Source organism: Xenopus tropicalis, chromosome 10 (genome assembly GCF_000004195.4).
Source record: "Xenopus tropicalis strain Nigerian chromosome 10, UCB_Xtro_10.0, whole genome shotgun sequence".
Taxonomy (NCBI): Eukaryota; Metazoa; Chordata; class Amphibia; order Anura; family Pipidae; genus Xenopus; species Xenopus tropicalis.
In genome coordinates, this window is record NC_030686.2 from 8,965,501 (window position 1) to 9,020,432 (window position 54,932).

Consider the following 54,932-nt stretch of genomic DNA (forward strand, 5'->3'; position numbering starts at 1 on the left):
TTCATTTTTTATTGATTTTTTTTTTAGCAGACTTAAGGTATGGAGATCCAAATTACGGAAAGACCCCTTATTCGGAATACCCTTGGCCCGAGCATTCTGGATAATGGGTCCTATAGCTGTATGTATAATCAAATAGGAAAGTGGGGTGCAAAGGTTAAAGTGATTATTATAGAAACAGGATTGGACCAGCACTCCCTTTATTTGTAAACAATGTATATTTTATTTCTTCACAAATATGTGCCCAATGTTGGGTGCTCATGAGCACAGCGTTGCTCCCAGTTTCGGGTGACATGGGTAACTTCATATAAAGAAAAAACAAATATCCCTCGGTAGTCGAACAAGTGTGATAACCTCTTACTTCATAGAGATGACTCAAACAGGAGTGACTTATTGTAGAACCCATTGCCACATTGTGCACAACCCAAACACTGGTACATTCCTTTTCTGTGAGGCGCTAATTTAATGTTTTTTTTCTTGCCAATATCAGCCATCATACGTATAACACCAGTGTTACTTGACCTTCTATAGGCAAAAGCATAGGTCGTAGGAATGCACCGAATCCCGTAATTTCGGGTTCGGCCAAACCTCAAATCTTCCGTAAAAGATATGGCTGAATACTGAACACTAAGGCCATGAAAGGGTTAATAGAAGCGTGCACTTAGCAACTTTTACACTTCCGTGTTCATGTGATTATAAGTCATGTGATTTGAAGGATTTGGGTTTGGCATGGATTCAGCTGAATCCGAATCCTGCTAAAAAGGCAGAATCTTGGCCAAATTCCCGGATTCGGTGCATCCCTAATAGGCGGCTCATGAAATTCACCTATAGCTGGATAGGCATGAGATACAACAGGCCAATGTTTGATAAAAACATGCAATATTTCCTGCAAATTTGACTGATATTTAAAAAGGAAATATGTTTTGATTAAATCCGTTAATAACTGGTGAATTACCAGGAGCCTTTGAATCTGTTTGGGAAGCCCCCAGGCTTTAGATTTCTCAGATACTTCTTGTAATCATTCCACTACTGGTTCAGTTCAGGCACAATCAGCTTGATAGATCAATAGTTAGTCTTTTGCTGGACAATTTGACGTGGCCAAAAAAAAAAAGACAAGGTCCGGGGCCCACTGGGTTTTATCCCTGCCAACCCAGCCTTAGAGTAGAAGGAAAGGCTAATAAAGAGTTAATCCCAAGCTGCAGGCATACCTTCAGTTCTCTCAATAGTGCCCTTAAGTCTCCCCATATTTCTCCTGTTCAGATGATCAGAAGCCTCATAGGAAAGAAAGTTCCCATAATGCCTCGCTCCTGCACCAAGACTGCAGTACATTCTCAGTGTGTAAGACTGTGAAGAACTTTCCTGCTGATTGGCTCAGATCACACATTACTAAGGGGGAGGAGGGAGTTCTCAGCATTCTTGAGGGAGGGGAGAGAGGAGAGAGCTGCGTGTCTCTGGCACAGGAAAACAAACACAACAAATCCTGTTTCTTTTGACAGAGGACTCAGTGCAGCGTTTGTGAGTGCTTATGGCTGTATTTACATAGACCTTTCTGATAAAGCTTACGGAGTTTTTACCTTTCCTTCTCCTTTAAGCTGAATGAATGAAGTTCCCCATATGATGCACATAGATCAGTGAATAAAACCTCAGTGCCAAAATGCTGACAAACTCACCAGTCCAAGCACATCAAATGTATACATTTTATAGTATTAGGAGTGGTTACAGGTGGACAGGGGCATTTCCCCGCTGTGCACTTAGGGGAAGGGCACAAATGACCCGCTTCTCTTCACCTGTGTTCTGTAGCCGCTCCTATAGGGTTCCGGGTTTAGCTGCACTGACAGGCACAGCTTTGGCCTAAGAGCTCAACCAACCTCAGGTATGTGCCTAGTGACTCCCCAGTGCATCTTCTTCTTCTGCCTACGGCCACCTTACAAAACGACACACTGCTGCAAATGTGCTGAAGTATTTTATTCCATCACTGGGATAAAATCAGCGACTGTGCAATTGTATTCACAAACGCTTTACATCTTTACAAACGCAGCTAGAATGCAAAACCAACCCAAATAAACTCGTCAAATCGACAGTAAAACAGAAGTATATACACATGGGTCCATACCTGTGTGAAAAGAGAAATTAAAACGCTCGGAAGACTGAGCAGGGGAAAGGGGGGAAAAAAAAAAATCTGTGTTTGGATATATATCGGAACACATTCTTATTATGTAAGCATGGAATGTCGTTAACTGTATAGATATAGGTTTCAATTCATTGGCTTAATGTGGTCATACACCATAAGGTCAGCTCGTTTGGCAAGGTTGCCAAACAAGCTGATCTTTCCACCAATATGCCCACCTTGAGAGGGCGATATCGGAGCAATTTGATTTATTAATGGGAATAGGACCTGTTGAAACAAGTACCACCTTAATGAGCTTAATCAAACCAGCCCGATTGTCATCTGACCAATATTAGGGCAGATATCGGTCGGGGCCCGTCGGGGTCCCCATACACAGGCAGAAAAGGTGCCAAATCGGTCAGAAGGACCCAAATCAGCAGCGGATATCTGCCGCCTTTACTCAAATCTGTTAGTGACTACGGTTATTGTTATTTCCTTTTACAGTGAAAATGCATTGCGCTAAGACATACAGACCAATTGAATAAGATCAATAGAAATTTGATAAACTGGTTACTATTTCCCCTCTCTGTATATTAAAGGAACAGCAACGCCAAAAATGAAAGTGTATTAAAGTAGGCAAAGTTGTGTATTTGCTAAAGTAACAGTACCATAGTATATAAATAAGCAGCTGTGTAGCCCCGGGGGCAGCCATTCAACCCGGAAAAAAGGCACAGGTTACATAGCAGATAACAGATAAGCTCTGTAGAATATAATGGGGCTTTATCGGTTATCTGCTATGTGCCTGTGCCTTTTCTCCTTTGAATGGCTGCGCCCGGGGCTACACAGCAGCTTTGTTTATATAAATTATAGTAGTCTTTCTGAGGCAAACACACCAGCTGTATCAGCACAGGGCAACAGTACACAATATCGTAATTATTTTTTATACACTTTCATTTTTTGGTGTTACTGTTCCTTTAATAGGGATTTCCTGAACTTTTATTTCAGCAGGGTGTTCAAAACAAAGAGGATAACTTGTTCCTAATTAAACAGAATATAAGAAAATGCACACAAAAAACATCCCTACAGTGACAAAAATAGCTTGAAGTGGCCACACAGCGATCTCTCTGTGGCTTCTGTGGGAGAAGGTCTCTGACCAACTCACCTCCAAGAACGACAATAATAAAACATTTACTGTTGGGTGTTAACAGAAGCTTATACAAGGGTTTGTTAATGAAGGAAGCACCATATCCTAGCCAAACCATCAGACGAAAAGGTGACAAACTGATGCAGAACAGGTTACGTCACCAAAGCAGATCTGAAATGATACAATTTATGGCACATGTAGAACTCCAAAGTCCATCTGCGAAGGAGAAGAGAAGAAATGTCAGATACATACAAACAAAAAAACTCTAAATATTACATGTATTACATCATGCAGTACAAAAATAAAATTAAAGGGGAAAATTTGTTAAAGAGCCCCACACAACACAGAAACCCCTAATATCCCTATCCCTGTAATCTGTTCCTTCAAACAGTAGGAATAAATACCATTTTTATATGCTGAAATCCAGCTGCAAAACTGTTCTTCTCTTTCTGCATCATTTGTAATCCTGGCAGGGGAGGAGGGACTAAAACACTGATGTTACAAACTGTAACAACTTCTCCGCAGCTTACAGGCAGCATGCAGGAACTACATAACCCACAATGCATTGCACTGGGATGTTCCTTTCCTTATTGACATCACATGATCAGCAGGGGTTTGTGGGATTCCCTTTTCTCTGTAATAATAAAACAGTACCTGTACTTGATCCCAACTAAGATATAATTACCCCTTATTGGGGCAGAACAGTCCTATTGGGTTTATTTAATGGTTAAATGATTCCCCTTTCTCTGTAATAATAAAACAGTACCTGTACTTGATCCCAACTAAGATATAATTACCCCTTATTGGGGCAGAACAGCCCTATTGGGTTTATTTCATGGTTAAATGATTCCCTTTTCTCTGTAATAATAAAACAGTATCTGTACTTGATCCCAACTAAGATATAATTACCCCTTATTGGGGCAGAACAGCCCTATTGGGTTTATTTCATGGTTAAATGATTCCCTTTTCTCTGTAATAATAAAACAGTACCTGTACTTGATCCCAACTAAGATATAATTACCCCTTATTGGGGCAGAACAGCCCTATTGGGTTTATTTAATGTTTAATTGAATTTTAGCAGACTTGAGGTATGGAGATCCAAATTATTGAATGGTCCCTTATGCGGAAAACGCCAGGTCCCAAGCATTCTGGATGACAGGTCCCATAACTGTACAAAGTTTAGTTCTTTTTAGAAGAAAACTGGCCTTCTGGATAATGGATTTCCAGATAACGGATCCCATACTTTTACTGTATATACACATATATATGGTATTAGAGTCAGTCTCTACAGAATGTAGTTAATTTCTACTACTGATACTTTTACTTACCAGAGCATTTAGAAATTCAGGGCAACTGGGAACGATTGAGGCTGTGAACAAAAAGAAGGGTTAATACTGAGAAATATTGAGAAACCGTAAACAGCCCATATATAATGCTGTCAGAATTGCAACAATACATGGCTATGTTTTGTGGCACGGATAAACAAGCTGGCATAAGTGTGCCAATGCAGCACTACTAGCATCCCATGGTTGTTGGGGTCAGTGACCCCCATTTGAAAGCTGGAAAGGAAAGCAAATAATTTTAACACAATAAAAATTGAAAACCAATTGAAAAGTTGCTAAGAATATGCCATAGTAACAGTTAACCTGAAGGTGAACCACTTCTAACATTTCCACGATAATATACCATTGCGTCTAGCACCAAGACAAGAGGACTGGCAGAAAGGACCTGATTTCAAGTATCTCAAAGCCAGGCCCATTTGGAGGCAACTAGCTAAGCAAATGAAATAGGTAGAAGCTGCACTGGCACGAGGAACTGTATATTAGCCAGACTTACTCCGAACTTCTGAAGGCCGTGGTACCCATAAAACTGCTCGGCTTAGTGTAAAGCTTGGGTAAAGAATTAAACCTCAAGAGACTGATGCAAAAACTATTGTGCGTGGGGTTGGAACTTAAAGGGTAAGTAAACCAAGCGAATGTAAAATTGATGAGAATGCTATTCTAAACACTTTTGCATGGGTTCCCCCAACCACTGGTCTGTGCCGAACTGAGCCGCCTCTGGTTCCGGCTGCAGTCTAAGGCTGATGCCACACGTGGCGTTTTTACGCTGCGTATTTTCTAATTCTCTCAGCGGCTGAAAAACGCCCGATATCATCATCCATAGAAATATCTTGAAAAGACTCGAAGCAAACCACACAAAGCGTAAATACGCTAGAAAACGCCTTAGCACTGATTTTCCAATCGTTGGGTGAAATACGCCAGTATTTGCACAGCAAGCTATTCCTATGTATACACAAAGGCAGCTGCCAGACCTAGCGGAAATACTATTTAAATACTATATTACTATTTTGCACTATTAGCACCATGGAAACGGGATTTGCTACGTCACCAGTACTAGGCTGAAAAACGCCATAGTCAGGGGCTGTGTGGCTTGTGCGGCGTTTTTAGGTTGAGAAAAAACAAAGCGTATAAACGCCACGTGTGGCATCAGCCTAACAGCTTCAAAGACGATGAAAGTGTCCCCAATTACCTTCATTCCCAGCTCCCCGATGTGTTACACAGCGTCACATGCGAAGCCCAGGAAGCTTTCTACCGATTGCAACAAGGACCAAAAAACTTAAAGCTCATACTAAGTGGCGGGGAGTCTCACCACTTACACAAGAAGAGCTCAGGGCTGGGTGCATCTAGTCACAGGGAAACAAGCTCAGGGCTCCCACTGATTTTGTATTATGGTTTTATATATCACATTATTATTATATTTTATATATCACAGAGTAATAATAATAGAAATTAAGTGCATAATATAACATGTATTAACTACATTTACATTATACATGTAACAATTAAATTATATACTTTGTACTAGTTAATTGGGTTTTATTATGTGCTTGAAGTGCATTGAAATTGCATTTTTAACCTGAATTTGCTAGAAAATTCCTGTTACCTGGATCATGAATATTAATGACTTGGAGCTTTGGTCACTCTCTGCTGTCCTAAAATACTTTTTGTATTTTTGATTTTGCTGCGCGTCACGTCCTTTGACACAGGCGTCACTTTCTATGACGCTCGCGCCGGCTTTTGACGCATGTGTAGGGTTTTTTTAACGTGCGCGTCATAGAAAGCAACGCCTGTGGCAAAGGACATGACGCACAGCGAATCATTTCACCCATCACTACTTCTTAGATGTACTGATTAAAGCAGGAGTTTCACGTCAAAGACCCAAAAAGGGATTATTTTTACCATGAAATGGGAGGGATTAGAGATAAATCAGGGCAACACTGAAGATAAATGGGTGTGGCCTCTTCTATTCTGTGAGGTTAGAATAAAAGGTGGCCATACACTGTAAGATCCGCTTATTTGGTCAGGTCACCAAGCAAGTGGATCATCTCCCAATATGCCCACCTACGGGTGGGCGATATCAGGATAATTAAATTGTTTGGCCTGAAGGCCAACAGCAGGTATAGGCACCATTGGATAAGGGATGCGTGCGGTCCCCGATACGATGGAAAAATCAAACCTGCCCGATTGAGATCTGGCTAATTTCAGGTAAAATGCCGGTGGTGCCCATACACGGGCGGAAAAGCTGTCAGATTGGTCTAAATGACTAATATCAGCAGCTAAAATTGGCCCATGTGTGGCCACCTTAGGTCTGTGTGGGGGAACCACTATGTTGTTTTCACATATATGGGCCCAAAAAATCCAATGGGAAGATACAAACCAAACAACTTTAGAAGGGACTGCCCAATTCAAGGCTTAAGTCCCCCATACATACTGTGTATGGGCACTTCCGACGGGCCTGCCCGACCGATATCTGGCCAGAAATCGGGCAGATCTCGATCAGGCAGGTTAGAAAATCTAGTCGGATCTGGGACCACATCGGCTCGTTGATGCGGTCCCCGGACCGACTTTACCTATGCCTGTCATTATAATTCGATTGTTTGGCCCCAGGGCCAAACGATCGAATTACCCTGGATTCTCCCGATATCGCCCACCCGTAGGTGGGGATATTGGGAGAAGATCAGCTCGCTTGGCGATATCGCCAGTGGATCTGCCAGTGTATGGGCACCTTTATAGTTAGTAAGTATATTATTATTATTATATTCCATAATTTCCTTCTAAGAGATGTCAGAGGGAAAATAACATTTAAAACCCTGGGTTTTATTGGCAAGTTCCTACAGGAGAAAAGCAGCTGTAGCCGAGATCTGATAAGCTATAAGGATTACCAATCCCCTGCTCCAAGCCCCCCAAGGGGAAATGAACCCCTACAATTTTGGAACCATTGTCCTAATGAGACAATGGAAACACTGAAACCCCTATGCTATGTGCCTGTATTAGCAGAACATGATGCATATACATGGGAGATACAGGGGTTAAATGATGAAAAAGCATATTACTCTGTGTTGTCGTTAAGAACTATAAACGTTCCAAGGAAAGTTACTGGAATAAATGTCAGAGTCCCACCCTGGCATTTTGGTCAGTGTCCCGCCCTGGTGTTTTGGTATTCCTATGGAAAAGCAACATATTTGCTGTAACATTCGCCCATTTGGCATTGCTGCAGTAGCATGACGGCACGTAACAGCTCCGCAATGCAAACTGATTCCGGCAGCATTAAGGGAAATGTGGCAGAGCCGGGGAGGGCTGCGATCACTGTTCATTATCAGCGCATGTATTAATATTCTCACCCCTGTTCCCAACTCTCATCGTTAACACCTATTCCTACAGAATGTAAAGTGTATCAGCACCTACAATTCCTGTGCTCATTCGGCTTTGTGCTCCTGGATGTAGGCCTTGATACAGCAACATAAGCCTTAACACAGATCAATATTTAAAGGGGAACTCTACCCAAACAACTTAAGCTTTTTGAAAAGTAAACATTTCAAGCAACTTTGTAACAGACATCAATTAAAATATACGCAGCCTTTTCATGATTTTAATGTAATAATTTGGTTTGGAACAGTTGCCTAAACCCTGCCCCCTGTTCCCTAAGCCCCACCCCCTGTTCCCTAAGCCCCGCCCCATTCCCCTGCGGATCTGGCTGACTACTTTGTGACTCAAATAAACTGTAATAACAGTAGTCGCCTGCATCCTCCCAATCCCCTGCTGCACACGTGATGTCAATAAGGAAAGGAATATCACAGTGCAATGCATTGTGGGTTATGTAGTTCCTGCATGCTGTCTATAAGCTGTGGGGAAGTTGTTACAATGTGTAACATCAGTGTTTAGTCCCTCCTCCCCTGCAAGGATTTCAAATGATGCAGAAAGAGAAGAACTGTTTTGCAGCTGGATTTCAGCATATAAAAATGGTATTTATTCCTACTGTTTGAAGGAACAGATTAGAGTGATAGGTATATTAGGGGTTTCTGTGTTGTGTGGGGCTTTTTGTTTTTTTGGAAGCCAGTGTTACCCCTTTAGCCCCCAATGTCAGGGTCGTAACCAGTAAGCATATAGTGAGACTGTCTAAAAAAAAAAAAACACCAAAAAGCTTCTGACTATATTAGAAATAATGCAGACAGGGCTACTAACCATACCGAGTTAAATCCTCATTATAAAAGTCCGTCTCTGATCACAGAATGTATGAATAGTAACTGGCGGTAAGAAAAGGACAGGCCGGCTGAGACAAGCTCTCCTTCCCTGGCATCCCTGCAATTCAGTGTTACACAATAAGTACTACTGTGCAAACAGCACATACTATGGTTTTTTTCTGAAAGGAAAAAGAATTTGAGGTAATGAATACATGTAATTGTAAAGGCCCACTTACCTTCCGGAACCAAAAAACAGAACCTAGGGGTAGAGTGTATGTTTCAGTCCTCCCAACTGACAACAGACTAAAGGTCCCCATACACGGGCCGATCCGCTCGCTTGGCAATGTCACCAAGCGAGCAGATCTTCTCCCGATATCCCCCACCTACGGGTGGGCGATATCTGGACAATCCACGCTAATTCAATCGTTTGGCCATGGGGCCAAATTATCGAATTATAACAATGAGGGGGGGTTTTGAAAGAACCTAATGAGGGATAACTGATAAACCAGGGCTCCCCAACCTTTCTCATTGGTGAGCCACAGCCAAATGTAAAAAGACTTGAGAAGCAACACAAGCACCATAAAAGTTCATGGAGGAGCCAAATAAGGGCTGTGATTGGCTATTAGGGGCCTCTATGCACCCTATCAGCTTACAGGAAGCTTTATTTGGTAGTAAATCTTGTTTTTATTCAACCAAAACTTGCCCCCAAGTCAGGAATTCAAAAATAACTCCCTGGTTTGGGGGCACTGGGAGCAACATCCAAGGAGTTGGGGAGCAACATGTTGCCCTGAGTCAGTGGTTGGGGATCACTGTGATAAAGGCAAAAACAACGGCTCTTGTGGGCAAGTTAATTCCCCAAGCAGTGTTAAGGTGGCCATACAAGGGAAGATTTCAGGCCGATTTGGCAGCTTATCTGCCTGTGTATGGGCACCCCAACAGGTCTACCTGCCAGGCATCGGGCCTAAACTTGCCCAGATGTCGATCAGACAGATTTAATTTTTTGTCGGATAGGGGACCAATTCGGCTCGTTGATGTGGCCCTTGGTCTAACAGTGCCTCTGCCCTAGGACCAAACAATGGAAGTAGCCCAATATTGCCCACCTTAGGTGGCCATATCAGAAGAGAATGCACTTGTCTGGCAACCTTACCAAATAAGTGGATCACAATGTATATGGCTACCTTTTCACACAGCCCCTTTCCCTTATATCCGGCTAGCACCATAGGAGTGACAAAATCCATAGGCTATTCTCAACTCTACAAAGAGAAGCGTAGGGCCCATGTTACTGGCAAATTAACGTATATTTGGCCCTCATTGGTCCATGGTGGAATCACTTCTCTTACTATTAATATTATACTATTTCTATTAACGTATGACCACATTTATAGCCGCATACATAGGCAAGATCAGAAATCATCTAACTAAAATGTAAAATACATGGGTTATAAATCCTGGACCTAATGTATAAAACAAAGGCTACAGTTTATTTAATTCCATTAGATTTTCCATCTGCCCCCCACTTTGGGGAGACAGCAGAGTCATATTAGCTGCTTCAGAGCAGGGGGGCTCCCTACATTAGTTACAATTCAGTTGGGCCAGGATATTTAATTGAGCCCAAACAGGTTCAGGCCCACAAACATGAACCAACGAAGTTAAACAAATACTACAGAATATGCTATTACTACAAGATGGGCAGATTTTTCTAATCTGTGCGCCCTCTGGTGCACACAGCGAGAATTACAGCAGTGCAAAACACATCTCTGCAGTTAGCAGTCTCTTAAATATCAATAAACCCTGTGCCTGCCCAGTTGTCAGGCACTCTTCTGTTTCTATGGCAGCAGGGATAGCAATTACCAAAGCTGGAACAATGGGATCAGCAGAAAGCAGACTAGTGAGGCTCTGACTAATTAGCAGTTTCGTATATTCCATTACCATATATATTTTATACAGGTTATGGAACTCCAAGGTGAATTCAATATACTCTTATTTTACAACAGGGGGTACATTACAGGTATAGGACCTGTTATCCAGAATGCTTGGGACCAAGGGTATTCCAGATAAGGACTTTCCGTAATTTGGATCTCCATACCGTAAGTCTACTAAGAAAACAATAAAACATTGATTAAACCCAATAGGGCTGTTCTGCCCCCAATAAGGGGTAATTATATCTTAGTTGGGATCAAGTACAGGTACTGTTTTATTATTACAGAGAAAAGGGAATCATTTAACCATGAAATAAACCCAATAGGGTTGTTCTGCCCCCAATAAGGGGTAATTATATCTTAGTTGGGATCAAGTACAGGTACTGTTTTATTATTACAGAGAAAAGGGAATCATTTAACCATTAAATAAACCCAATAGGACTGTTCTGCCCCCAATAAGGGGTAATTATATCTTAGTTGGGATCAAGTACAGGTACTGTTTTATTATTACAGAGAAAAGGGAATCATTTAACCATTAAATAAACCCAATAGGACTGTTCTGCCCCCAATAAGGGGTAATTATATCTTAGTTAGGATCAAGTACAGGTACTGTTTTATTATTACAGAGAAAAGGGAATCATTTAACCATTAAATAAACCCAATAGGACTGTTCTGCCCCCAATAAGGGGTAATTATATCTTAGTTGGGATCAAGTACAGGTACTGTTTTATTATTACAGAGAAAAATAATTTTTTTTTTAAAATTAGAATTATTTTCTTATAATAGAGACCATGGGAGGGTTTCTGGATATTGGATCCCATACGTGTACTGCACAGAATTCTACATTATTTAAGAATATGAAGTGCTGCATAACTTGCTGGGGGATATATAAATGATGGCGAAATAAAGATAGTTATGGTGCCACTAACAAACTCACATCTCCAATCAAACGACGTGTCAGTAACTATATGGTCACTCCATTTGTCCATCTGTAGGGAAGGAGTCGAGACCCTGATCTGCAAGATACAGGTGGTCCTATCCTTACGCTTGCATCAGACATTGCGTCTTTTTTGAAGTTATATGGAGTCCACTTACCTTGTAACAAACATAACTGGGGGCAAATCAGTGTTCCATTTCATAGAGGGCAGTATGTCAGTATGAGAACACATTTGGAAGCTTACAACTGAGCTTTAATATGAGAAGGCTCAATACTCCAACTGTATTGGCTTCTGAAGGGGATTTTTGCATTCAGTATTCACCACCATTTGTCAAGATCCAGCGGAGTACAAGTTGCCTTCTAAAACATATCGAGCAGGTCAAAAACCACCAACTAAAGGCCTTTTCGATGATATTGCTATACATTGGTTTTCAAGCAATGGCTTATGTCTGCCATTCTTAAACCTATCTAATTGTCCAATTTAGAGGCTATATTTTTGCATTAGTGTAATTTGGTCACAGCGGTACAAATTCTGGGCATTCTTTGAAGACCCAAAGCATTTGTTTTAAAGTTCACGCCAAACAGGCAGCGGATATCGATCTGCATTAGCCAACAGTTAAGCTTTGACCTTTCTATGCAGTGCATCCCAATTTATCCCAATGGGGTTATAGTTGGGTGATTGGGCTGGCCAAGTCATCCCCATCAGCTTCTCTTCTTCAGACAGTTTAGTCAGAGCCTGGAAGTATGCTTAGGTTTATGGTCCTGTTGCATTACAAAGGGCTTCCCAATAAGTCTCATACCAAAGGCTATAGCATGGTACTGAAGAATACAGTTGCAGCTCCTTAAATTCAGAATTTCAGTGGTTCTCAACGTTCCTAATGCCGTGACCCTTTAATACAGTTACTCATGTTGTGGTGACCCCCAACCATAAAATTATTCCTAAGACCATCGGAAATATGTGTTTTCTGATGGTCTTCGGTGACCCGTGAAAGGGTTGTTCAACCACCAAAGGGGTCCCGACCCACAGGTTGAGAACCGCTGCTCTGTATCCAACTAAACTCTCTCAAACCATAACATTAACACCACCATGCTTCATTCACCCAGGAGATCCTGAGAACATCAAACTTGGATTCCTTAGTCCACAATGTTTTTTCTTTCTGGAGGAGCCCAGTTGTTATATTTCCTAGCCCATGCAAGACTCTTTACCCAGTGAGGATTTCCAAACTGTTACACGAGCCTTCAGCCCAGCTTCCCAAAAACTTTCTTGCCATGTTGAAGTGGCCACTTGATGTTTGCACTCAGTCAGCTGTGTCTTCATATCTGGTACAGTCGGTCTTCCATAACACAGGCTCTTCCGGTCCTTTTGCACTGATCTGGTCCTGTGGTTGATCTAGGTCCGTTGGACCTTTAATGGACTTCTGTTTACAAACTACCCTATTTCTTGATGCTGTATGATAACGTGAGCACCATGAAAATGTAGTCTATTTCTAATCAGATCTAGATTGTTTTGAATAAAAGCCAATCGTGTTTCCATTTGACATATGTATTCCTACAATTACATTTTGGAATTTTGGTTAAAATTCTACCAAGAGTTCTAAAAAAATAAATAAAAACACACTGGGAGTTCAAAAACTTTTGATTAGACATAATTATGTGTAATGTGCGCCAGTTGTCAGCCTGTATGTGGGCAGCTTTAGTTTCTTTTGACCAAGAACTTAACGACTTGAGGACACAGGGCATAACTGACCTTGCCCCAACCTTGTAAGCAATAAAAAAAAAAGAATATATCAGCGAGCATATCCCACCCCCCGCGCAAACCCGCGATTGCACATGCACGGGTCTTTACAACCGCATAAGAGGCAGTGGGGGAGAGGTATGCCCCCCAATTTGTGCCGCCCTAGGCCCGAGCCTTTGTGGCCTTTGCACAAATCCAGGCCTGGGGACAGCCAATCCCAGCCCTGCATGTACACGTTTGTGTTCTGGCTATAACCAAAACAAGAAAAGGGATTACCGACACATTTTAGGAAAATGAAGTACAGCCATGAAGTACATTATATCCATAAACCACTTGTTAATGGGTCTTTTATGAACAACAAGCACAGATGGTCCCTAAATGAGCTGAACGACCAACTCAGTGGTCTTTTAGAATGCATCAAAAGAGACATCACTCCTTCCCTTTAAGCTATATGCAATGCCAATTAAAAAAATATAAAATACAACACCAGATTCTACTGATTTTGCCTAAACCGCTATACAATGTTGAAACGTGAGATGCCATACAAGTGCTGACACTTTGCTCTACCTCTTGGCAATATAAAAGACGTGATAAAAATCGTGTTTATTCAGCTATATTACGTAATGGAAATAGACAGGACAAACCTACGATATGGAGTTCTGACCAATGTGGACAACTTAAGAACAATGAGCTTACAGGACAGTGCTTTGGCTTTTGTTTGGCATATCTGGCATTTATAGCTCCGGTGGATTCCCACTAACTGTGCAGATAACGTTGTTGAGAAAAACCTTAAGACTGTAATAAGAAATAAAAAAAAAAAAAAGCATGTTTTGCGATTGGAGGCGGTAATCTCCCAAAATGTTTACTAATTTCTTTTTATCAGTTCACAAAAATACAGTTTTTAAAAGAAAACAAAACAAACACACAGAACAAAAATAAAAGCCATCACAGTCTGTTAAGGTCAAGAACAAGACTCAAGGATAAAATATACTGTAACCTTCGCGCAGCCTCGTCAGTCGCAAACATACGGCTAATGAAGTTCTTTGCACCCACAACACGGGTGACACTGGTGGGTAATGGGACCCTTCTAGACAAGGAGGAGAAACCCTGAACTGCTGTTTTCACTGCTAAATTCATTGCTTTGAGCCCTAGTCCTGTTTCGCTACAAATCATCGGTCACATTTGTAAATCTTGTTACAGACTTACTGGCATTTGAAGAAAATAAAAACCTTTCACTCAATCAGCAGCTTCCATTTGAGGCCTCCTTACTAATGACTTAAAAAAAAAATACTCGGACACATCTAATATAGAGGCCCTGTTATAAGTCATGTGTTTAACTGGTCTGCACCACTGTGTTAGGAATCAGGGTAGCCTTCAAGCAGTATGGGGAGTACGGGAGGGCGCAATGGAATGAGCATAGAATCTTCTCAGGTTTAAGTTCAGGGCGGCAGTCTCCGGTTTAGGAATTGCTTTTCTCTTTCATCTTCACGTGTCTGTTTTCCTGGAGAGGCAGAAAATTAGCAGCTTAGGAGGAGGGAAAAATAAAAAAAAATCTTGGTAATGTCATGAACGAGGAAGATGAGATGATTGGGTGGCGTGCAAGGAACACATGAACAAACGTGTCTCTCTAATCAGCACAGAACGGTCACTAACTGATCTGCGAGAGAACATGAGATCCTGAAGATCTGAGCTGCTGGGTGTGAGACGGAAGGTTCTCAAAGTACATCCGACACCGATACCGCATATCTGCCTTCTCAATGCCTCCTTATACTACAGAGGAATACAGTAGCAGCCATTTATAAACCAGCTTTAGCAAATTTCACACAACTTCAATTCAAAGGTAAAAGGTGTCCTGCAAAGCACACACTTAGAAGTGGAGTTTAATGTTGAGGATTACTTGCACACTGTAGCCTATGCTTTTGGCCTTTCCAAATACTTGTTATTAAACCAAGGCAAAGTACAGCCCACAATGGCAAATCCTATAGCTAACTTTACAATGTAGGTGTATGTGTTGAATGACGTCTTCAAGGACCTACTAGTAAAATGTCATACAAAGAAGGACTGTAAGCTTGTGAAAAAGCTAGCTCCAAATCAAATAAAGTTTCTTAATGGCCACATCCATACAGCCAGCTGGAGAGCTCAGCTAAAGGACAGGCACCATCGATAGGCTTTCTAAAATTCACAAAGAAAAGTAAACCTGGACGACCTATAGTACATGGGATTGGGACGGACGGAATTCCAGGCTGGGTTGAGCAGATCTTGAGTTATTATATACATTTACGCACAACTTCAAATCTAACAACAAAGCACAATAAAGCTACACAAGCAATCATTTATTCAACAGTTTGTGAGGCGTTTTATCTCTGGTGCAAAGACTATTAAATTATTCATCCCCTTGATCTCTCTAACCAGCCTTTAGTCTTTGCTCAACTAACAACTTAAATGGTTCATTCTACTATATATCACACAACTCTACCTCTGTTTAAAACCCCTCACTTTCTTATAGGTAAATTCCATACAGAAATAAATTGGAGCAGTAGAATGCTGGCTGGGTTTGGTCATCGGCATCAATTCTTCCGCCCTGTGCCTGAATGATCTTTTCGCTCACAAAGAGAAAATATTGGTTGGTTTCTTTGTTGTTTTTTTGTGCAACAATAATGAAAGTGAAGGAGCTATAAAGCTCTAAATCAGTTTATTATAGAGACTCTCGATAGCATTTAACCAAGGCAAAGCAGCACTGAGAGCTTTTGTAATAAATAATGTGCATTAAACAGCGCACACCTGAAAGAAGAAAACACCGATATTCACAAACTGTTGCAATAATCCTTTCAATAACCTTCCCCTAATAAAGCAGAGGTGGGTCGGGTAGATGAAGGCTTATCAGGCTGAGCCTTAAGGTCCCCATACACGGGCCGATAGAAGCTGCCGATATGGGTCCCTTGGACCGACTCAGCAGCTTATCTGCCCGTGTAGGGGCAGAAACGAGCGGACTGGCCGACCGATATCTGGCCAATTTCATATCGAACGGCCAGGTTAAAAGATTCAGTCGGATCGGGGGCCGCATCGGCTCGTTGATCCGGTCCCCGAACCGACTGCCCCATTGCCGCCTACATAATCCAGTCGTTTGGCCCCAGGGCCAAACAATTGGATTTTTTTTTCTTAACTTCAAGCTCCAAGCGAGCGGATCTTACCGTGTATGGGGACCTTTAGATCCTAATAACTAGTAAAAGCATAACAATTGCCATACCCCGGCTGGTTGTTGGGAACAAACTCATAAGAAAATTTGCCCCACACTGGAGACATCTACATTGAGAAAATCAGTTTGGCTGGGGAGGCCCAGATCCTGAATATATTCTGGAAAAGGAGAGTACATCATGCATTAAAAGAAAACTCTACATACAAGTTATGTACTTCTGTCCTAGGACTGCTAACGACTTCATTCAAAACATTCTCAAAGACCTGGGTTTTGATCCACACTTGCACACCTGGGATCCTATGGAGGCCCAGAAATTTTAAAGGAGAAGGAAAGGTAAAAACTAAGTAAGCTTTATCAGAAAGCTCTATGTAAATACAGCCATAAGCACTCACAGAAACACTGCACTGAGTCCTCTATCAAAAGAAACAGGATTTCTTGTCTTTTTTTGTAAGCCTAATGTTCCAGTGTTGGATTTCCTCTCTCAGAAACATCCTTAATACCAGTGGCCAGAGTCTGCGCAATACTCTCCTCTCTTCCCCTCCCCTACCAGAATGCTAAGAACTCCCCCTCCCTTATGAATGTGTGATCTGAGCTATAAGGGCTAGAGCAGGGGTGGCCAATACGTCAATTGTGGTCCACCAGTCCATCCCCCGTGGATTTCTGGTGGACTGCGATGAAGCCGGGGGATGCGCGAGTGCAGCGTGAATGTGTACGTACGCATTCACGATGCACTTCTGCATCCCGGCTTCATCAGTCAATCACGGACAAAAAAAGTCTGCCCACCCCTGGGCTAGAGACTGCAGGAAGGAAGCTACTTAAAATGGCAGCTGCAATCTTAAGCAAATGGAGAAACCTTCTAGAACCATTTACTCAGGTATGGTAATGCTTTCTGCAGAATAAATATATTGTTCTAGGTGGCAAATCTATTGGCAGCAAAATGCCAAAATGACTTTCCTTCTCCTTTAATACATACGTTATTCCAAAGACTGAGACATAGAACTAGGCTTAAGCATATGGGGCAGGTCTTGTTGCCGTTTTGTTTTTAATCTGATAAGGTTGCTGTACCTTCGGGCTTGTAAAGCAGTCATGTGTACATGGGTTTTAAGAACAACTTGTATTTTTTGTCCATTGCTTACATTCAGCATACACCAATTACATTTATAAAAGAATCCAAAACAGCCCCTTATTTATAATTATCAAAGACTACATCAGAATAAGAATGGGAAATCTGCATCTAAATTGAACATTACAATTTCATCATGTTACAAAAATAAAAGATAATAAAAGTATGCTCTTAACTAGCACAACCAGCTGTTAATGCAGCAAAATAGGAAACAGTGCCAAAGAAACTTTTATCTCAAAGAAAAGCTCCATCGGCTTATGCTAAATTCTATACAAATTGGGCTCATCCCTACAATATAAAAAAAAATAAAAAAATCCTACAAACATTACATTGTGATTATTGTAAATAAGCCTAATTCCAGCTTTACATAGGGATACAGTTGCTCTACAGGCCTTATCATTATGTAGTTGATACTGACCCAAACCCCCAAAATATGTGAACCTTAAGCAAAATGTTATGTCCCCTACTCCACAGAAAAGCAACTACTTTTTCTGAACAATGTTTAAAAGAGCAATAAATTATATATATATATATATTTTTTTTTTTTTTTTTTAAGCTTGCGAAGGGAAAAATGTCACAGCATTTTATTCATGTTCGAATTCGTAGGAACATATTAATCACTGATAAATACATCTTTAAGCTCCTATACAATTCCAGGACTATAACATTTTGTATCTAGTGAACTCCATTATGATAAATTGATAAATATTCCCCATTGTTTCAATAATATTATCTCTATTTTTCTTTGTGGAAATACCAGCATAAAAACTTTGACATTTAAGAAAAGGGTTTAAACAACCCCTGTTCCAATTATGAGAAAAGTCAGGACAAAGCAAAAAGGAAAAGCTAATTATCTATACACTGAATATACCAGGGGTCAAAATAAATGTAACATTAAATAGTGTTTCAAAAGTCTCAGCTCCCCAATCATGTGACAAAAGACCATTGTGGTTTCATCTTGTTTCACATTTTAGGTTGAGTTCCTAGTCGTTCTTCTATGAGAAACACTAGAAAAAGAAAAGGCTTGCTGGGCAGCAGTGTAAAACCAAAGAGGAAGAAACTCTGATGCCAATAGGCAGGATACAATTTCTATGCAAGTTATTGCAAATGTTTATAATATCTCTTTAAAAAAAACTGGTCAGAACTAGAACAGAAATAAAGTGTATTGGCTTACTACAAAAATATAGCTTAGTGACATTCCCTGTCTAAGTGCTGGCTCATTGTTATATGAATTAGAATTATCACCACACTGTGTTGTGTGAGCAATAACATCAGCATAAAATATTCTTGAAATCACACTTACCTCTGGTGGTGGGGGTTTGATGGTGACTGGCTGAGAGGTCCGCCTTGGAGGAGAAGGCTTTGGTTGTACTTGCTGCTGCACAGGGTTATAATAAGTCACCCCTCCGTACACCTGGGACTGAGCCTAAATGGTTACAAAGACAAACACACAATGGGTTGTAAATATTTCTTTAAAGATTTAAAAACTGGGACATCCACGGCTGCTTTTGCAATAAAAAATGGAAGACACTGTTCTACCTACCTGTGCATTTGGGTAGAGATGAGTTGGTGGTGGAGGCAGAGCTCCCGGAGGGTATGGATAGGTGGGATTCCCGAAATTCATAACATTGGGTGGAGCAGTAAAATATGGAGGAGGCAGGAGCTGCTGGGGCGGTGGCTGGCCAGGTGGGAGAGAGACTGGAGCAGGATAAAGATTTGGGGTAGATATGGTAGCAGGTGGCTGATGTGGGTGTATGCCTGTAACAAATACTATAGTTTAGACAAGCAATATTGCCAGAGTAACAAAAATAATTCTTCCACAACCTTTATCTGTAATTAGGGGGAAATGTACCACAAACAAAAATACTCAGCGGCTCAAAGGAGGGCAACAGATGGCAGATAAAGTAAATAAAATGAACAAAGCAATTCAAAAAGAGCAGATATAAAGACCCAGTAACACCAGGAATTAAAATTCATGACATATACATTTAGGCTTAACTGTCACAGTCTGCACCAAAAAAAAAAAAAATCAAACAATTATAACAATAATTATGGTGGACATAAGCCCTAAATTTGCAGAAAGGCTGCATAAGGTCCCAAATTACTTTTTCATCATATCTCCATAGAAAAATCTGCCCCCTAAACATGCAGTATAACGGATAAAAGACTCACTGCATGGTAAACGAACAGTAAATGAGGAGTAGGGCTGCCGGGACTTAAGACACAGACTGTAAGACTGGGACAATGAGGCTATTAAATGTCAAATTACACAAAAAACAAAAGAACACCTTTGCGCTGTTGTATAATAATATCTGACAACATATTATATGAAGTCAAACGTCACCTTTAAACTGTTCCTTAAGAAAAACTGGTCTTACCAGAAAGCAGTACCATCACATTTATGCAGTATATTAATGGGAGGGAAGATCTTACTGGAATAAATGGACTGGGTTGTTTAAGAATATGTGGGGTGTTACCTGGATGAGAAAGGTGCATTTCTGGTTGTACAATCATACCCTGAGGGGGCATTGATGATGGGCTGTCACCGTGAGCATATATTGGTCCCTGGAACTGGACTGTAAATAGATAAGAGAACAAAATATTGATATTTCTGATAACAAATGATATTTTTACATTGCTTTTTCCCCTGAATGCAGACTCTGCCTTAAATAGAATGACCAGTTCCGCCCAACTACTTACGTGGATCATAATAATGACTTTCCATAAGGCTGATGTGCATGGCTGCAGGGTCTGGGACAGGCCTCTGACGCTGAGTAGAGTACCTTTTGACACGACCACCTTGAACTGCCTGAAAATAAAAGTTATGATAAAGATCTCTGATTGATTCTATGTCCCTCTCTACACTATAAAAATTAAGTTTCCTAAAGTTTAGTATGAATCAAAAAGATGGTTTCAACACTTAAGTGCTAATGAAATACTTGTCTGGTTAAACAAGGAGTAGGCACCTGATTTAATCACAGAATGACTTAAATCTCTACAGCTAGTGGCTTCAATGCTGCCCTTACAGGACTGCTACTTACCATGCCTTCCATACGATTATACTGCGGTGGCCCACCACCCATGTGCATGGGATTAGGAATACCTGTGAGAGAAACAGTTATAACAAGGTGCATTAGGATGTGTTAAGCATATGTACATTATAGTAAATGGTAATGTATCTGGTAGAGTAACCTAGTTTCTGCATGGGATGCCAAGATGATATATTTTACTTTTCTATTTACAGAATTCTCTCATTAGGCACTCATGGTTACTATGACACCACAAATACAAGTAAATCGACTGAACATGGTTTCCAAGAACATTTGAAACAATTTCCCCAATATGTATACTGGAAAGTATGGAAGTTCATTCAGCCCTTACCACGAGGGGAAATGTATGCAGGCTGTCCTGGGTTCCAGCTCTGCTCCGAAAGGTTCATCTGAGACAACTCCTCCTCAATTCCAGACATTCCACCCTCTGAAGGAGGCTCCCAGTTGCCTTGCTTCACATTAAGTGGTGCAGGGGTGAACTCAGCAGCAACGGCGGGTGGCACAGGAGGTGGTGGGGGTAGTTCAGTAACTGTAGTGTCCTCCATGCTCTTTCCTGTATCACCAACTTTGATCCGACTCCTCCTAACTCTAGAATAGGATTTTTTCTCCACTGGTCTGTCAGGAGGTGGTGGTGAAGGCTCTGCTGCTTGCTTCTCAATGACTGGTTCTTCCTTGATTATAGGATCTGCTTCAGGGGAGAACTCTCTAGGAGGAGCTGGGCCTTGCTCGGTGCTGCGAGCTCTGTGCCCACCATAGTCCTGTCTGCGCTCAGATGGATGAGGTGGAGCCTCCTCCTCGGACTGGTAACTGGAGCGGTTCTCCTTATATCCACCCTGCCTAGAGTAAGTCCTAGAGGGTCCAACTTTGTTAGAAGGTGGTGCATTGCGATTGGTGTAAGGTCGGAGAGGCTGGGAAATACCAGAGTCCTGATACCGATTTGAAGGTCGACTTGGCTTCTCACTGATTTCCTCTCTCCTGGTGGGGCTGCCGAATCTGCAAAAAGCAGCAAAAATATCCAGAATAAGCATGTTCACATTTAGAATCATTTTGGATTTTTCCAAGAGTTACTAAAATTGCTAAAATATTGAGTAATGCTACAAACTGGAACTAAACCATTCAAACCTATTTTAAGAATAGAAACTACAAACCACCCCCCCAACACTATTCATAGCTATGCTTATCGTTTATAACTTTAGGGAACAAGTCAATGATAATTGGTTTATGGACTGTTGGCTTAGTAACACTATGAAATAAGAACTAAAGAGGAAAATTTCGGTATGTTTACCGTTCTAAAACACGTGTGGATCCAAAACTATTGTGTTAGACTACAATTGGGGGATTTAATCACAAAAAAAGCTGTAAACCTCCAATTAAGAGCAATTTAGGAACCCCATTTCCCTACCTGGGTTTTCGTGGTCGCCTGGGGCGGATTTCCTCTGAGTTTTTGCTGGAACGAATATCATAACCGTATATAGAGATAAGCTCTTCACGAGACTTGGGGGCCTGCTCATCCTCACGGAACCTGTCATGTTCCCATCTCCCCTCATCCTTCCAGAGTTTGCGTGGATGTCGTCCCTTTGGCCTATGGAGACCAAAAGGAAAGGGGGAGTTAAAAATAAACTGCTCAATGGACTATCATAAAAAATAATTGATAATTATTACACACAAAAAAGTGGGCAATTTAAGTCACATGTACAAACAAACAAATTCAAAGGATAAAATAATCAATAAAGTGATGAAATGGCCCCAATATGTATTCGGTGTATAAATAGCCATATTTTAGGTTTAGAATAGTACTATTAAAAAGTCTAGTTATGCAGAATTCTTTGGGGTTGCTTTACCTGACTTCCTCATCATTGACATGTCCACGCAGGTCATGCTCAAAGAAAAGTCCTTTCCGAGGGATGTAAGCTGGGTTCTTCCTGTCTTCATCGTCATCCAGCTGCTTCTGGGATTTCTTGGAGGTCTTATTCTCTTCTGGCTCGGTGCTCTCCTAGGGCAAAATTAGCAGTGGTTACTTCTGCACTTACAAACACCATAATATCTTTGGGAAATTTTGTCTCGGTAGGCTGTAATGGATAAAACTCCAACTGCAATTCACCTCTCCTCCTTACCAAGCAAAATGGTAGTTACACACACTTATGGAGTCAAGTGGGCTCTTTTTGACCCTAAAGCATCTACAGGGAAACATATTTTACATCGTTAACATCTAGAGCCGTGAAAAAGTTGTCCAGGTACATGGTTGGTATGACTTGAACGAAGGGACTCCATCTTTAATCGAGACATGCAAATAAAGGTATTGAGATGGCGTCATGGCCTGATTATGAAGCAGGACAGAAGGCCTATATGTGCCAGAAGTGATATAGACTACCAGAGAGCAAAAGCAAGTTTTGATTAGCTTTGTTAACCCATGGAAAAGCCAGGATAGGAAGTAAGCATTTCTGATAAGGTAAGTCAATCTGAGTAATTCCCTAAAGCTTCTTATCTATCTAAACCTTTGAGGACTAATGGAGGATGCTATACCCCATGTTCCCCTGTGCCACAGACAGCTGCAAAATAAATACATTTTAAAAAAGGCAAAAAAAGACTATATTCATTTGTCCTGTGACTTCATACCTGCCCATCCCCGCTCTGGCGCTCCCCTGTCACTGCTCCCTTAGATTTAGGCTTCTGTTCTCTTGTAGCAGGTGCCTCCTCCACATTGTTCTCCTGTTTCAATGTTGTCTTCAATGGCTCTTCTTCACTTAAGTGAGCCTCCTCTTCCTTAAAAGAATTTGTTATAGTAAGAAATGCTTAAAAGGCAGTCAGTAAACAAAAAAGGACATTCTGTAACCACCGTTACATCTATTTCTCTTCAGTCACTTGGTGGACACAGGAACAGTGGGGTATACCTGGTACCACTAGGAGGCAGGACACAACAAGAGAAAATAGCTCCTCCCCAGCCAATTATACCCTACGGCCCCTTACAGGCAAGCCCAGCTCAGTTTTGTAACATGAGAACAGAATATAAGTTTAAATAGTGACTGTACTGAACAAATAACATGATAATCATCTTGAATCGTCATCAACTTGTTTGAGAGCTGTAGAGATAGCCTACTTCCAGGGCAGGGGGGTGGGGAGACGTGTCCCACAGAAGGGTGGGAAGAAGCCTATATGGAAGGGTCCATCACGGCTTGAAGAACCTTCCTGCCGAAGCCAGATGCTGCTGGAGAGCATGGAGCTGCTTTGAATTGCTGCTCCATTGATACCTGGTTCCAGAAGGCCCAGAACATGCTCAAACCTCTGGTGAAGTAAGCCGCAAGTTTTATGGGGGCTGGTGGCCGCATATGCTCGCTGAATGTCTTTGATCCACCAAGAAATGGAAGATTTGGGAGCCTTTTGCAGTCCTGAATGCAGTATTTGCAAAGCATCCAACTTGTGAAATTCTTGTGTGATACAAATTAAATTTTAGGGCCTGATGGGGTCCAGAGAGTAGCATTGGCCAGGGATGGACAAAAAAAAAATAGGATTGTAATTTCATGGATGGGAACATCCGCAGAACTGCTTAGTAAGAATAGAATATAAGGAAGAGTGCCCTACATGATAAGGCAATGAGCTTGGACATACTTTGCGGAGGCTACAACAAGGAGAGAAAGACTATCTTTAGGGTAAGTCAGAGAATCAGTACAGAGGTCAGAGGTTTGAATGGTGGGTTCGAGAGAGATTTCAGAACCAGGTTGAGGTTCCACGTGGGTACCGGGTCACAGAAGAGAGGGACTAAGTGAGATAACCTTATGTCCAGGAAGAGCACTAGACGCTCAAAACTTCAACATACTGTAGATAGGTAGAGAAAAGGTCTCAAAGCTCACCTGGGAGCAACGTTATTATTGCTGGTAAATGGTCCAAACCCTGTGGTAGGTCTTGGCAATTATGGGTTTGCGGGCAGCCTGCAAGATGTGTCTCAGAGTCTGTCAAATTTAGCCTGGCTGGATTGGGGAGTTTTATCGAACCTTGGGTAAGGAGGTCCAGAAGCAGCAGAAGGGGCCAGGGGCCCACCATGATTAGTTTAAGGAGATCCAAGATTCAGGTGCGGCAGGGCCACCTGGGGGCTATGAGGATGACTGTGGTCTGTTCCCATGTAATCATCTTGATCATTCTGGAAAAGAGGCGCAAAGGGGGGAAGGTGCAGGCTAGACAGAATTTCCAGGGAAACATCAATGCGTCTGCTGCCAATGCCAGTAACGGGTAAGGAACTGCTCTATTTTCTGGTTCTGTCTTGTCACCATCATGGGGTACACTTCTGGGACTCCCTATCTCCTTGATATGTCATGGAATATCTTCTCCTTTAGCGACCACTCCTTTGGATCTAGGCTCAGGCAGCTTAAGAAGTCTGCTTCCCAATTTAGAAGGCCTGGGATATATATGGACGAGATGGGTGTGGTTGGTCTCTGCCCAACAGAATATGAGCTGTACTTTGTTGAGAGCTCCTCTGCTTCTTGTGCTGCCCTGGTGGTTTATGTATGCCACCGCTGTTGAGCTGCCTGATTGGACTCTTATGGCTTGAGAGGAAACAGAGCTGTAGCGCCCAGATTTTGAGGATTGGGAGGACAGTAAACTAGTAATGACAGTTTTGGAAGGCAAAGCAAGAGTACCTCTGATGGGGAAGGAAAATGGGAACGTGTATATATGCATCTTTGATGTCTAGAAAGGCTTTGTGTTTCTTGGGTTCCTGAGGAGTCCTGGACGTAAGTAAATGGTGAGGAGGGGAGGCAAATTCTAAATGATAGCCTGTTTCCATTATAGTGTGTACCCATGGATCGTGGGTGAGACAAAGCCACGCATCTGAAAAGTATTGTGAACCGCACTGCAAACTAAGATGGCGCCAAACAGTATTTCCGGACGCATGCGCTCCGTAACTTCCACCCACCCGCAGAGTACTAAGCATCAGGATTTTGCCCCCCAGAATTCGGAGAGGGGGATGCACTGCACCTGACATACTATGCATTTGAGCTTCTGCTCCCAAGGGGAACTGGGTGCTAGAATGAGGAGACAAATGGGCCACAAATGTAAATGCCAAGATAGCGCCTCTGATGGGAAGCTCCAAGTAGCATTCCCATAGTTAACATTACGCTCCCTGTGGTCCCAAGGTCAAATCAGCTAGGGAGCGCTACCCCAGTATGGACCTCCTTTTATCTCAGTGTGTAGAGGGGAGAAGGGGGATCTGAATATCCATATTCACCAAGTGAATGGATCCCCTGCTTCTTTCCCGTCTTCCAGCCAGCGCGGACCACTCCTATAAGGGGAGGATAGACAAGCTGGGTGGTCTGCGCACATAGAAGTATACCCCAGAAACAATCCCATGGAGGGGTTTGCCAAATACAGACACCCTACTCTGTGTAGGAGTCCCAAGCCACCCCTGTTGTCAGAAATGAACAGACTAAAAATGACAGAAAAAAAAACCCTGTAGAAACCAAAGCAGCAATACGTCCGAACCTCCTGAGAACACAACAAAAAGTGAGCTGGGCTCTGCCTGCCTGGGAGTATAGCCGACAGAGGAGGAGCTATTTTCTCTTCTTTTGTGTCCCGCCTCCTAGTAGTCCAACTGTTCCTGTGTTCCCCAAGCAGATTCAGATCAATTATAGAGAAAAAAATATTTGCAGCTATTTATTCAAACAATTTTATCCAGTAGTGTTGCACAAAGTATTTGCTTTTTTTGTCAGCAAACTAAAAAGGCTGGATCCAAAGCCATTTTCTGTTCACTGATAAATCTAATTTAGCACCAAATGCCCCAGGAAGGTCACCCACTGATAAACAACCCTAAAGTACAGTCATTGTCTAACAGTAGTGTGTTTTTGCTGGACTATGACCACAGCTGCATGTCAAGCGTTTAGAAATAGGAAGCACTCCTAACACTTGAAGGGGTGTCAAAAGATTTGTTGTGTTTGTTTCTCTGCCAGAGACATACAGCTCTCTGCTCTCTCCCCTCTCCTGCCCCCCCCCCTCCCTCAAGAATGCTAAGAACTCACTCCCCCCCTTAAGAATGTGGATCTGAGCCAATCAGCAGGCAGCTGACTTATAGTCTAACTAACTCAACATGTACACCTGTCTTGCTTTTGGTGCAGGAGTAAGGCATTATGGGAACTTTCTTTACAGAGCTCAGCGTTTTTTCTTCCTGTTTGGCTTCTGATCACATGAACGGGAGAAATATGGGGAAACTTAAGGGCACTATTGAGAGAACTGAAGGTATGCCTGCGGCTTGAGATTAACTCTTTATTAGCCTTTCCTTCTCCTTTAAAACATCAGAGTGTCCAAATAAAGCTATAGTTTGCGTGGATAATGCCATATTGTGCTACCTGCAATTAATTAACAGGGATGCAATCTGTGTCTGGGAATGCAAAATGTAAGGCAGTTTGTACAAGAACATGATACCCTGGTACCTTACTACTTAGCACAAAACAAGACTTTTCAATCTGTACACTGATAACATCACACAAAGACAACAATGTAATGCCAAAGGTTGTTCATTTTATGCCAAGTGGCATTTTTTGATGATTAGCCCAACCTCTTCACTGTATTTTTAATCCCTGGATCTGAACACAAAATTACACAAAGGATTCTTTCCTTCATTATAATACTCACTTCAGACTCGGCACTTTCGTAGTCTGACAAAACAGCTGAAACAAAAAAAGGAAAGCAGTGAGTAGTTGAAAGTAATGATTCCTGCTTATGTTCTATGGCAGGGGTCCCCAACCTTTCTTACTCGTGAGCCACAGTTAAATGTAAAAAGACTTGGGGAGCAACTCAAGAAACATAAAAAGTTCATAGGGGTGCCAAATCTGAGTTGTGATTGGCTATCCAGTAGTCTATATGCAGACTATCAGCTTATAGGAGGCTTTAATAATACATATTGTTTTTATCCAACAAAAAATATTCACCAATTAAAAAATAACTACTTGTTTTGGGGATACTGCGAGCAACATCCAAGAGGCACTGGTTGAGGATTACTGTTCTATGACAACACTAATTACAGTTGACCCACAGCCCTTCTGCTGAACTACAGTTAACACTTAAGCAAGTTAAAAATGCCCATGGGAATGGCACAGAAAATTCTTTGCGAAAATGTTATATTTTATATACGGAGCTTACAGCTTAAAGGAGAAAGAAAGGTAAAAACTCAGTAAGCTTTATCAGAAAGGTCTATGTAAATACAGCCATAAGCACTCACACAAACGCTGCACTCCTCTGTCAAATTCCTTGTGTCTGTAATTCCTGTGCCAGAGACACGCAGCTCTCTGCTCTCTCCTGCATCCCCCTCCCTTAAGAATGCTAAGAACTCACTCCTCCCCCTTAGGAATGTGGATCTGAGCCAATCAGCAAGAAGCTGACTGATAGTCTTACTAACTGAGCATGTTCACTAGGTCTGGGTGTCTGTGAAGGAGCAAGGCATTATGGGAACTTTCTTTACACAGCTCAGTGTTTTTTCTTCCTGTTTGGCTTTCGATTATCTGAACAGGAGAAATATGGGGAGACTTAAGGGCACTATTGAGACAACTGAAGGTATGCCTGCAGCTTGAGATTAACTCTTTACAAGGGGATGACCATCTTGGATTCTGTTAGGAGTGTCGGTGACGTGCTCAGTGGGCTCTGGGCAGCTGCTGAGAAGCTAAGCTTAGGGATGCGCAAATCTTCAAGCAGAAAATGAGGTTCTTATTTCATAGAAGCTGATGCTACAGAGCTGGATGTTACATTTTGATGCCACTTGCACGGGTTTCTGAGCTACCATGTAATGGGAATCATTACAATACAAGGCTGATAAGTGACGTTTATATTTTATATATACAGTATACTGTCAGTCCCAAAGCTCAGGTAACTGAAAGCAGCACAGAGCATCTGCTGGGAATAGAAAAAAAAAAAAGATGGGGAGCTCCTGGGATATCTTCATAAACCCAGATCTCCCTGCTAAAGGGCTATTATTGCCTTGAGCTGGTAAAGAAGCTGAAAACATAACGTGCAGCATTAGTAGCCTACTTCTTTGTTAAGCTTTAGTTCTCCTTTAGGAATACTTCAGCTTAACTCTATGCTGGCAGTTAGTGCAACACATTTTCCAATTTTTTTTTTTTTGAGGGTCCATCAACTCTCAGGCTCAGAATTAAGGCCAGAGGCTGCTATAGGGCACCAAAAAGATGCACAGTAGGAACCTGAACTTCAAATAAGCAAGACAAATAAGAATAAACAATGTGAACCTCACAGTGAATGTGTTTGGTTGCTGGGGTGAGTGACCTTTAACAACCAAACAGCACAACTAAAAAGGAAATTGATCAAATGTATTTAATGGTGTGCTTCCTCTATAGATTTTTTTTTTAAACCATGGCCAATTCATTTTTAGCAATACTAAAACAAAAAAACAGTTCATAAAACACTAGAAAAATATATTTAGCACTTACCGTCTCCTTCAATGCCATCCTCGCTTTCCTACAAGTAACAAGTAAAACATTTGTTAATGAAAAATGACACTTTTAGAATGTAATGTAACCAAGCATGTACATGTGCCCCTGGTTTGTGTCAGAGCACTGTGAATCCTATGATCCCAGAAGGCGGCCTATCGTACATACAATGGCAATATTCTATTTAGCATTACCCAGTGGCCCATATTACTACAAAAGTATATTTTATAAAAAATAGATTATTTAGATGAAGCAGGGTTTTACACATGGGATATTTATCCCGTCTGCGTGTACGGAGAGTGAAATAAAGTCATGGGTCTGACCTGTCACTCACAGTTGAGGGTCAGACTAAGCAGGATCCCACAAGATTAAATACATGAATTCAAAATGAAGCACCACTGTAGCCATGAACTCCTCTGTAGGTCCCTTTTCTGTAGGCCTTTGTGCTTCCACTACTACTGAATGCAGTTCCTTCCATGCCTCTAGGTTCATCAACAATGTTCCCTATGACTATAAAGATTTTCATTCATCCAGGTCATGGTATATCTAGTATAGGTAAATCTAAAGCAACTGGACTTGCTAAGTACTTACTTAATTAGCAAGTCCAGTTGCTTTAGATTTACTTATACAGGTATCGGACCCCCTTATCCGGAAACCCATTATCCAGAAAGTTCCGAATTAAGGAAAGGCCATCTGCCATAGACTACATTTTAATAAAATAATTCACATTTTTAAAAATGATTTCCTTTTTCTCTATAATAATAAAACAGTACCTGTACTTGATCCCAACTAAGATATAATTACCCCTTATTGGGGGCAGAACAGCCCTATTGGGTTTATTTCATGGTTAAATGATTCCCTTTTCTCTGTAATAATAAAACAGTACCTGTACTTTATCCCAACTAAGATATAATTACCCCTTATTGGGGGCAGAACAGCCCTATTGGGTTTATTTCATGGTTAAATGATTCCCTTTTCTCTGTAATAATAAAACAGTACCTGTACTTGATCCCAACTAAGATATAATTACCCCTTATTGGGGGCAGAACAGCCCTATTGGGTTTATTTCATGGTTAAATGATTCCCTTTTCTCTGTAATAATAAAACAGTACTTGTACTTGATATAATTAATCCTTACTGGAGCCAAAACAATACTAGTGGGTTTAATTACTGTTTAAATAATTTTTTTTAGCAAACTTAAGGTGGGAGATCCGAACTACGGAAAGACCCCTTATCCGGAAAACCCCAGGTCCCAAGCATTCTGGATAATGGGTCCAATACCTGTATAAGTAAATCAAAAGCAACTGGACTTGCTAAGTACTTAGCAAGTCTAGTTGCTTTAGATTTACTTAAATGTTCCCTATGCTTTTGCCCTCACACTGCTGCACATATCTATCCATTTAAAGTAGAAGGAAAGGTAAAATCACTGGGGGTGCCAAAATGTTAGGTTCCCTCCACTAATCTTACCTGAAACCCGGGTTAGGTGCCCCTATTAGGAGAAAAACGGATTCAGACATTCAGAATTCTGGGGCAGAAGCAAGCCCAGTGGTGTGAGAAGGCTGGCTTGTGTGTTTAGCTTTATACTGGGCACGTGCCAGCGGCACAGAAGAGGATCTCTGTCTCCCAGTTTTCTCCAAACAGGAGCAACAACCTGGGGTATAAGGGGTGCAACTCCTGTACCCCTGCTCTGTATAGTCAGCCAGACAGCAGTCTGACGCCACGATTTTCAAATATGTATCCACCCCCCCTTTCAAATGATCAAGTCTGGGAACTTTTAAGACGTGCCCCCCCCCCCTCCACTTGCTCACAGTACCTCCCTATACCCCTGACTGACCCCCTTTCCATTATCCCCATTACCCTATCGGCTTTCTACAAACTCCACTCGATTCCTTATGCCCAGTGGTTATTACCTGCCTGTGTGACCCGCTGACTAATGGTGGCCATACACGTTAAGATCCGCTCGCTTGGCGTTCTTCTCCCGATATCCCCACCTACGGGTGGGTAATATTGGGTGAATTTAGGCTAATTTGGTCTTGTGGCCCTGGGGCCAAACGATCGAATTGGAACCCTGATATAGGCCAATGCGGTCCCCGATCCGACTAAATTTTCTAACCTGCCCGATCGGTATTTGCCTGATTTCAGGCCAGATATTGGTCGGGCAGGCCCGTTGGTAGTGCCTCTACACGGGCCGATAAGTTGCTGAATCAGTCTAAAGCTGGCCATACACGGGCAGATCCGCTCACTTGGCGATGTTGCGAAGCGAGCAGATCTTCACCCGATATCGCCACCCGTAGGTGTAGGCCCTGGGGCCAAACGATCAAATTCTGCACGCGGCAATGGGGCAGTCGGTTCAGGGACCACATCAACGAGCCGACTGGATTTTCTAACCTGCCCGATCGATATCTGCCCAATTTCAGGCCAGATATTGGTCGGCCAGGCCCGTCGGTAGTGCCCCTACATGGGCCAATAAGCTGCCGAATCTGTCTAAGGGACCCATATCGGCAGCTACAATCGGCCCGTGTGTGGGGACCGTAAGACGGAGGAGGAACATTAGTGACGGCTCATAGTTACTGAGCCCCGGCACAATATCATTTTAGGCCCCATTAAACTTTTGAATATATTTTCCATGAAGCTGCTAACCCCCCCCCCCCCCAGGTCACATGTCCTGCCCCCGCTATAACTACGTCTCTGCCTCTATTCAGCGCTCCTTGCTCTGCAGTCGCCATTACCCTGGCAGGGAGTTACAGTTACACACACACAGTATTAGCAGTTTCATTCCAATGTGGCCTCACTGGCTGCTAATAGCAGGGCTGGGCAGACATGGGGCAGACATGGGGCAGACATGGGGCAGACATGGGGCAGACATGGGGCGGCCCCCCGGCCAATGCCCCCCCTGCGCTCACTCACACACTCGGACTCTTTCCCTTCTCTCGGCGGCTCGGCTCTCTTGGTCCCCGGCTCCCGGCTCTCCTGCCTGCTGGGCGCTGCCGGCTGTCCCCCAGAGCCAGCACTTTCACTGCCCGACTCTTCATCTTCTTCCTCCTCACTATCCTGGGACGCTCGTCTCCTCCGCCGCCTTCTATCCGCCATGTCAGCTAGCGGGGAAATATTCGGCTACACTTCCGGGCAACTACAACTCCCACAATGCAACGCGCCGTCCTTAGGCGGTAAATGTTTAGAAACTACAGTCCCCGGCATGCAACTCGCAGTCTGGGGCGGGAAGTAAAAGCGCAAACTCCCAGAATGCACAGCGTCTGGCTTAAGAATATAAAGTGGCTGAGACAGCAATGTCCTCTGTACAACAATTTTAGAGCAAGAAGCTCACAATGAGGTCTTCAGATTATTGGCCAATCATAATACAAGTTATAAAGTTTGAACCAGCACTTATATTGTAGTATCACCTACTGGGACCTACAGCACTTATATTTGCCTATTTGTGTCTGTAAGTTACCCTCCCATATAGACTGTAAGCTCTACGGGGCAGGGACCTCCATCCTCTTGTGTCTTTGACTCTTATTGCAACTGTATCTTGTATTTATTGTTATACTTTGTATTTATCTATTATTATCTTAATAACCCCCTGTTTGTATTAATGTATTCTACTGTACAGCGCTGCGTACATAAGTATTGCTTTATAAATAGATATACATGTCAAGAAGTGGCAAATATATTATTGCTTCCAGTCAGATAGTAGTTGTAGATTGGGATGTTGCTAGACATAGATATAACTTGATTGCTATGATAACAGTCATAGATTAGTTAGCAGTGGTCTAAATTCGTACTTGGCCCCATGCACCCCAAACCTGTTGGGTTTTTCTAAGGCCTGTTTGGGTCTGAAGTGGCCGTTTGGTTTTCAGCCTTGTGAAACCTAAACAATAACCTGGCCAATAAATGAAAGACAAATATTAAGATACCTCAATATGGCTTAGTTATTAGGGTCGGACTGGGGGGTAAGTTTTTTTTAGGAGCACTCAGGGGAGGGTGTTGGGGGTCCCTGCATTCACCCCCCCATGCAGAGGCCCCAACACCCTACGACCCCCTTCTCCGAGCACTCCTAAAAGAAACTTACCTGCAGGGAGACGGCGGATCACAGGGGCGCCCGGGGCCCACTGGGCTTTTTCCCGGTACCCCGGCAGCCTAGTCCAACACTGGTTATCATCAAGTACAGTTAGTTTCTTATTATTACAGAAACAAAACAAAAGCAAATCAATTAATACACCTAATTAAACCGGACATCCCAGTTTTTCAAAGGGCTGCCCAGTTCAAAATGCTCTCTCCAGTTTAAAACACTGAGAAAACTGGACAAAAATCCAGCCAATTCCATCAAAGTGATGCAATAACCCCGCTTTGGCCTCATTATCCATTATTAACATTTTTGTGCCCGCCTCTGATGTCATCATGCCCACATCCAACCTCACTGCCCCATCCCCAATGCCATCTGCTCCACCCCCTGTGGCTGGGGGACGGGAGACCAGGAGTGAGCCACCAAAATCGGGTAACTCTCAAACAAATGGGGTTGACAAGTGGGCACAGTTTCCTTGGGGCTTTAATTTTATTACATGGCTAAACCTTATCCAGGACAGTGAATCCCAGCACCTTCTGCATGTACTGATAGCCTGACAATGCCAAGTAATATCAGTGTACTATGGTCAGTGTCGGACTGGGGTGCTGGGGGCCCACCGGAGCTGCTGCCTGGGGGCCCCCCACCCCAATCACAAGATACCCCAGTGCACCACATACTGCTCTCCCCCCGGTGGCAAGGAGCGATTTGGCAGAGACCAACCCTGACTATGGTGCATATTGGCTTGTTAATCGTGCAGATTTGAAAATTTTATTTAATGGCCACTATGTAAGGTCAAGTGCATGGCGCATCGGCATCTTCAGCAGCTTTTAAATCAGGATGCACTGAATCTAGGATTCGGCCAAGATTCTGCCTTTTTCAGCAGATTTCCTTACGTGACCTTATATTGCCGACGTGTGTCTTCCAAATTTATAGGCAATTTATAGTTATGCCCCTTTTGTGATGTCATTGGCGGATGACAAAGGAGGGGTAGGGGGACAACGGGGAGAAGCACTGTTGATACCAATTTGCTCACCACCAGGATGTCCACTTTGGGCAAAGATCCGCTGACGGATGAATGCCTAGGCATCTGTAAGCTATAGCCTAGAGACCAAGTGCGATGAGGGGCTCATTGTATTCTCTGTCTAAATCATTATTTCAAGTGACACTTAATAATGCACCTGCCTGGGAGAAGGGAATGTGCAACTTATCAAAACAGGTCAGCAGAATGGAGGTAGGTGCAAAAAGCATGCACAGGGCACAGATGCCTTTATGGGTTGTGTATTAGTGTCAGGGTTGGTCTGGGCCAGATGGACACTGGGAACAACTTAAACCCAAATCCCTGCCGGTGCTTTCCCGCTGACCTTCCTCCCCCAATCATGTCTAGTTAATTATGAGATTTGTGCTCTTGGTAGGAGGGGGGGTGTGTGGGTGGTAAGGGCCCCTGATGGGTGTGGGGGGGGGGCTCACACACCCCAGTCTAACCTTGATTAGTGTGCATTTTTGCTTGTCTGTGTAACTGAGCCCTACTGTCCTAAACAGCAAACAGGTACTTTTTGTATTATTATGGCCAACCACTAGGGGTCACAATAATACAATGGCAAAGTGTTCACTCAGTTCTGGTAGCAAAAACAGCTCCTTGTCTCTCCCTTCCAGTCTGCGTCTGCCAGTAACTAGGCCATACAGTGGGTAATGGTGTAGTGTTACCACAGAGGGGAAGGGAACAGTGATGTAATTAGAAATTGTTGCCCCCACACAAAAAAATCTTTAGGGGGCCCAGCATGCACAGTTGCTCCTTCCCTCACTTAGTTCCATTTCGAAGTAATGAATTCTGGGAGGTCCCTCTGCTTTCCATAGAATCTGTGCATTAGTGATGTGCAAGCCGACAAAAACTCAACCCGCACCCGGCCCTAGCCCACCGACTTGTTATCTGCAAGTCCCCCCGAGTCTCTGTATTAATAGACCTTTATTTATAGGGGCGGAACATGTGGGTGCGAATCTAAATACTGACATCAAAATGCAGAAGTGGGGCATTGTTGGGTTGGGGTGAGCACATGGGAAAGTTGAGCCCCAACCTACCCACGGAAGCTGTGTGGATGTTGGCCTGACCCCACCCTACCCGCGGATCCACATATCACTACTGTGCAACACCCACTATGGAAAGCAGAGGGAATTCAATTCCCAGAATCCATCACTTCACAATGGAACAAGGTAGGGTAGGGGTTGCACGACACTGTGAGCCTAAAGGTCCCCATACACGGGCTGATTCGAGCTGCCCATATCGGTCCCTTAGACCGATTTGGGCAGGTTAGAAAAACTAGTCAGATCGGGGACCGCATCGGCTCGTTGATGCGGTCCCCGGACCGACTTTGCCTATACTCGTCGTTATAATTTGATCGTTTGGCCCTGGGGAATTAGCCTAAATTCCCCAGATATCGGCCACCCGTAGGTGGTGATATCGGGAGAAGATCATGGTGATGTCGCCAAGCGAGCGGATCTTAAGGTGTATGGGGACCTTTAGGGGAGGTTGGGAGATTGTTTTTTCTATTATCATGGTTTCCCTTTTCTGTGGAATCAGGTATGTCTGTGTAAAGTAAGTGCACTTATCTTTGCAGTTAATGATTAGAGTTCTTGTATCTCCTCTACCTGCTAATAAAAGCTGCCAATGCTGCCCCACTACTGACTGATCGGCAGCTTATTGGCCTGACAGCCTGCCCATCAGGGTCGGATTTCTTTCTGAGGCGCCCCGGGGCCGCCCCTGTGGGTGTCCCCCTCTGCGCATGCGCGAACGCGCCCCCTCCCCAGTGCGCATGCTCCTTTAAACTCCCATACGGAGCAGTGGGGAGAGGTCCCGACTGCTCTGTATGGGAGCCAAATTTAAAAATTTTCTTGCGGTGGGGCGGCATGCCGCCCCTAAACTTCTGCCGCCCTAGACCTGGGCCTTTGTGGCCTCTCCACAAATCTGGGCCTGCTGCCCATGACCCCAATGCAAGTCCACTTTGGCATTGGGGTCATGGGCAGCAGAAGCCGAGTAGCCGAGTAGCTTACCCACAGCCTGATGTGGCCTCCAAGACCTGCCCCACGCCCCCAAACCCCCCACCCAAGCCTGCTCATCCAGCAATCTATTGGAGCTGACCCTGCCCCCACCACATTCAGAAATGATGTCAGACTAGACTGGAAGTGACATCACTAAGAGGGTTGGATTAACCTCAGGATTACAATTTTTCTTTTTTGAGAGATCAAGGCTTTAATGCCCAAATCCTGACTACTTTTTAAAATGTCCATATATTAATCAGGCAGTTCATTAAATCTCCTGTGAGTACCATATTGGTGTTGATGCAGCCCCTTTCCTGATTGGTCTGCCTAGGACCACATTTTAATATGATCGTTAGGTTGATTGGATCATCCTGATTTGGCCTATAGATTCAGAAGGCAAATTAAGTAAGATCCACTTATTGCCAATCTAGTCAAGCCAGTGTGGCTATCTTAAAGGGGACTATGGCTTCCAAACCAAAATTTGAACCCCACACAACACAGAAACCCCTAATATCCCTATCCCTGTAATCTGTTCCTTCAAACAGTAGGAATAAATACCATTTTTATATGCTGAAATCCAGCTGCAAAACTGTTCTTTTCTTTCTGCATCATTTGTAATCCTGGCAGGGGAGGAGGGACTAAACACTGATGTTACACATTGTAACAACTTCCCCACAGCTTCCAGGCAGCATGCAGGAACTACATAACCCACAATGCATTGCACTGTGATATTCCTTTCCTTATTGACATCACGTGTGCAGCAGGGGATTGTGGGATTGGGAGGAGGCAGGCTGAAGGCAGGCTGAGGGACAGGCGCTACTGTTACAGTATATTTGAGTCACAAAGTAGTCAGCCAGATCAGCAGGGGGACAGGGGGTGGGGCTTAGGGAACAGGGGCGGGGCTTAGGGAACAGGGGGCGGGGCTTAGGGAACTGTTCCAAACCAGATTATTACATTAAACACAATGAAAAGGCTGCATATTGTTTAATTGATGTATATTGCAAAGTTACATGAAATTATGTTTACTTTTCAAAAACCTTTAGCACTGCCAAATGGGGGATAATGTTGTAATGAGATGCGACTGTCTCTCTTGCTTTGGGTATGAAAGCAACTTGGTCTGGTTCAGGTCAGGGGAGTAAGCGACACGAGTAGCCGAGTAATCGGGCAGTTATGCCCTGGCATGTTTGACCTTGCCTCTTTCTTGGCTCAGGAATAACAACCCAAATACAGTGCCTGTAACCCCCGAGTCATTGTTAGTTACTGTCACTGCTGTCCTGTATTTGTCTTTTCTTATGCCTTTACTGCATCATGAAATACAGGTATTGGACCCCTTATCCGGAAACCAATTATCCGGCAAGTTCAGAATTACAGAAATTCTCGAATAATTCACAATTATTCAGAATTATTCTCGAATAATTCACATTTTTAATTTTTTTTTTCTCTGTAATAATAAAACAGTACCTGTACTTGATCCCAACTAAGATATAATTACCCCTTATTGGGGGCAGAACAGCCCTATTGGGTTTATTTCATGGTTAAATGATTCCCTTTTCTCTGTAATAATAAAACAGTACCTGTACTTGATCCCAACTAAGATATAATTACCCCTTATTGGGGCAGAACAGCCATATTGGGTTTATTTCATGGTTTAATGATTCCCTTTTCTCTGTAATAATAAAACAGTACCTGTACTTGATCCCAACTAAGATATAATTACCCCTTATTGGGGGCAAAACAGCCCTATTGGATTTATTTAATGGTTAAATGATTCCCTTTTCTCTGTAATAATAAAACAGTACCTGTACTTGATCCCAACTAATATATAATTACCCCTTATTGGGGCAGAACAGTCCTATTCGGTTTATTTAATGGTTAAATGATTCCCTTTTCTCTGTAATAATAAAACAGTACCTGTACTTGATCCCAACTAAGATATAATTACCCCTTATTGGGGCAGAACAGCCCTATTCGGTTTATTTAATGGTTAAATGATTCCCTTTTCTCTGTAATAATAAAACTGTACCTGTACTTGATCCCAACTAAGATATAATTACCCCTTATTGGGGGCAAAACAGCCCTATTGGATTTATTTAATGGTTAAATGATTCCCTTTTCTCTGTAATAATAAAACAGTACCTGTACTTGATCCCAACTAAGATATAATTACCCCTTATTGGGGCAGAACAGCCCTATTGGGTTTATTTCATGGTTAAATGATTCCCTTTTCTCTGTAATAATAAAACAGTACCTGTACTTGATCCCAACTAAGATATAATTAATCCTTACTGGAGGCAAAACAATCCATTGTGTTTAATTACTAACTAATTTTTTTGAAGACTTAAGGTAGGAGATCCGAATTACGGAAAGACCCCTTATTCGGAAAACCCCAGGTCCCAAGTATTCTGGATAATGGTTCCCATACTGTCCTTAGCTTGGAAACGTCCCTCCCCTCCCATAAGGCAATCAGGCTATCCGGATGCCTTGCCATGCATGATAATGCTCGCCTTCCCCTGTGCTATGCCAGGAATAGCAACCGGCCTGCTTATTTATATTCTCAGCAGCCCTCTGGAATCTCAGAGGAATTTGGAAATAAGCCCCCAGCATGCAGCGGGCAGCAGATTGGGTCATGGAGCACAAGGAAGAAATCCACATTACAGCACATATGTCAGACTCAAAGGCTTAACTGCCTGTGAAGCGCAACTGCCATCTCTGCAGATGTGCTGCCCGGGGAGCACACAGCCTGCAAGACTGACATCTCTGCGCCGCAGCATTCTCGGATTTGGCGGACAAGCGGCCAAATGTCAGTAGCCTTGGGGAGGAGAATAAAAATTCCCAGCATGCTTTGCCTCAGTGTCCTTATGCTGCGGGTCACAGACAGAATGAATGTTACCTTGTCATGCAATGCACTTACCAACTGCAACTCGCTGTGTGACAGCTCTTTCCTTATAGATTTTTATTTTTAAAGGGGAAATCCACCCACAAGCATTTTTTTTTTTAAACACTGAAAGAAATTGTAATTCTATGCAAGAATGTACTTTCTTCATCCAGAGATCTTGCTGCCAAACCATCCCTTCTGTTTCATTTTCCAGTCTTACGACTGCTCACATTTGCCCAGATCGCCGGGTAGTATGGTCGAAATCAGCCAAACTGCCCAATCAAATTTGGCCATGCACGGCTCAGCAGCACTAAGGGTTAAGGATTTGGAAGCAATGTCTATTGTTGTTGTTCACCTTTGAGTTAGCTTTTAGTATGTTATAGCATGGCTAATTCTAAACAACTTTGCAATTGGTCTTTATTCATTCTTTTTTATATTTTTGAATTATTTGCCTTCTTCTTCTGCCTCTTTCTAGCTTTTAAATGGGGGTCACTGACCCCGGCAGCCACTAAACTATTGCTCTGCTTATTGTTACTGTGACTTTGTATTAGGTACCGTTCTATTCAGGTCCTCCCCTATTCATATTCCAGCCTCTAATTCAAATGAATGCCTGGTTGCTAGGCTCATTTGGGCTCTAGCAACCTGATAGCTGCTGAAATTCTAAAGCTGCTGAATAAAAAGTTAAACAATTCAGAAACTACAGATAATAAAAAATGAAGACCAATTGCAAATTGTCTCAGAATATCACCAAATGTTACTGTTTGGGCTGTAAATGGGCTGATTAAATGTGCCCAAACCATAAGATGTTGCAATTTCCAACAAAGGGCAGACAATTAAATGCAGAACAGAGTAAAGCCGTATACCTATAGCAATGGCAGCGGGTGTTTTGTCACCCAATTACCAGAGGGAGACAATCTGCTTGTTGCAATCACTCCCCTTACGTTCACATGCCAACCAGTTAGTCTTGGCTGACAGTTGCTCAAAAATGCCACATTTGCTACTGAACGCCACAAGGCCGAGCTGGAAAAGCATTTGGCCAGTTTGCCAATTAAACATACTCTTTGGCCACCACACTGCAAAGCCAATGGCTGTAGCCCTTGGAGGGAGGTATTTTCCCACTGCACCGACGATTCTTAATGAGCCATAATCAAACATTTGCCAGGAAGGCGATCTTTTCAGTTCTATACCAAATAATACAGAACTTCAGCCAATTAACTCTGGGGCCCTAATCAGTGCAGTACTGGGCACTTGAAGCCCCCACTAATAAAGTAATATACCTATCCCTGTAATCTGTTCCTTCAAACAGTAGGAATAAATACCATTTTTATATACTGAAATCCAGCTGCAAAACTGTTCTTCTCTTTCTGCATCATTTGTAATCCTGGCAGGGGAGGAGGGACTAAAACACTGATGTTACACATTGTAACAACTTCTCCACATCTTACAGACAGGAACTACATAACCCACAATGCATTGCACTGGGATGTTCCTTTCCTTATTGACATCACGTGTGCAGCAGGGAATTGTGGGATTGGGAGGAGGCAGGCTGAGGGACAGGCGCTACTGTTACAGTTTATTTGAGTCACAAAGTAGTCAGCCAGATCAGCAGGGGAACAGGGGGCGGGGCTTAGGGAACAGGGGGCGGGGCTTAGGGAACTGCTCCAAACCAGATTATTGCATTAAAAATCATGGAAAGGCTGAATATTTTTTAATGTCTATTACAAAGTTGCTTGAAATTGTTTCCTTTTCAAAAAGCTTAAGTTGTGTTTGGGTGAAGTTCCCCTTTAAAATGCCAGGATCCCTTCCAATATCAGTGCAATGTGTATATATGTATTGAAATAAACGACTATGGGGGGGAAAGGTCACCTTTTCCAATTTTATTGTAAAAAAAAAAAGGGAGTTTCCCAGCAAATGTCTAACAAGCAGAAGGGAGGTGTCATTGTGCCCCATGACCGCTCCCCTCCCCCCCAAAGATTCATTCAGTCCCCACCCACACTTTTAGTTTATTATTATTTTTTTTATTTACAAAAGAAAAAAACACAGACATTTTAAAATATTTACATGAACATTATATTACAATTAAGTAAAAAAAAAAAGAAAAAAACCGGCGGCAGGTGTGATAGAGTTGGGAAAATGTAAACGTCTGCCAGAAGGGTACGGGGGGGGGGGGGGGTTTCAACCTAAAATTCTGCCAGTCACCCAGTTCTCTGCAGAGCAATGTGTTGCAGCCCCTTCCCACAGATAAGGGGGATCCGTTAAATATCTGTAACGTGCAACTGTAAGTACCAAACATGGCGCAGTCATGATTCAAACACAATGGGAGCAATGGGGTTTAGCAGGCGGGGAAGCAAATAGACTGCTCTCCTATTGGCGGGAAATCCAATGGTCGGCAGCAAATAGACTGCTCTCCTATTGGCGGGAAATCCAATGGTCGGCAGCAAATAGACTGCTCTCCTATTGGTGGGAAATCCAATGGTCGGCAGCAAATAGACTGCTCTCCTATTGGTGGGAAATCCAATGGTCTGCAGCAAATAGACTGCTCTCCTATTGGTGGGAAATCCAATGGTCGGCAGCAAATAGACTGCTCTCCTATTGGTGGGAAATCCAATGGTAGGCAGCAAATAGACTGCTCTCCTATTGGTGGGAAATCCAATGGTCGGCAGCAAATAGACTGCTCTCCTATTGGTGGGAAATCCAATGGTCGGCAGCAAATAGAAGCGGCTGCGACATTTTGCATCAGCAACGACCGTAATGTCTATTTAACCCCTTCTGTGCTGGGCTCTTGTGATCTTGCCACCTGGAAACATGATTTATGGCGTCGGTGATGCGGCGGACACCTTCGATTCTAGGGCATAAAGGGTTAAATCTGACGGCTGTGACAACATTCTTCTTCAGAAATGTAAACATTCTTTAATTATACGTGGGAACCCTGTTCTCTTCCCCTAATTGCCCTTATTTTAGCTTTTAAACTAAATCAGCATTTTAGTAGAAAGGAACAACGAAAGAAGAATAGTACAATGAGATTTTAGCTTTGGAATTATATGAAAATGGGGGAGATATATAAGCACTAGGTTATTTGTCGCCCCCCCCCCCCCCCAACTTATTTTATTCATCTTTAAATTAACTTTTAGTACTGTGTAGATATCGATATTCTGAGACAATTTGCAATTGGTCTTCATTTGTTTTTGTGGCTTTTTCCATTGGATTTTTTTTTTTTTTTTTCAACAGCTCTCCAGTTCAGCAGCTATCTGGTTGCTAGGGTCTTAGTTACCTTAGCAACCAGGCAGTGGTTTGAAAGCAACTGGAATATGAATAGGCGAGGGACCAAATAGGAGGATAAGGAAAAAAAAAAAAAAAAAAAAATATATATATATATAAAGTTGTAGCCTCACAGAGCAATAGTTGGCAGCTGCCAGGGTCCATTTGAAAGCTGGAAAAAGGCAATAAAGAAATAATGAAAACCAATTGCAAAGGCTCTTGTAATAGGCCATTCTATAACATACTAAAAGTTAACCACCCCTTTACGTGACCACTAGGAAATAGCACTTTTGCTTGGTAAGAGCATCGCATAAGCCATTACCATTAGATACTGGTTACTTATCCGGACAAGCCCATAAAAACGAAATAAAGATTATTTTAAGCTTTTGCATGTAGGATCAGATACAAATGTGTCAGTAACGGGTTCTCTTAAATCTTCCATAGTATTTTACTCAGGCCTAAGCTGACAGCTACACTTCAACAGCTGTGACTATACACTACTCATTAGTAGGGTTTACTTTTCCTTTCCCAACATCCATGTTGTTGGTGTGAGAAGGGATACCACAGATGGGGCAAGCAACACAGCAGCTCCCTATCATAGAAACAGTAAATACTCCATAGAGAGAAGTACTAGTTAATAGTAAGCTCCATCAGTTAACAGATAAATATTCCTGCTTATAAATAAGCTGTTCAACCTGGAAAGGGGGAAACCATGACGCCTATGGTTGTGTTGATTGTCTCTGGGATCCTGTGAGATCAAACATTGGAGATCGGGCTATGGCTGGGGTACTATGTACCCAGAGACGGGCAAGGCTATCAAGCTGGTATTACTAACCGCTGCCCACAGACTACTGTGAAGCCGGGACATTGCCTGCTAATACTAACTAGGAGGGGCTGCAGCAGCAAAAAGTGTGGAGGCAGAACAGACTAACCACTTGTTTACCCTTTATCATTTCAAATCTACTCTAGGCTTCCTTTCAAGTCTCTTTTGGGATCTGTGTGTCCAAGAAAGATTTCAAATTCATTTTAGGAACCAGGGAAGTGTAAAATTTAGTACATTCTGAAAAAAGTATCTGTGTATAGGGTGAAAAATGTGCGCAGGGGGGCGCTAGAGAGCACCTCCAAGCAACAATATGGAGTCTGCAGGGCTTGCAAGCTTCAACCACAAGCTCCCAACTCCGCTACAGGCTTGAGGTAAGAAGGAATACGCTTTTATTATTTGGTCAATAAATAAAAGTCTGTCGGGGGCAACAAAAATAATCCTTCAGGATTGTCTGTGGGGGTTGCAGTACATTGCTCTGAAAGGCATAGCAGCACAGGGTTTAAAGATGAAAGGCAGCACGTTCGATGAGGCTCCGTAATGTCAACTTGCGCTCTCCAACATTACAAGGTCGCCGCGAGACTGGCCGTCCAGCCTATTTGCGAGGTGTCCTGTGTGGGGTCTGCTTTTTCTGCATCTCAAGTCTGCAACGACTCCTGTCGTCAAGCCAGGGCAGCTCAAAATTCCTGCAGGAGGGGAGGGAAAAAAGAAAAAGTGGGGAAATGTGTGGGGGAAGAGGAAAAGAACATCCCGGGCAAATAAACGACTACTTACTGTGGGGTTATTTTGGGCAATGGACGACCAAACACCACAACAGGAAGATAGGGGGTGATCATCACAGATTCAACTGTTGTAAAAGAGAAAGAGATGAAGCCGATAGTGTCCGAACAGCGCATAGGGATTACGTTACTATGGGGTGTGCGGCCAGTATCTAAATTACATTATATCTAAAGTTCAATAAAGAAGTAGGCTAGAAACGCTGCACGATAGGTTTTGGGCAGCAGAGATCTCTGCCTGTGAATATGCCCCCAGTAAAGCCCCACATTCTGGGCTTCTCTCTGCTCCCTCAGCTTAGGGACTGACCCTCAATGTACAAATGCACAATACTTAGGATAATTTGTTATTAAAGGGGAACTTCACCCAACCACAACTTAATTTCAAGCAATTTTGCAATATACATCAAATTAAAAAAAATATGCAGCCTTTAATGTAATCTGGTTTGGAACAGTTCCCTAAGCCCCGCCCCCGGTTCCCTAAGCCCCGCCCCCTGTTCCCCTGCTGATCTGGCTGACTACTTTGTGACTCAAATAAACTGTAAAGGTGGCCATACACGAGCAGATCCGCTCGCTTGACAATTTAGCCAAGCGAGCGGATCTTCCCCCGATATCCCCACCTACGGGTGGGCGATATCGGGGAGCATTTAGATAAAAAAATAAATAATGTGGGCGGCAATGGGGCAGTCGGATCGGGGACCGCATCAACGAGCCGATGCGGTCCCCGATCCGACCAGATTTTCTAACCTGGCCGATCGAGATCTGGCCAATTTCAGGCCAGATATCGGTCGGCCAGGCCGCTCTGCTCTCCCCATACACGGGCCGATTAGCTGCCGAATCGGCCCAAGGGACAGATATCGGCAGCTATAGTAGGCCCGTGTATGGGGACCTTAACAGTAGCGCCTGTCCCTCAGCCTGCCTCCTCCCAATCCCACAATTCCCTGCTGCACACAAAGTCAATAATGAACATCACAGTGCAATGCATTGTGGATTATATAGTGCCTGCAACATCAGTGTTTTAGTCCCTCCTCCCCTGCCTGGATTACAAATGATGCAGAAAGAGAAGAACTGTTTTGCAGCTGGATTTCTGCATATAAAAATGGTATTTATTCCTACTTTTTGAAGGATCAGATTAAAATGATAGGTATATTAGGGGTTTCTGTGTTGTGTGGGATACTTGAATACATTTTGCATTGGAAGCTGGAGTTCCCCTTTAATTCAGAGTCACATTACATGGTATCACGTTAGATGCAACCACTTCATTTCCTATCATGACTCTTGACTGCCCAAATACTTAATCAGAAATCCCCAAATGCACAATGACTGTAACTAGATTGGTATCTTCACCAGTAACTGCACTGTGGGGGGGGATACATTTCAGGCTGGATACACACATGGAAGTGCGACTAATTCCCTACAGGAGACCCGCGGCAACACAAACTCACCATCATCAACATCTGGGAAGAAAGAGGTGACCTCTGGCTCGCTCTCCTGGTTCCCCTTCTTTTTGCACATCCGCAGTTGCAATCTCTGCAGGAGTCTCTGTTCGCGGATTCTCTGTATGTCCCACCTGAAACAAACATGGAGCATTAGACCCGCTAGGATTCAGACACTACCATAAGCGATATGGGGGGGGGGCAATTAGGAGCTTACCTCTTCCTCCTCTTTTCATCCAGCTCTAACTTTGCATGTCTCTTTGCAAACACGGCATCATCCAGATTCTGCAAAAAGCAATAAAAGGTTAATAAAGCGACTGCCCATTCTGTGCCATTCCACTCCGCTGCTCTGATAGGGACATACCCACTGCTTACCTCTGGGATATCACATGGTTCTGCCAGCTGCAGAGGCTCAATATGGTGCTCTCTCCATGACGGAACTGGGGAAAATAAAGTAAAAATATCCTGTTGGTGCCTTATAGCAAAGCTTGGTATTCCATGTGCCTTATTACTGAAACCGGTTATGTATACGGGCTGCTTTGCTTCTCTTAGTTTGATTAATGGAACTTTATTAACTATGGAACTATTATTGAACAGCCAATTCTTAGCAATTTTTCAATTGGTCATTATTTTGTAGTTTTTAAATGATTAGCCTTTTTCTTGTAACTCTTTCCAGGTTTCAAAAGGGGGTCACCAACCCCGGCAGCCAAAAACCTATTGCTCTGTGAGGCTACAGTTTCATTGTTATTTATGATTTATCCTTCTATTCATATTCCAATTTTACATTAAAACCACTACATGGTTACTAGGGTAAACTGAACCCTAGCAACCAGATACCTGCTGTAATTCCAAACTGGAGAGCTGCTGAACAAAATGCAAAATAATTTGAAAACCACAGAAAATTAATGAAGACCAACTGCAATTTGTCTCAGAATATCAAGCTCTACATCACACTAAAAGTTAATTTTACTCCTTAAAAGGGGTGTTCACGTCTAAGTTAACTTTTAGTATGTTATAGAATGGCCAATTCTAAGCAACTTTTCAACTGGTCTTCATTATTTATTTCTTATAGTTTCTGAATTTTTTTCCTACTTCTAACTCTTTTCAGCTTTTAAACAGAGGTCACTGACCCGGCAGCCAAAAACTTTGTGAACCTACAGTTTAATCATTGATACTTTTTAGTGCTTATTTTTCTATTGAAGTTCTTTCCTATTCATATATCAGTCTTTCATTCAAACCACACCGTGGTTGCTAAGGTAATTTGGATCTTAGCAACCAAATAGCTGCTGAAACTCCAAACTGGAGAGATGCTGAACAAAAACTGAAATTAAAAAACTACAAATAAAAAATGACCAATTGCAAACGGTCCCACCCCCCCCCACAGTGAAACCTGGGGAAACATTTGGCTCATCACTGGTGTACATATATATTGATCAAGGCACACTGCTACCTTACTGAACGGTAGTGATGGGATAAAGCCAAAGGTGAGGGACCAGACGAGTTTCCAAGCACTGTAAGGGATGTCTTTACTGCAGAGCAGTAAAGCAAATAACAGGAAAAAACATAAAAAGGGGACCTGATCATCTTAAAGTTTAATTATGTCGAAGCCATGAAGTTCAGAGAGAAGCTAAATTATTGGCTACAAAGCATTCATTCAACACGATAAAAATAAAAGAAGCAAATAAGCCCTATTCACAGATCAGACCCAATGGCCGATCTCATCAAACTGGCACTTACATGAGGTGGCAGCTCAGCTGAAGGTCAGCAACACAACTGAATCCAGGAAGTGCATAAATAGTACATAGAAAGTTAGGGGTAGATTTATCAAGATGTGAGTTTAGCGCCTAATACATAAAAACTCACCCGCGTTCTATTCGTTCCTACAGGATTTTTAGAAGTGTATTTATAAAATGACGAGTTCTAACTTTCACCCATTGACAAATAAACTTCTAAAAATCCCATAGGTGAGGTTTTATGTATAAAGTGCAAAACTCACATCTTGATAAATCTGCCCCTTAGTGTTGCTGGGCCTTGAAAAAGTTGCTTAAATGAAGCCTGTCTAGCAGTGTAAAACGGTCTAAAACTTAATATATATCAGAAAACACATAAAATAGAAAATAAATGTAAATTGCAAAAGTGCACAGAGGATAAGTTTACACCAGGGGTGGCCAATACATCAATTGTGGTCCACCAGTCGATCGCCCGTGGATTTCTGGTAGACCGCAATGAACCCGGGGATGCGGAAGTGCTGCGTACGCATTCTCGCCGCACTTCCGCATTCCCCGGTCGTCAGTTGATGGCGAAGGAAAAGAGTCTGGCCACCCCTGGTTTACACCAATTACTTTTTTGGGGTTTAGATGCCCTTTAAGACCAAGGTGAGGTTGTGTTATGAGCTTATAGATGGACTCTTACTTGCCACACTCTCTTCTTTCTTTGGGGAGGGCTCTCTTAATGGAGAGGGTGGAGGCTGATGCCAACGGCTAAGATACATGTCCTTGGTGGTAAGGTAGGGCAAGTCTGACTCAACAGGGTGAGGAGCGCTGTCCCTTACTGAAAGGGGAATGGATACACCATATGTGGATCTCAGGGGGGTTTCCAAAGGAGAGTGCGACTTCTCTGGGGTCTCTTTGTTGCGCAATCCACGTTGGCAGGGAGTCCCGGACAGGGATGCCCCAGTTTCAGCGTCCTCCATTTCTGCCAACGACTGGCTGAGTTTGCCCTTTATCTTGCCGAGATCAGACGTCAGTCTTTTGACTGGGGTCCTGTGATCTGCGCTGCCAAACGTGGATCTCCTGTATTGGGAGGGAAGGCAATTTGTAAGTCTTTCATTCAAAACTTGGGGCATATTCAGGTTTAGCAATCAATGCATAAACAATGTTTTTTTTTTCCCCGAATATCCAGTCAATTAGCCAGCAGGCCACATAGGTCCGATACTGTACAATTAAACTATATATATCTGCAATAACACTTGGCCAATAGGCCAACTGATCAGACAGTTATGGAGCTGATCTCAGATCCTATTAATGCTCAGTGACCACCAAGTGTAATTTGGTTTAGAAAACCAATAAAACTACAGCTTTTGAGGCCCTGGCTAATGGTATAGCTTTCTGTGCTGAACTCTATAAACACAACCTTTTGATTGGTTAACTTTAAACGTTACTCCTTACTGAGGAGCCAATGGTCTTTTCCTTTATAGAAATGCTCACTGTACCAACCTTCTGTGTCCTTTTGCATTGCGGCCATAGCCATACGGTTTGGAGCTGAGGCTGGTCAGGTGAGGCGAGGCCTCTGGGGGAAACTTCCCACCCCCAGCACTCTCTGGTAGGGGACCCTCTGGCATGTCTGCAGGCTGCTCCTTGGTCTGAGACGAGCGCGGTCTGTCTTTTTCACTGTCCTTTCTGACCAATTGCATGCGTCTTTCCATCCGCTCAATGCGGGCCAAGAGCTGGTGACGAGAAATGTAAGGAGGTTAATGGGTGGGCAAGAACATGGCACAATTACACAAAACTTAGTTACAACACCCCTTCATACATGCAGGGAAGGCTGCTGGGTAATACAAATAATTAGAACCTGTAATATGGGGAGCAGGGGGGCATTTTAATTATGACTTTACCGAGACGCATATCTTAATATTCTAACCATGAATCGTTCCAATGAACATAATTTCCACTTCAGAGACCGAGAGCCTTGGTAGCAAGAGACTGGGCCAATCAGCTGCAGGCAGCAACATCTACAGGGCTATTCCCATGTCGATTACATTGGATTGTATTGAGGGATTTTTCATTTATAGCTGGGGAAACTTGGCTTCTATACGAATGGAGGCACATTTAGGGTGTGTTACATGGCTGTGCCTGCTTTTACCTCTTAATTATCTTTGACTGGAGTAGTGGAAGTCAGTGAGGAGGCTGCAAGGTATCCCATCATACCCCAGGCATTGGCTGCATTGTATGAAGAATACATGGAAGGCAGAGAGGGAAGGGAGAAAGAAGGGGACAGAGTAGGAAGAGCAGAGGGAGGGGAAGGAAAAGGAGACATTGTGCGGGCTTTACAGCCTCCGCCAGCCTGCAATGCAGCAAACCAGTGCGGAGAGAGCGCGAGTGTGCGAGAGTAAGTGTGTGTGTGAGAGTAAGTGTGCAAGTGTGTGTGTGTGCAAGACAGGAAAACCTGCTGTAAAGGAAGGAACTGAATGAGATGTTGGGGGGGGGGGGAATTGAAAAACAATGTAAAATGAGAGCATGGGAAACAGCATTCTATAGAAGCAAAAGGAATGCGGGTATAACATAAAGCAAACTGGTAACCCTATGCCAGTCAGTGCCAATCTAGCACTGTGGGAGAGAGTGCTGGGCAGCAGCTGCCAACTCCATTTCCCTTCCAACCACACTGCAGAGTCATGCAGAGCCATGAAAGGGTTAAGCGGGACAGCCACCCACTTGCCCCCCCCCCTCACTAGCGGCTGTGTGAAAATCCCTTACAGTTGCTAGCCCACGCCATTCTGAGGCAATGGAAGGGTTAAATTAAACCCCTCGGCATACACATGCATTCCTCCACACCTAAAACCCATGCCAGCCCCCATTTAGATGTTGCCATAGTAGCCCATTTAACCCCCCCCTTCAGTGCCATGATAGTTCTGTGCGATTCTCATAAATGTATGGGTGGGTGGGGGTGAGGGAGAGAGAAGGGGGAGGGCAATGAAAGAAGCAGGGGGAGGGAGGGTGCATTACCTCAGCCAGAGTGGGTCCTTCCTAGGGAGGGATTGCACCGCCGAGCCCCCAGCATTACTATACAGGCGGCAGCTCAGGCATCCATACTCCATTTCTCCTCTTTCTCTCTTTCACACACACATCCCTTTCCTTCCTACACTACAATTCCCCCTCTCTCAATAAATAAATAAATAAATAATTCTCCCTCTCCATCGGCTCCCACCCCCCCAAAAGAACCCCACCTCCTCGGCTTATTCTAGTCTGGCTATAAGACTCCCACAAACAGCAATATCAGTGGAGCTGAAGGAGCTGCCTATATCATACATGGCACCTAATAATACATGGTTAGGGGCTCAGTGCCCCCCCCCCCACCCCACACTTATGGTCTAACCCAGAGATCCTCCAACCTGATCAGCTAGCACACTAAGGGTATCCCTTAAGGGTAAATACAGGCTATGGAGGCTGTTACTATAGAAATGGAAAAATGTTGGGCATCTTGTTGCCAGGGCAACTAATATCTGTACGGGCGACGGACTGCAATTGGTCTTCATTTTTTATTATTTGATGTTTTTGGAGTTATTTAAGCTTTTTGTTCGGCAGCTCTCAAATTTGGAATTTTAGCAGGTTGCTAGGGTCCAATTTAACCTAGCAACCAGACAGTGGTTTAAAAGAGGCATGGGAATATGAATACAAGAAGGCATACGTAGAAAGATAAGTATTAAAAAGTAAGAATAACCGGGGCTACTGGGGTCAGTGCCCCCCCCCCCCCATTTGAAAGCTGGAAAATGGGGGAAATAAAGGGCAAATAATTCAATAACTATAAATAAAGAAGACCAATTGAAAAGTATCTAAGAATAGGCCATTCTATAACATACTGATAGTTACCCTGAAGGTGAACCACCCCTTTATAAAAGTGCAATGTGTCACACAATATCAAGCTGAACCTAAAGCTGCCCCCTTCCATATAAATCTAGATACTAGGTACCTGCACTGCAATGGAGTTTCACCCCTGTCATATGCCAAGGGAAGGCTTATGGGAACTGGTCAGAGAGCTCCCAGCAGCATTGCCTGGCACATCTCCAGCAGCCATAGAGCAGCACTGCTGGCCAGGGGCCACCTCTATAGACTGGAGAAGACAACTGAACAACGCAATTCCCACATAAAGCAGATACAGACCCTCAATTTTCTCTAGCTATGGTTTAAATACTATGCTGCTGGCTGCTTGATGTAAATTAAATAATAAAAAAAATATATATATACTTCCACCTTTCTCAATCTTGGACTACACCCCTACCATTTAACACCATATAATCAATGCTTAAGGGTAAAGACACAAGGAGCTACTAGTAGCAGCTACTTGTCGTAGCTACTAATATAGACAATGCTGATCATTTACTGATAATTGTCTCTACGTGTGTTTTAGCAGAGGCAATTCTCAGTATTTTCTGGTGCTTAGTAGCCATGAAAAAGTAGCTGCTACTAGTAGCTCCGTGTGTCTTCACCCTAAAGCTTTCTAGGGATTGTAAAGTGAGCCAAGAAATGGGGACCTTGTGTTTAGAATAAAGCTCAGCGAGTCTGCCATGACTTCCCCCGGGGGAGATGAGGCAATACCCCATTAGGAGACAGGCGGCTGTTGAATACATAAGGGTGCCTTTTACAAACAATGACAAGACAACTGAAATCCCATTTTGTAAAGGGAGACGGGGGATCAGGTGTAAGCCGAGAATTAAAGTCTCCCGTTAGCGCTATTTTTATTCCAGAATGCCAACTCATTCCCCAGACATGCCAGGCAGCTGCAAACCCCAGTGCCAACCCGGAGCCCAAGCACTTATACATCTCCTCCAACCTTATATCTCATGGTTTGTGCCAGCCCCACCGCATCAGGGTGCCAGCCCCACCGCATCAGGGTGCCAGCCCCACCGCATCAGGGTGCCAGCCCCACCGCATCAGGGTGCCAGCCCCACACCATTAGTGCCCTATAGCATGAGGGTGCCAGCCCTATACCATTAGTGCCCTATAGCATGAGGGTGCCAGCCCTATACCATTAGTGCCCTATAGCATGAGGGTGCCAGCCCCACACCATTAGTGCCCTATAGCATGAGGGTGCCAGCCCTATAGCATTAGTGCCCTATAGCATGAGGGTGCCAGCCCCACACCATTAGTGCCCTATAGCATGAGGGTGCCAGCCCCACCGCATCAGGGTGCCAGCCCCACCGCATCAGGGTGCCAGCCCCACCGCATCAGGGTGCCTGCCCCACACCATCAGGGTGCCAGCCCCACACCATCAGGGTGCCAGCCCCACACCATCAGGGTGCCAGCCCCACACCATCAGGGTGCCAGCCCCACACCATCAGGGTGCCAGCCCCACACCATCAGGGTGCCAGCCCCACAGCATTAGGGTGCCAGCCCCACAGCATTAGGGTGCCAGCCCCACAGCATTAGGGTGCCAGCCCCACAGCATTAGGGTGCCAGCCCCACAGCATTAGGGTTCCAGCCCCACAGCATCAGGGTGCCAGCCCCATAGTATTAGGGTGCCAGCCCCACAGCATCAGGGTGCCAGCCCTACCGCATCAGGGTGCCAGCCCTACCGCATCAGGGTGCCAGCCCCACCGCATCAGGGTGCCAGCCCCACACCATCAGGGTGCCAGCCCCACACCATCAGGGTGCCAGCCCCACACCATCAGGGTGCCAGCCCCACACCATCAGGGTGCCAGCCCCACACCATCAGGGTGCCAGCCCCACACCATCAGGGTGCCAGCCCCACACCATCAGGGTGCCAGCCCCACACCATCAGGGTGCCAGCCCCACAGCATTAGGGTGCCAGCCCCACAGCATTAGGGTGCCAGCCCCACAGCATTAGGGTGCCAGCCCCACAGCATTAGGGTGCCAGCCCCACAGTATTAGGGTTCCAGCCCCACAGCATCAGGGTGCCAGCCCCATAGTATTAGGGTGCCAGCCCCACCGCATCAGGGTGCCAGCCCCACAGTATTAGGGTGCCAGCCCCACAGCATTAGCCCCTGTCCCTGTCCCCTGTGTGGGCTCCATAGGGCGCTGTGCTGCACTGCAGGGAGGGGGATTTACTGCTGACAAGAGCAGAGGATAAATACCCGGTATAAATGACTATTAAGCCACATAATAGTCGTATAAAAAGATGAAAGCCAAAGTATAATGTAGATAGTAACCTAAAGGCCAAGTAGGGATACAAATAGTGGAGATCAGGACGTGCCCTGGCGCTATTAGCCCGGCAGCCTGCGGTACAGCCATTAGATATAAGGCAATATAATAGAGGAATATGGGGTATATATATATATATATATATATATATATATACAGAATGGCGCTAGTGGGAGAGAATATACCGACACTGCGGGCTCCCCTCCCTCCCTGCTGCCATAATGGCCCCTTCGGCTTCTCCTCACAGAGCGGACAATAAATGGATCCCTTGCAGGTTTTTTTCTCTCGGCAGGCCCGATCCCCGGCCTCAATTTTCAGACCGCAGCCTCCCGGCCGCCTCCCTTACCGTGTCCTTCTCGGCCCTGAGCTCCCCGATCTCCCGTTCCCGCTCCTGGATCCGGTGCTGCTGCTGCTCAATGAGGTCCAACTGCAACAGAACGATCTGCTTCAGGCACGACCCGGGCCCCGCAGCTCCCCTCAGCGGCGGCCTCCAGCGAGCTCCCGGGGACGTGGAAGTGGAAGCCGGGGCCTGTCCCTGTCCGGTAGCCGCTGTAGTAGCAGCCCCGGCTCCGGTCACCGCCGCCCCGGCCGCTCCCCCGGCTCCTTTGTCTGCCAGGGCCCCCGCTTCGCAGCCTAGCCTCCCGCAGGGATCGCCCGGACCGGCCTGCCCTCTCCCTCCTTCCCCAGCCCAGCCGTCCAGCTGCGGCCTACTCCGGCCGGTGAGCCCCGGGCTTTCCTGAGGCTCTTCTCCCAGCGAGGGCTCGTCGGGCCGCGGGCGACACACGCTGGATCTCATGCTCATAACGTCGCATCGGGCCCGGCATCCTCCTCAAGCCTCGACTGAGGGGAGGGGGCCGAGGCCGCCGTAGATGAGAGAACCGAGGAGGAGGAGGAGGAGGTACCGCTACAAGATGGCGGCGGGGGAGTGGGGCAGCCTGGAAATAATATTCTATAGTGAGGGGTGGGGGAGTGTGCGCAACTCTGGCCTGTGATATACATAGGGGAAGCGCTCACTAATCCTGCCCTGAAGCCTGGCTTACATAGCGCTACTGTATCAGGCGCTACTGTATCAGGCGCTATTGTATGTACATAGGGAAAGGCTTGTGTTCCTCACAGTAATGTAGGGCTATAGTAATGCGGGGCTGTAGTAAAGCGGGGCTGTAGTAAAGCGGGGCTGTAGTAATGCGGGGCTGTAGTAAAGCGGGGCTGTAGTAATGCGGGGCTGTAGTAAAGCTGGGCTGTAGTAAAGCTGGGCTGTAGTAATGCTGGGCTGTAGTAAAGCTGGGCTGTAGAAATGCGGGGCTGTAGTAAAGCTGGGCTGTAGTAATGCGGGGCTGTAGTAAAGCTGGGCTGTAGAAATGCGGGGCTGTAGTAAAGCTGGGCTGTAGTAAAGCTGGGCTGTAGTAATGCTGGGCTGTAGTAATGCAGGGCTGTAGTAAAGCTGGGCTATTATACCCTGGGGGCATATGGTAATTCTAAACAATTCTTTATACATAGGGGGGAGCATGTGCAACATATAGTAATCCTGAGCTATTATATATATATATATACACACATACACAGTGCCTAGGCAAGGGAACTCTTACAGACTGCCATATAAATATAATCCACACCTAAGGTTGCCACCTGGCCCGTATTTTATCGGCCT

At 43.9% G+C, this 54,932-nt stretch overlaps 2 protein-coding genes across 5 annotated transcripts; both read right to left on the minus strand.

The window, feature by feature from the left end:
• Positions 1-3,066: 3,066 nt before the first annotated feature.
• casc3 (CASC3, exon junction complex subunit) lies at positions 3,067-32,331 on the minus strand. Of its 4 annotated transcripts, none has more exons than XR_001923301.2 (15): positions 32,060-32,331; positions 29,153-29,180; positions 27,348-27,382; positions 23,346-23,492; positions 22,571-22,722; positions 22,132-22,311; positions 21,061-21,722; positions 20,721-20,782; positions 20,380-20,488; positions 20,157-20,255; positions 19,223-19,437; positions 18,983-19,105; positions 8,771-8,887; positions 4,577-4,617; positions 3,067-3,464 (listed from the first exon to the last, which is right to left on the minus strand). XR_001923301.2 is itself a non-coding variant. In XM_012971726.3 (15 exons), exons 1-13 carry the CDS (start codon positions 32,240-32,242, stop codon positions 8,780-8,782), a joined length of 2,103 nt encoding a protein of 700 aa, XP_012827180.2. In that variant the 5' UTR covers positions 32,243-32,331; the 3' UTR covers positions 3,067-3,464; positions 4,577-4,617; positions 8,776-8,779.
• Positions 32,332-43,570: 11,239 nt separating this feature from the next.
• On the minus strand, positions 43,571-54,288 carry msl1 (male-specific lethal 1 homolog). The gene is made up of 8 exons (XM_002940214.5): positions 53,631-54,288; positions 48,626-48,855; positions 47,823-48,202; positions 45,786-45,850; positions 45,628-45,695; positions 45,420-45,544; positions 43,976-44,048; positions 43,571-43,887 (listed from the first exon to the last, which is right to left on the minus strand). The coding sequence occupies exons 1-8, from the start codon at positions 54,084-54,086 to the stop codon at positions 43,797-43,799; spliced, it is 1,488 nt and encodes a 495-aa protein (XP_002940260.2). The 5' UTR covers positions 54,087-54,288; the 3' UTR covers positions 43,571-43,796.
• Between the last annotated feature and the right edge of the window lie 644 nt (positions 54,289-54,932).

Excerpts from the sequence above, each read along its gene's own strand:
- casc3 (XM_012971726.3), bottom strand. The coding sequence starts at position 32,242 with ATGGCGGATAGAAGGCGGCGGAGGAGACGAGCGTCCCAGGATAGTGAG. Across the intron at positions 23,493-27,347 it reads ACGAAAGTGCCGAGTCTGAA|GAAGAGGAGGCTCACTTAAG; the intron begins GTGAGTATTATA and ends AATTCTTTTAAG. Across the intron at positions 22,312-22,570 it reads GTCAATGATGAGGAAGTCAG|GCCAAAGGGACGACATCCAC; the intron begins GTAAAGCAACCC and ends TGGTCTCCATAG.
- msl1 (XM_002940214.5), bottom strand. The coding sequence starts at position 54,086 with ATGAGCATGAGATCCAGCGTGTGTCGCCCGCGGCCCGACGAGCCCTCG. Across the intron at positions 48,856-53,630 it reads TCAGGGCCGAGAAGGACACG|CTCTTGGCCCGCATTGAGCG; the intron begins GTAAGGGAGGCG and ends TCTCGTCACCAG. Across the intron at positions 45,696-45,785 it reads AACCATGTGATATCCCAGAG|AATCTGGATGATGCCGTGTT; the intron begins GTAAGCAGTGGG and ends TGCTTTTTGCAG.